This window comes from Procambarus clarkii, chromosome 48 (assembly GCF_040958095.1).
Source record: "Procambarus clarkii isolate CNS0578487 chromosome 48, FALCON_Pclarkii_2.0, whole genome shotgun sequence".
NCBI lineage: Eukaryota > Metazoa > Arthropoda > Malacostraca > Decapoda > Cambaridae > Procambarus > Procambarus clarkii.
The window spans coordinates 6,321,201-6,393,289 of record NC_091197.1 but is presented as its reverse complement, the minus strand read 5'-3'; the positions used below and the strand labels follow the sequence as shown (position 1 = coordinate 6,393,289).

At 40.8% G+C, this 72,089-nt stretch overlaps 2 protein-coding genes across 2 annotated transcripts in view; both read right to left on the bottom strand.

Annotated features, from left to right (window-relative positions):
• Positions 1-12,080: 12,080 nt before the first annotated feature.
• LOC123764706 (zinc finger FYVE domain-containing protein 1) lies at positions 12,081-56,234 on the bottom strand. The gene is given in 18 exon segments (XM_045752738.2): positions 12,081-20,424; positions 21,225-21,320; positions 26,402-26,585; positions 27,152-27,280; positions 27,442-27,595; positions 29,153-29,265; positions 29,966-30,163; positions 31,662-31,873; positions 36,694-36,806; positions 37,086-37,186; positions 40,647-40,785; positions 43,501-43,649; positions 45,445-45,548; positions 49,472-49,582; positions 51,473-51,551; positions 51,553-51,607; positions 52,494-52,584; positions 56,097-56,234. Coding segments are annotated over 16 exon segments (2,118 nt in total). The 5' UTR covers positions 51,571-51,607; positions 52,494-52,584; positions 56,097-56,234; the 3' UTR covers positions 12,081-20,206.
• An 11,274-nt stretch (positions 56,235-67,508) lies between these two features.
• The window catches only part of LOC123764707 (RNA-binding motif protein, X-linked 2), a 20,421-nt gene continuing 15,840 nt past the window's right edge, over positions 67,509-72,089 (bottom strand). The window contains exons 4-5 of the mRNA XM_045752743.2: positions 71,056-71,221; positions 67,509-68,367 (exon numbers count right to left, since the gene is read on the bottom strand). Coding sequence (XP_045608699.1) covers positions 67,586-68,367; positions 71,056-71,221 — 948 coding nt within the window. The 3' untranslated portion in view covers positions 67,509-67,585. The remainder of the gene's footprint in view (positions 68,368-71,055; positions 71,222-72,089) is intronic.

Here is a 72,089-nt window from a genome sequence, read left to right as displayed (position 1 = left end):
AAACGTCTAGGACGAACAGGCTGGGTTACACCAGCCAGACAAACTACAGGGACAAACAGGCTGTGCTACACCAGCCAGACTAACGTCTAGGAACGAACAGGCTGATCTACCCCAGCCAGGCAAAACGCCTAGATACGGACAAAACGAGCAACACCGGACGGACAAACAACTGGGACGAACAAGCAGGGCATCACCGTCCAGACAAACATCAGAAGAACATGCCGGACGACACCGGCTGACGCAAGTCAGCCAATAACAAGAAAGTGTTGGGCCTACCCACCGGGGCACCGCCGCCACAAGGGCGTCTCCTGCCCGAGGGCGAAAAGGGAGGACAGGAAGGAAGCGAACACAGCCCAAGGCAAGCGCTCCTGGAGCTCCATGCCACGTGGGTGATGCCGTCCTTGGCATGGGCCCCTAGGGTCGGGCCCTAGGGACAAAGACAACTAAAAACCCGGCCAGGAGGCGTCGCCACCAGGGTGACGCCAGGACGCTCGCAGGGAACCTGGCCGGTCACGCACGTCCAAGTGCATCACGAACCCTGGCCCCTAGGGCCAAGCCAAGAGGGCGCAACAAACCAGGTTCCGGGGAAAACGCCTGGGACGGGGAAGGAAACGAAGGGCATCCTTGGGGCGAGTGCTTCACCGAGCTCAAAGCCACGTGGGCGCCGCCTACCGGGCTTGGGCCCCAGGGCTCAGAACCCCGGAAACCGCCGCGTGGCGTCGCCACAGAGGGCGATGCCAGACCACAGAAGGAGCCTGGCCGCGCACGCACGGCCAGGCGCGGGCGAAACATGGCCCCTAGGGCAAGCCTAGGGGCACAGCAAACCGGGGAGGGCACACCTGGGACGAATGGTCCACCGAGCACGCAATAGGGCCGGGCCCCAGGGCACAGGACCACCGAAACCAGGCCACATGAAGTCGCCGCAGATAACCAGCGCACCAGTCCCGACCTGGAGGAACGCCAGCAACCCCAGGGAGGCAAGCAGGCGGAAGGCCCTAGGGAACTAGCTAAGCGGAACGAACGGGCCGCGAGGGACGGCGCAAACACACGCCAGCACTGGGGGTAGTCCTGACTAACTTGTACAGGAAACTCTCTTACCTTAGGGTTTGCTGGGTAGGGCAGGGGGCCCCTGCGGTACCGGCCTGGGATGTGGAAGGCCCCAAAGGATCGGAGAATATCAGTTGTGGGACCATAGTAGCGGAGAGGGAGTCCGATTGCTTGAGAAATCCCGTGTACACAGTAAACAAAACGTAGAAGTGGTAAGGGTACTGGCCCACGTGTCGATGAGGCGTGGTGCTGAGCGTGGAGCCGCTTCGTGAATCTTGGACCTGGTCGGGAGAGGGAGTGAGAGCGGGACCTGACTTCCCGCGCCTTTTATGCCACCCAGGCTGGCCGCACCGCGCCTGCGGGACGCGATGCGCAATTGTCTCTTCCTTCCCCCGTCAGAAACTCCACCGCCTTTCGTCAAAAGGCAGTGGGCCATATCTTTCCTATCTCACTAAGATCTAATCTCTGTGATTAAAATGCAAAATTGACTTTGTCACTGCCTTTTTGATAACGTATACAATCATAAGCTTATTTGTGAATCTCTATTAAACAGTAAATCAGAGAGCTTGTAAGGTTCCGTGTTCCATGTCCGAAGAAATTGTCACTGCTTGACGCAAGCGGGGATGTTTCTGGCGGGGGAGAAAGAAACAATTGCGCAGCGCGTCCCGCGGCGTTGCGCGGGCAGTTTGGGGCCGTATAAATACGGGCGCACAATGGGGCTCTGCCTCACTCCGCCTGCCCTCGCCGCTGCCCTCGCAAAACTATCGTTATATCGTTAATATCGTTAGATTTGATTAAAAATACGCATTCTACTTGTTAACATCATAAATTAAATTTGCGATAATTTGAGCAGAGAAGTTCGACGACTGGATCACTGTGTACAGAAGGGTGATATGCCAGCAAACACTTTCCAGAGAGCAATATATCTTGGATAAGTCGCTCCACGATATTGTTGCTTGGACCATCGACTTCTTTTGATATTACATATTTACATCTTATTTTGTTATGAAATGATATTTTTTCAGAGTAAAATTATGTTTTCTCATTTTCTGCATCCAGCATCCACATTATAGTGAGTAAATATATTATATTACTTCATTGCTTACGTAATGCTAGGAAGGTTTGAGTAGCTTTGGGTCTTTAGTGGACAGAATCTCCAATAGATGGGGCGAGAGTCGCCCCATCTCTCGACCGGGCGGGACTCGAAACTTAAATTAAAATTGCTATATCATTGGTCTCCAACATGATATATTTCCTTTGATGCACTCACAATAACGATTATAGCTCTGTCTTTCTGGAGGCATGTAATATTTTAGGCTTTATTAGCGTATCTTTGTTAATTACACAACATATTGGCAAGTGCGTAGGCGTCTGCACTCTATGACCGAAAAGCTACTGAACGCCACTATAAAAACATATATATCTTCACTTGAGCTTTAAATATGTCTAATGTAATGTATTTAAAATAAAGCTTATATTTCTATCTTTCTTAAGACGTGTAAAACATTTGTGTTTATTAACGAATTTACGTAAAATAAACATTCTTCTGAGAGAGTTGCTCTGTTGCTCAGTCTATGCGGGGGTCGGAGGTCGGCGATTATTAAAATACATGAATCTTCATTAGAACTTTAATTATGTCTATGATAAAGTGTTTAAAATGAGCCTTATATTCCTATCTTTCTTGAGGCATATAAAAAATTTACGATTATTTACAAATTTACGTGAAATAAGCATTGTTCTGAGAGAGTTGCTCCGTCGATCGATCTGTCCGGAGTCGGAGCTCGGCTATTATAAAAGTACACGTATCTTCGCTTTAAATTTAAATATGCCCATGGTAAGGTATTTAGAACGAAGCTTATATATCTGTCTTTCTTGTGACATATAAAACTCTTACGTTTATTAAGGAATCTGCGTGAAATAGGCATGGTTCTGAGATGAATGCTGCGGTTTTCGAGTTTGACGAGCGATGAAAACTGCCACTTTTATACAATTACAAATATCTTCGGTTTTACTTAAAATATTTGTCTGGTAGAGGTTTTACATATTGATCGCGTTTCTGTCTTTCTTCTGACTAATAAATAATTTTGGTTTAATCAGTTATCAAGATGTTTTCAACAATATTCTTTCAGTGTTCGTCTTTTCGTAAAGAGAAAGGAAGCGCAGGCCCCTCAGAGGGTAAAGGAAGTACCTAAGCAAACATTAGTTGTGGGAGATTCCCAGATAAGGTATTTGGATAGAACGTTTTGTGCTAGAGATAGGGGGAACAGGTTAAGGGTTTGCTATCCCGGAGCTGGCATTGGTGATATTATAAACAACATGAATGATATTATGGCTGGTAATGGGAACAATCCCATTATTTGCATTAGCGTGGGAGGAAATGATGTTGGTCGAGTTAGGAGTGAGGAACTGATTCAGAGGTATAAAACAGCCATAGAGTTAGTTAGGAGCAAGGGAGGAATCCCGATCATATGTGGCATTCTTCCAAGAAAGGGAGTGGGAAATGAATGGATATCGAGGGCACTTGGTGTCAATTGCCGGCTGGAAAGATATTGCAAATCAAATGCAATATCTTTCATAGACAACTGGGAACACTTCTATGGAAGAAATGAAATGTATGCTCGTGATGGGGTGCATCTATCGAGAGCTGGGGTTGTTGCTGTTGCGAACTCGTTAGAAGAAGTGGTTAGAGGTGTTTGTTTGGGTTTAAACTGTTAGTAGATAGAGGTATGGGAATTGATTTGGAGGAAGGAGGTAATAAAAGTATGTGTTTGTGGGAGAAAGGAATTGGCAAAACGACCAGGGAAAGAGAAGGTCCGCAAAATAACATAAGAACATAAGAACATAAGAACAAAGGTAACTGCAGAAGGCCTATTGGCCCATACGAGGCAGCTCCTATTCTATAACCACCCAATCCCACTCATATACTTGTCCAACCCGTGCTTGAAACAATCGAGGGACCCCACCTCCACAATGTTACGCGGCAATTGGTTCCACAAATCAACAACCCTGTTACTGAACCAGTATTTACCCAAGTCTTTCCTAAATCTAAATTTATCCAATTTATATCCATTGTTTCGTGTTCTGTCCTGTGTTGATACTTTTAATACCCTATTAATATCCCCCCGGTTATGTCCATTCATCCACTTGTAAACCTCTATCATGTCACCCCTAACTCTTCGCCTTTCCAGTGAATGCAACTTAAGCTTTGTTAATCTTTCTTCATATGAAAGATTTCTAATTTGGGGAATTAACTTAGTCATCCTACGCTGGACACGTTCAAGTGAATTTATATCCATTCTATAATATGGCGACCAAAACTGAACTGCATAATCTAAATGGGGCCTAACTAGAGCAAGATATAGCTTGAGAACCACACCAGGTGTCTTGTTACTAACGCTGCGATTAATAAATCCAAGTGTCCGATTTGCCTTATTACGAACATTTATGCATTGATCTTTTTGTTTTAAATTCTTACTAATCATAACTCCCAGATCCCTTTCGCAATCCGACTTCGCAATCACAACACCATCTAGCTCGTATCTTGTAACTCTATCATCATTACCTAACCTCAGAACTTTACATTTATCAGCATTAAACTGCATCTGCCAATCCTTTGACCATTTCAAAACCCTATCTAGATCAACTTGAAGTGATAGTGAGTCCTCCTCCGAATTAATTTCCCTACCGATTTTCGTATCATCGGCAAATTTGCAAATGTTGCTACTCAAACCTGAATCTAAATCATTTATATATATTATAAACAACAGAGGTCCCAGGACAGAGCCTTGAGGCACTCCACTTACAACATTTTCCCACTCTGACTTGATTCCATTTATACTAACTCTCTGTTTCCTTTGGTATAGCCATGCCCTAATCCAGCTTAATATAGCACCTTAATATAATAACAATTCACTTAGGGTATATTACACTAACAGTAGAAGTCTAAGAAATAAAATTAACGAATTAAATGCTCTTGTCTGCACAGAAAAAATAGATATTATTGCACTTACCGAAACGTGGATGAATGTAGAAAATAGAGAACTATTAGATGAATATCAAATATATGGATTTAAACTATTTCACACAGATAGATATATTAGACGAGGAGGTGGAGTAGCCATATATGTTAGGGACAATTTGAAATGTAGTCTCAAAGAGGGAATCAAAACAGAGCCACACACAGAAACTATTTGGATTGAATTAAACGAAAAAGCTAATAATATTATAATAGGAGTAATATATAGGCCACCAAATTTAGACAGAATGGAAGCAAAGCATCTATGGGATGAAATATCTAGAGCATCTAGATCTAACAGTATTTATGTCATGGGTGACTTTAATTTTAGCGGAATAAACTGGTTGAACAAAACAGGGAATAGTGAAGCAGAAGATTTTCTAGAATTAATTGACGATTGCTTTCTTACGCAACACATTAAGGAACCAACACGGGAAAATAATATTTTAGATTTAGTGTTAACTAACAGGGAAACGCAAATTAATGACATCGAAATAGGGAGTGAGCTAGGGAGCAGTGATCACAAAGAAATCAGATTTAGCATAGAATGGAATAGACCAGTAGGAGAAAATTCTGTTAAAGTGCCAGATTTTCGAAAAGCTGATTTTAATAGCCTAAGAAATTTTTTGGGTCAAATTGATTGGAAAGTCTTGGGTATGGGGTGTGGGCCGGTCTTGGAGCGAGACATGAACCCAGCGATCGGTGACTTAAATGGGGATTTCGATGTGGATTCAATATATAACTTATTTAAGAATATTCTAAACAAAGCACAGGAACGTAGTATACCATACAAATTGAATAGATCGAATACTAATGACCCAAAGTGGATAACAAAAAATTTGAAGAACCTTATAGGTAAAAAGAGAGCTTGGTACAAAAGGATTAAAAATGGGGAGGTCACTTTAGAACAGGAATTCGTACAACTGGTTAGAAATGTTAAAAAAGAGATAAGGAAAGCAAAAAGAAACTATGAAGTTCGCATAGCAGGGCAAGCAAAGACAAATCCTAAAGGGTTTTTTCAGTTATATCGTACTAAGACTAGGGAAAGGATAGGTCCATTAAAAACTGAGACAGGTCAAATAACAGATAGTGATGAAGAGATGAGTAGTATTTTTAATAAATATTTTGTATCTGTATTTACTAAAGAGGAACTTAACAATATGCCTTCAGCCGAACAAGTCTATGTGGGTGGGGACGAGGACAGGTTGACGAGTTTAACAGTTACCAGGGAGGATGTTCTTAAACAAATAGTAAAACTCAAACCAAACAAATCCCCAGGGCCGGATGAAGTGTTTGCCAGGGTGCTTAAAGAATGCAAAGAGGAGCTTTGTGACCCACTGTCAACCATATTTAATAAATCAATAGAGTCAGGCAGAGTGTCAGAGTTTTGGAAAGTTGCTAATGTGATACCAGTTTTTAAGAAAGGAGATAGATCACTTAAGTGCGTCTAACTATCGACCAATTAGCCTAACGTCTATTGTGGGAAAGTTACTCGAATCTATAATAGCAAATAAAATTCGTCTTCATCTTGAAAAACATAAATTAATAATTGAGTCGCAACATGGTTTTATAAATGGCCGTTCATGTTTAACAAATTTGTTATCTTTTTATTCTAGCATTGTTGAGGCAGTTGATAGTGGTAAGGATTGCGATGTTGTATACCTTGACTTTAGCAAAGCTTTTGATACAGTGCCACATGAAAGACTGATTAAAAAGATAGAGTCTCATGGTATTGGGGGTGCTATATTAAGCTGGATTAGGGCATGGCTATACCAAAGGAAACAGAGAGTTAGTATAAATGGAATCAAGTCAGAGTGGGAAAATGTTGTAAGTGGAGTGCCTCAAGGCTCTGTCCTGGGACCTCTGTTGTTTATAATATATATAAATGATTTAGATTCAGGTTTGAGTAGCAACATTTGCAAATTTGCCGATGATACGAAAATCGGTAGGGAAATTAATTCGGAGGAGGACTCACTATCACTTCAAGTTGATCTAGATAGGGTTTTGAAATGGTCAAAGGATTGGCAAATGCAGTTTAATGCTGATAAATGTAAAGTTCTGAGGTTAGGTAATGATGATAGAGTTACAAGATACGAGCTAGATGGTGTTGTGATTGCGAAGTCGGATTGCGAAAGGGATCTGGGAGTTATGATTAGTAAGAATTTAAAACAAAAGGATCAATGCATAAATGTTCGTAATAAGGCAAATCGGACACTTGGATTTATTAATCGCAGCGTTAGTAACAAGACACCTGGTGTGGTTCTCAAGCTATATCTTGCTCTAGTTAGGCCCCATTTAGATTATGCAGTTCAGTTTTGGTCGCCATATTATAGAATGGATATAAATTCACTTGAACGTGTCCAGCGTAGGATGACTAAGTTAATTCCCCAAATTAGAAATCTTTCATATGAAGAAAGATTAACAAAGCTTAAGTTGCATTCACTGGAAAGGCGAAGAGTTAGGGGTGACATGATAGAGGTTTACAAGTGGATGAATGGACATAACCGGGGGGATATTAATAGGGTATTAAAAGTATCAACACAGGACAGAACACGAAACAATGGGTATAAATTGGATAAGTTTAGATTTAGGAAAGACTTGGGTAAATACTGGTTCAGTAACAGGGTTGTTGATTTGTGGAACCAATTGCCGCCTAACATTGTGGAGGTGGGGTCCCTCGATTGTTTCAAGCACGGGTTGGACAAGTATATGAGTGGGATTGGGTGGTTATAGAATAGGAGCTGCCTCGTATGGGCCAATAGGCCTTCTGCAGTTACCTTTGTTCTTATGTTCTTATGTTCTTATGTTTTCCAACTTGGGCGACCCTTTTGGAAACGCGATACTTGGGTTAACCCATCCTATAGTTGGGTCTATTTCCAACTGGGGTTCGAATATCTGCACACTCATGTAAAGAGACACCAATATGGCTGGGAACCCAGCAAAACTCTACCAATTTAAATTTACTGGAAATAAGAAACAGCCAATGCTGAACCTCGACGACCACTGGATGGGAAATAGGGTGTAAGGAATATGTCATATTACAAAACTCATGGACGTTTTGCAAGCAACAAAGTAATAAAATGACTTCTCAGAGGTTATGTTTGTCCAAAGGAGAAAGGGTGTCAGTAAGCAATAATGAGGCATGATGTGACAGTAATTTAAGGGGAGAGGAGCTTCAAATAAAATAAAGAGCCGCCACTAGCTGGAACCTGGATGGAAAGGAATATTAAATTAACTGATCTATGCTCAGGAGGGAGGGCCATGAGTAAAGGTGCTGAATAGGTCAAGGGGTACCTGTCAGGCTCAAATGATCTCTAATTACTCAACATAAATCAATAATTTGAATACAGTAATAGCAAACTCCATCCCTAGAAGTACTCGAGTCCTTTATTGAAATCCTTGAGTATGTTAAATATTATTGTTGCACATACTCTCAAATGTGCTCTACATGTATAAAACTTTGCACTGCAGTGCTAATCAAAGACCAGAGTTTACTCAAGTTTACCTGAGAACCACTAACACTAGTGGCCTCGATGAGGACAGAAAGCTGCTAGTGTTAGTGCCTCTCATGAAAACTCCGGTCTGGATTAGCACTGCACTGCAGTTTTATACATGTAGACCACACCTAAAACATTCCTGGAGGCCTGCAAATGAATTCATGGATATCACACAAACAAATGTCTTTTTGATATTCCAAGAGTGCGACTTAACCAAAGCAGAAATGTTCTGCAAATCAAAGGTCCTAAACTGCAGAACAATCTCCTTAATGAGATTAAAAATTGACAGAGAAGTGCAGTTTAAGAGTAACTAAGAACTACCCAATTAACTTTGGGTAACAAATTGTCCTCATCCTTTCTTATCCTACATGTCAACATGTATTTTGCTGTTATTGTGAACATCAGTAACTACTATATATATATATTGTTACTAAATACTGCTATTTCTAAATACTGTACCTGTATCATAAAATATTTAAGATTTTTCTAAAATCTTATCTATAATTATATAATTAATCACAGTGTAATGTTGACAAAAAAATTGATTCTAAATATCTCTTGTATAATTATCAATTTCAATAAATAAAAAATAAATTCACTATCTGATATAGTTACAAGAATAACCCCTTTACATGTACATTTTTCCCTAATTATTTTTTCTTTATGCTCAAAACACACACACACACACACACCAAAGAGCCGAAGCTCAACCCCCAAAAGCACAACTAGGAGAGTACACCGTGTATTAGTGACTTAACATTGTACTTCCATTACCTTCAAATTCTCTAATGTTCTAATATCATTTGTAGATTTCTTGCATAAATAAAACATTAGTATATTATTATTATGACCTTAGTAAGCTTAATTGTAAATGGAGGGAATGTTCCAGTCATTTGTTACAAAGACAGACTTTACAAAGAAGTTTACATGAACTCCACAAATGGTTAGAAGCCTGGCAAATGCATTTTAATATAAAAAAAAAGACCTTGCATGTGGGGCATAACAACCCACATCGCAACTACCAAATTAACAACATTACCTTCCAGGAAATTGATGATGGAAAGAACCTTGGAGTCAAAATCCATCATTCACTGAAAGTTGCACAAGTTGCAGTGGCAGTAAACAAAAAAAACTAACCAAACCATAGAAATAATCAAGCGTACTGGGAGCCGGTCGGCCGAGCGGACAGCACACTGGATTTGTGATCCTGTGGTCCTGGGTTTGATCCCGGGCGCCGGCGAGAAACAATGGGCAGAGTTTCTTTCACCCTAATGCCCCTGTTACCTAGCAGTAAAATAAGTACCTGGGTGTTAGTCAGCTGTCACGGGCTGCTTCCTGGGGGTGGAGGCCTGGTCGAGGACCGGGCCGCGGGGACACTAAAGCCCCGAAATCATCTCAAGATAACCTCAAGATACCTTTGACTTTAGGAAATATAGGTAGTTATTCACTTGTATAAATCTCTGGTGTGCCCCCTTCTTGTATTATTGTATCTAAGTATGGAGAATTTATCTTCAGTAAGATATAGCTGCATTGGAGAAAGTTCAACAATGGGCAATAAAAATTATTCCAGAACTAAGTCAAGTCTCATACTAGAAACAGTTGAGAGCCACAGGGCTAACAATGCTGCAAACCAGGCATGACAAGCAGATCTCATCTAAACTTAAAATACTGAAGAATTTGGAGGCTGTTGATCCAGACAATTTGTTTAAAGTCCAGATGTAACACAAACAAGGAGCAACGGTTTCAACAAACCACAATGTGGAACTGAAAACAGGAGATGCTTTTTCACCCATACGGTTATAAACCCTCAGAATCACCTACCTGCTGAAGCCATAAATGCAAAATTGTAGAATTTAAAAAATTCAGTTAGAAAAAATCGTCGGGACAAGTATGGACCTTTGACAAGCCGGTGTCCTCATCAAGGCCACTGGTGTGTTAGTGGCCCTCAAGTAAATTCATTGTAATTAATGTATTACACAATGTACACTGTACATAGTATACTGTACATAATGTATACTGTACATAATGTACACTGTTTATATACACTTTTCCAACATATATAAAGTTATTGATTGACTGAAGAATAACAGTAAAATATGGTCCAGTCTAGAAGAGAGCCTGGCTGGCAAAAGGGCAAAGCATAACTAAGAAGACTCTAGCCTGGCTGGAAATTGTCAAATGGGCCAGCAGGGAGGCAAAGACACAAGCTAAACCTGGTCAATGAATGGGCTAAATAGACCCTGGAACCATTCCATGAAACTGGCAGGAAGGGGCTAAAGCAAGAGTAAGTCTCGCTGAAAAATTGGACTAAGCTGGCACAAAGACCAAACAAGGAAGAGCATTGGGAGCAGACATGGCAGGATAAACCTGGTTAAGAAGAGAGCCCTAACCGGTAGGACTGTCGAAAAAGGCTGGGGAAGGCAAAGCAAGATATAGGAAATGTGAAATGTGAAGCCAAATCTAGCTGAGGTGAGGGACCCAACTGACAGGAAAAATAAACTAACCAAAGCAACTGTGCTCTATGCAACACCATATATACTACCTTCCTTTGTTTACTTCTGCTTGGCAATTTACCCAGAGATTTTACAGCTGTACTTTTGTTGACAGGTACCTGCCGAATCTGCCATATCCCAAACAGAAAGATTGTCGGGCTGCCTATCCACCCAATTCCTATTTTCAATCTGCAGCTTTAGTAGCAGTTTGTTTGTTTGCCCTTTGAACATTCTTTTCTTCTTTCTGCCAATGTTGGTTTCTTGTCTTTCTAGCTTTTTTATGTGGTAAAAGTTTACCCTTGTTGGAATTAGCTCCAGGGAGCACCCAAGTGACTTTAGGTCAAGAAAAATTAAATACTGTACAGTACATCATTCTGAATCTGTCCCTCGGTTGCTCCAATTTCTTTCCTTTTTGTGCAGTCTTTTTGATGCATTCTTGGGTGTCTTGGCAACAAGTGAAGCTGCTGACTTCAAAGGCTTCGTCATAGCGATGGTACTGCAATCTGGCAATTGGAATAGTGCCCAGCTGGTACTTCACAGCAAGAATGGACACCATATAATTTAAATTTTGCTTGGAGGATTACCTAATTGTATTATAGCAAGTTGGTATCTAAATGGTTGGTTGAATTTAAGATCTGATCCTCTCTCTTCCCCAGACCTGTACTTGCAGTTACTGGTCATGGTGAGTAAACAAGTTATTAGAATTGGGCAGGCATATAGTATGTCTGTGGAACTACAGTATACTGACTGCCAGTTCAAGGAAGCAGCCCAGGTACCGTCTCTGAAATGCATGACCATTTGATTTAATTCAATGCCATATATTTGTGTTGGATTTGATTGTCAAAGTTTTCCCTTATTGTTAACACTACAGTTAAGTATACACCAGCATCTTTAAAACTAAACAACTATAATTAAACATTTGTTTTAAAACCGTTTCACTGTGATCCCAAGATATTTATAAATTTGCTTCCTTACTTCTTACTACAATCTTAATAGGAATACAAGTGACATGAATAATCAGCTACACACTACAGTTCCATTATAGCTTTATTAGTGTATATACTTGTACATGTATGTTACTGCTTCCACAGTGCATAAATATTTATAGCATTTATTGCATTAATATTATTTGTCCTTATTTTTAATTAAAAAGCCAAGGAAACACGAGTCGTGGTTTTGTACCGCTGTACAATGATGACAATGTATACAATTTGAAAATAAAGAAATCACCAAGGTATGTTTTCCAGTATGTACATGAAAATGTAATTCCAAATGAAATATCAATCAAACACTGAACATCTTAATACACTACTAATGTCTTTCCAACACAAAAGTGAAATTAAACAAACTTAGATTTACTGCAAATTGCATAAATGTTTCAACTATTAAACATCGAAATACTGTACTGTATACAGATAACCGAGTTTACAACAATAATAAGTAAAAGATAATTCAAGGTTGTCATTAAACAATGCCAAGTGAAGCTTAAAGTTATCACAAAATTCATCTGAGAATAACATGTAAAACTGCAGTTTTGCCTTTTCATAAATTATGTGCATGAAAAGTTTTGTGTACTTTATTAAATAGTTCCACACTGAAGTTCTACAATAAAACACCAGTGAAATTCCAATTGCAAAATTACATTCACTTTACAAATCTTTGTTTCGTGAAAAATGGTTCTTAAATGACAGTGTATGAAGGGCAAAATAAATTAATATTTGTACTATATAATCTAGGTCCACTATCCAAAAAGGTGTACATATATTCATACTTAATGTTTTGCAGTCCATTTCATTCTACTATCTGAAAATTGGCCCCAAGTATATTTATGAGATAATAAACATTGTGCCCTAATAACACACACCATTAACTCTGCCCGAAATGCTATACGAGTTAGTAGCTTTGCAAGAATGTACAAATACCAATCTTACGTAATCTCACCAACCCATTGTACCTTCCTGTAAATAATCATTATTATTATTATTATTATTATTATTATTATTATTATTATTAATATGCTGAAATGCCATCATCTGAAAATATAATTTACACAATTTAAACTATAAGAGTACATATCTAATAATTCACCAAAGAACAAATACTTTATAAAATCTGGATGGGAATTTTTCCTCCAAATGACAATATCTTCATCACATAAGGCAAATTTCCTTGACCATGAGAGCATAATCATGAAAAGCAACAGTCTACAGCACAAGCTGGAATTTTCACAGAAAACAACAATAAGGGATGTGAAGAATTGGAGAAAAAGATTTCAGGTCTTAACAAAAGAACCAGCGTGGAGACCAGAGTTAAGAGATGGCAGGCCACAGGTAACACTGGGGATGACATAATAGTCACAGTGAAAGAGGGTAAAACACACCTGGAGGAATAATATGCAACAAAATCAATAGCACCAGACTTCTTAATGGTCCAGGACAAACCTAAACATCGTCGCTTCTCCATCATCTGAGTTGTGGTTTGGTCAACATTAATATCACGATTATTACAGGAGACTGCAGAGGCACTTCGTCTCCTGCTAACCAAAGTCTTCATTAAAACATTTGACTGGAAACCTCCTGGTATTTGGGGAAAAGGCAAAAAAAAAATATGTATATAAATAAAAAAAAAAAAAAAGACAGACGCACTAAATAAAGGCCAGTGTCACTGACAAGTATTCATTGTAAAATGTTGGAAAAATGAATCAGGTTGAGCAATTGAAAATAAACGTTTGAAACAAACAGGCAGCATGGATTTAGAAGGGAAAAGTCATGCCTGACAAACTTGATCAAGTTCTATGACAAGATTGCTAAAATATGAATAGGAAAAAGAAGGCTAGGTAAATTGTATTTTACTAGATTGTCAAAAAGTATACGATGTGTGTCATGAAAGACGAGTTCAAAATGGAGAAGCAAACAGGGATAACTAGGGAGACACTGAACTGAGTAGGTGACTACCTTACCCAAATGAGGCTTCTAGTTGGAGGAACGTAACATGTAGAGTTTCATAAGGATCGGTCCTGGGACCCCTGCTGTTCTTAATTTATGTGAATGACCTACCAAAATAAGCGAGCTTGTACACGTCAGTGTTTACAGACGATGCAAAGCTAATAAGGAATGTAAAAACAAAAAACAGCAGAAGGTTACAGGATGACCTTGACAAACTACAGGAGTGGGCAAACAAATGGTTGTTAGAATTGAATCCCAAAAAGCCTAAGATAACAAAGATGGGAAAGGTATCTACACCATAAGGCGCAGGCAACTACAGGAGTTGGAGAGAGAGAGAAAAGGATTTGGGAGTGGATATACAGTAGTACTCTCCAGACACAAACAGCATAACATCAGCAGCATATAGTATGCTGGCAAAGATTAGAATGTTGATTAGAAACCTAAACCAAGGCTCTTTCAGTGCAATCTACATAGCTTTTGTTAGACCAATATTGAAATATGCAGCACCATCCTGCAATCTGCACCTTGTGAAGCATAAAACAAACTGAAAAAGTACAAAAATTTGCAACAAGCTTAGTGCCAGAACTAAGAGAACTGATGAATCAGTTCTGACGAATCGGTAGGTTAAAGGAACTAGACCTTGCAATGCTGGAGGAGAAAAAAAAACAGAGGAAGGCAGGGGGGTGAGCATGATTGCAACATAAAGATACTGAGGGGAATTAACAAATTAGACAATGACAGCCTCTTTTAAATTGAGAGAAAGAAGGATGACACGACATAAGTGGAAGCTGGAAACACAAATGAGATGAAGAAATCAGCTTAAAGAAAATAAGGAAGTTCTCAAACCCTGTAAATGGGAAACAAATGCAATACATTGAAAGAAGAATTTGAGTAAGCCATCTCCATCCACAACTTTAAGGCCAGATTCGACAAAGAATTTGAATATCAGAATAATTAAATTATAATGCAACAGGTACAACAAGGTTAGACCTCAATTCTCCATAATCACCGACAGGTAAGTGCATATAATTAAGAACAGTAGTGTAAAATGCTTCACATACAAGGACCTTATTATGTTCATATAAGAGAGAGAGAGAGAGAGAGAGAGAGAGACAGAGTTAGCTGCTTATAAAGGGAAAAGGACAAAGCGAAGTGAAGGTGGGGGTGAGGCCATGTGTGATGAATTAAGTATTTTAGAAAACATATTTTTCGAGTAGTAATTTATTAAGTGGCAATGAAATGCTGAAATTTCTTTGATTCTGTTCAATGGTTATTGTAGCATTTGATAACTGCAGATTCTTCGCACTTTCTTCTGTCATTTTCTTCCATGATCATGAGTTTAGCATTCCCTAAATGTACGAGTTCTTAATCTGTGTGTGCCTGTGTGATACAAGTGTCATTGACAGAACACATACAGGTTTCGCTCGCTATATACTGTAAAAGTTATCAATCCCAGTGCAGAAAAATGCTTTTCTATCCCGAGTGTTTTGAACACACCATACCATTTCAACCCAAGTAAATTAAGGAACAGGTTCGATGAAGAAATCTTCAAAATAATGCACCAAGCCCGAAAGACTTTAAAGAAGTATCTGTAATATAATTTATATTGAACAAAAAGAGAGAACTCCCTTCTTTTCCTAGACACATCAATAATTAAAGATGGTGACATACTCAACAAAAAAATGTACATACAATTAACTTACAAAACTAATTCATTTACTTTAACTTGTATCATGATCACAGGGAGTTCTAGTGATGACCAAACCACACATTAGAAGATAAAGAAGCAACGACATTTCGGTCCGTCCTGGACCATCATCAAGTCATCACATGACTTGATAATGGTACAGGACGGACAGAAACATCGTCGCTTCTCCATCTGCTGTGTGGTTTGGTCATCATGTCTTCAGTCACATTATTGTGGCTCATCTTCTGCACAGGGACTTGTTCTTTCAGCCTGCGACTGAAAGAACAAGGCACAGCTACAAAAACACTGCCAACATGTGGTCCAAAGTTAAACAAAACAGGGTGGGAAATATGATGGTCCCTTATTAATGAAGAGATAGGCAAAGGGTAACTGTGAAGAGTTCTTGAAACCTGAAAGAGCAAGAAGCCACCATTATAAACTGCAGAAAAAATGATGGAGGAAGAATAAATTGCAAAATAGTAGATAGCATATGCCAGAACTACTACAAACTTTAAAAGAATTTAAGAAAATATTAGACACTTGTGTATATATATATATTTTCCATGTGAAAAGATATCAAGGATTTTTCTTCAATATTATGGCATGATTTAAACCCATGTGATGTTTTGGGCTAGATATGGTTTAATTAGTAATCCAAACCGAAGTAGGTAATAGTTGTCCCAAAAAACCTGCCTGTTGCACTGTCAATTTTGTTGCATGTCCCTTCAGGTAAGTCACACACGGTGAAAGTTACAGGAATCTGCACGTATATTCATCTCCTCGGGCACAGATAACATCAATAATTACGGCACACTTCTAGACCACCAAATGTGCTGAACATATTCTGTATTGACAATGGAAGAGAATGAAAGGACAAAAATTGGAATTATGCCAATGTTTCATCATAAGTGTTCTTACATAAAAAAAAAAAAAAGAAACGAAAGGCAAAAATTGGGGCAAAATTACAATGGGCTCATCTTCAAGCATTATAATTCTTCAGCAAATGTGTCACTACCATATACATGTACGGTACAGGTATTTATAATTCTTTCAGTTTGGTTTTGCTATATTAGATTTGATGTTGGTTAATTGCTAAAATATTTATTGAAGAGTGTATGCAGAACCTTACTCAAATTTAAGAGAATGTAGATTACATTAAAATAAAGACAACTGTGAATTTCACTATACTGTAGTTCAAACTCATATTAACTTTTAAAACTCTCTGCAAGCTGAAGCTCCACATAATGTATTGAATTTACACATAAATGTCATACTTGTACTTCATCCAATTCTCCAGGAAAGAGCTGTGTGAGGTTTCTTTCATTCTATCTTAAGATCACATCACATTCCTCCATGTCAACCTTTCTCTCATCAACTAAACCCTGCCCCATCTTTTGGAAATGCCTTATAGCAACAAGAAAATGTATTGACTGCAGGTCATCGCATGTCAATATTGTGATTTATACAATTATTAATGAGAAACTGAAACATTACTTACAAAGCAAACAATTATGACTGAGGACATTTATTGTAAGAGACAAGTGAATGGTATAAAAACAAACATTACAAAATTATTGAGGTAAATAAAAGTCTGTTAAAACATATAAAAGTAGATGTAATAGAATACTTAAAATTGCAAAGAAAAATGAATCAATGATGATGATGGAATTTGTAAAGAGACCAATACATTTGAGCATATTCAGTTAAATGATTCATGACTAACCTATGCCAGATTGTTACAACGAGTCTACAGCCTTCATATTACACACACACACTGTACCAAGAATGGCAGTGATGCACACTTTTGTAAACAGTGCAGCAAGACCATCAACTTCTCATATTCTTACCTTGTTTCTAAGGAAACATTCTGGCATAGCCAATGGTATACCTCCTTCACAATCACAGAATTCAATTGGCTTACATGTTTATATGTAATGCCTAAATGGTTTTCCCTTATTGGGAACAGGAAGACTGTTAAGTTTATTGAGGTTTTCCCTAAACCAACAACTCTCCTTTCCCCCAAAATATAATCTACATCAGTGGCCTAATTCCTGTGTACCTATTTGGTGCAAGGTGGACAGAAGCATTAAGTTTAAGGGAACATACCCAAACATTTCATCCTGTGCAGAAATTTAACCCGGGACCATTTGGCTGTGAAAAGGTTGTACTACTTCAAAATAATATAATATCACTACACTTAAATAGTAACTTGTTACATGGTGCTCTAATGGCAATGTTACACACAGATAAAACATCCAATATTCTTTTAGATATAGTCATTCCTTTATAAGGACCACTTTACATAATTTTCCCCAAACATGCCAATAAAGATTTATGACTTTGATTAAAACCACAGCTCAAGGTTTGTTTTAACAGTAGATGATTGTGTTTTATTTTTTCAAGCAAATTCTTTGAACTATCATTATGTTGTGTCATTAAACAAGATTAATAATAAAATACTGTATAGTAATTGTATTTATGTAAATAAGAAGCCACGACAATCATAATACTGCATTTAGTAAAATTATAAAAGTGAATAAAATATATAATATATGCATATTCAGTAATCAACAGGCATTTTTTTTTTTACCAAAACAATGGATATGAAACATCACAACAAAGTACAAGAATTTGGGGAATTTAGCTAATGTCCCCTAATGCAATTCCTAAAAGGCATAGTAATACATAAAAACTTAATGGAATAAATCACAAAATATACAGGAATTCTACATTACATACATTTATGAAAAATTATAAAAATCACCACCTTCCCAATTGTTTTAATCAGATAAAAGACAAAACCCAAAATAGATACAGTATAGCAATAAGTAAGAAAAAGGTACACAGTGCTTTTGTAAAATTTCAGTAGGAAAGATACTTTATTTTTTTGGGGGGTGGGGGGAATTTTATTTATATTATTTCTGTATGTATAGTCCACCATTTTTCTGTTTCTCCAGAAATTTTTCTTAATAAAAAGTTGTATATTTCTCTACCATCTGAGTTGAGATGCCGCTATTTTCTAAGCTCTAGCACTTTGGTTGCTCTCTTAACCGTATCCTGCATGTTTCACCCAACACCATTCACCACCAGACTTAACCCTGCATTTTTATATGCATTTTTAAACCCCCATTGTTCAAGACTTTCCAGGTGGCACTGCCATGCACAGAGCTGCATGGCAGTTTCCATACTAATGACCTTGATAAATTTCCCATTCTCAATGCCCTCTTTTCAGCAATGTCCTTTTCTGATATTCAGGCCTAAGGATGCTAAATCACACTTTCAATGCCTTATCTATTGGCAGTGCCTCTAATCACTTGGGCTGGACAGTAGAAATACAGTCTCGCTTCATGCAGGTCAGCATTCAACCCCCAATCATCCAAGTGGATGGGTACCATTCCTCTCCCCATCCCATCCCAAATCCTTATCCCTTTTAAGTCGTAATGACTTGGAACTTTCATCCAATAATTTCCCTTCCCCTCTCACCCTAGGCTAACATTCCTCTGGTTTCTGTGTGACAGCTGGTTCCTGTGTTTGTCAGTGCTGGTTCATTTCCTTCCTGTGGTTATTCTCTTTGTCACTGCTGTGTTGTGGTTAAGTTCCCCCATTTGATAGTGGATCAGTTGATCAGCAGGGGATCAAGGGTGCTTCATTATTTCCCTGTACAAATTACGTGGCACGCCATTTGAAGTCACTTGCCATGGTGGGGTGTATTGCCACAGAGATCCTAGCGATGAGTGGTGTTCTAAGTGGACCATATGGGCTATGGTTAAGGTAGCAATAGAGGTAATGGATCAGAAAAAAAAAATGACACTTAATGCTGGATTTTTAAGCTAATATTCCACAAATATCCCCTACACCCCTAGCTTTATCCTGTTGTGCTCTTGTTTTCACTCGGAACAATGCCACTAAATTAACATGTGAAGTTGACACCTCAGCACAGAAAGAAACTTGATCACTACACATTGTTGAAAAGTTTTTAAAGAGCCTCAACTCAAGTGCTGCCTTAGACTTGCCCAATATGGCAGGCATGTGTTACTTGGTACACTAGGCCTTAATTACATCACAGTTTATTATTGATCAAAAATACACTCACACTATTGCTCTCACAGAAGTTATGTTTGTAAATACAGTAGCAGTACAATGACTGAAGAGTGAGGCTGTATAATAAACCAGCTCAACATTCTATTTCCTGTAAGTGTGAACAATGATACTGTCACCTACCAAACTAACGTCCATTACCGCTAGACCCATGCAATGTAATCTGACAATTTTCTTTGACTAAATTTAATTAAACCCTTGTATTACACTATTTTATAAAAAGTTATCAAAATTTAAATTCAAAATTATGTTCACAGGCATCTTCCTGTCCCCATAAGCTATTAACATTTACATGGCCAAAAGTTAACAAGGTTTCAAAAAGTTGATGTACATTCCTGAGGGCAGTTTTCTGTAGCAGCAGTATTCCTACAATATTTGGAGAGGAAGTTTTTACTTACATATGGTTAAGAGCGTCGAACCTTTGACTACTTAAGGCAGTTATTACACACCCGCACTGGATGGTCCCAACCACGTTCTTTAACTGGCCTAAGATTTGGAGAGCATTTGTTGCACACACCTTGACCACAAGCCCGACAATGATGTAAGGTTAATCTTGGTCCAAATTCCTTCTCACACACTATACACTTTGTTATAACTTCATCTGGAATCCAATACGAAGGTCGTGCACTGTCCTTTAGAAATTCTGTAGAAAACAAGCAAGTGATTAATACAAATGCACATCACTATGGTTACTAAAGGAAGTGCAGGGATCATGTTACTCATTTACTATAATGTTCAATATTACAATTAAGGCAGAAAAGCTACTGAAAATCTGGAAAATAATAAATGTAGTTCCAATATTCTTTCATGAATTCCACCCATGATGTTTAAAATGCTTTATCTGGTTATTTTAACTTTCTACTTGACCAGTTAACAGTCTACTATTGTTAGCTCTAATACACCATTCACTTTAACACCAGTCTTCCTTTCACTCACGCAAAGATAACTCCAGTTCTTAAATTTTGAACAACTTTATCTTCCCAAGAGGGGAAACAGAGTATACTTGTGTGTAATGTTAATGTACTAGTACAAAGAGCAGGAAGATGGGAGCACATGCCTTTTTGCAGAGTACCAATACCAGGAGCAGGAAGGGAAGGAGAGAGCTCGAGCGTTTTGGTAGAGTACCGATGCACAAGATAGGGAAGGTGGCTGCTTGTGTGTTCTAGCCAAGTATCAGTACTAATAAGATTAGGAAGGGTAGAGTTCATGCATTCTGATAGTATACTGGTACCAAATGTAGTACAAGAGTAGCTTCTGTATTCTTTTTATGTATGGGTACCAAGAGTAGTACAAGGATTACTCGTACATTCTAGCAATGTATTGATAACAAATGGTCGTATGAAAGATACAACACTACAGTTAGAATTTAACTATCAGACAGTGTTGAATTTGTTAATAAACAAAATACAATATTCAGTGTTTTTATTTAAATATATTCCTTACCTATTGGATACTTTGCCACAGAAGCTAATGTTCCAGAGATCACTTCACTAACTTGCCGAGCACGGACTGTTCTCTCATCAGTAGCACAATCATTATCTGAAAAAAATAAAGATTATAAAACATGAATCACATAATTGCACAAAAATTAACTATTCTTTGAATCAGCTGTAGCCACAGTACACACATAAGTAATTAGTCCTCCATTTGTTGAATTTCTGGAAAATCTCATGCAAATTTAATTTGTATGAAATAAAGATTTAACGATTTAATGGCCTATATGGGCTGTACCCTGGTCATTATTTCCGGAGCACTGGTATTTCCGAAGTTAAGTGTCGGTAATTTGCAATCAAGGAACATCCGTGCACCATGTCAGCTCCAAATGTACTCATTGTGTCAGTGATGGCTGGCTGGTGGGTGGATGGGCAGCCAGGCAGGGATGGAGAGGCTGAAATGTAGGCAGGGAGGGAGCGGCAGGGAGGGAGCGAGGCAGGCAGAGGCTGCGAGGTAGGTAGGGAGGGTTATCTTGGTTATCTTGAGACGATTTCGGGACTTACCGTCCCCGCGGCTCGGTCGTCGACCAGGCCTCCTTTTTGTTACACACTCCCAGGAAGCAGTTGTCTAACTCCCAGGTACCTATTTCCTGCTAGGTAACAGAAGCATTAGGGTGAAAGAAACTTTTTGCCCATTTTTCTCCGCCACCACCTGGAATCGAACCCGGAACTTCAGGACTACGAATCCAAAGCGCTGTCCACTCAGCTGTCAGGCGCCCCATCCAGGGAGAGGATGGAGATGGATGGAAGAATGGATGGATGGATTGGTGGAGGGAGGGAGGGAGGGAGGGAGGGAGGGAGGGAGGGAGGGATGGATGGATGGATGGATGGATGGATGGATGGATGGATGGATGGATGGATGGAGGGATGGAGGGATGGAGGGATGGAGGGATGGAGGGATGGATGGAGGGATGGATGGAGGGATGGAGGGATGGAGGGATGGAGGGATGGAGGGATGGATGGAGGGATGGATGGAGGGATGGATGGATGGATGGAGGGATGGAGGGATGGATGGATGGATGGATGGATGGATGGATGGATGGAGGGATGGATGGATGGATGGATGGATGGATGGATGGATGGATGGATGGATGGATGGATGGAGGGAGGGAGGGAGGGGAAGGGGGGAGGGAAGGACAGAAGGATGGATGGAGGGAGGGAGGGAGGGAGGGAGGGAGGGAGGGAGAGGGAGGGAGGGAGGGAGGGAGGGAGAGGGAGGGAGGGAGGGAGGGAGAGGGAGGGAGGGAGGGAGGGAGAGGGAGGGAGAGGGAGGGGGGGAGGGAAGGACAGAAGGATGGATGGAGGGAGGGAGGGAGGGAGGGAGGGAGGGAGGGAGGGAGAGGGAGGGAGGGGAAGGGGGGAGGGAAGGACAGAAGGATGGATGGAGGGAGGGAGGGAGAGGGAGGGAGGGAGGGAGGGAGAGGGAGGGAGAGGGAGGGGGGGAGGGAAGGACAGAAGGATGGATGGAGGGATGGGTGTTGAGTTGAGGTGAAGCAGAGTGTATGTGTATGGAATGTATGGGGGGGAAGGTGTGTCGGTGGTGGGAAGGACCGGCTCACTCTGATAAGCCTAACACACTTGACCCACTTAACCAGATTTGTTTCTTAAATTTTGGATGTACATCATCATATTTATTTTTGGTTACAGATTTTGTTCAGTAATATTATTAGGATAATAAAAAATTATAAAACCAGCGTTAGATGTAATGAAACGCCATTTTCTGGGTGAGACTCGGAGGCTCCCCGGAGCTTACTAGGCTAATATGCTAATGTCAGACTTTGGCATCAGTCATGTGTATGGAGTTCTGTGGGCCTACCGGGGACCACGAGCCAGAACCTGGTCCCCTCAGAGAGGCACGGGGAGCATTGGTCCTATAGAAAACCCAGTGTGGTTGGAACCCAGCGGAACAAGGAAGGCCTCAGGAAGAAGCACGGAAGGGCCAAACAAAAATCCACAACCAATCCCCAACACACATCCATAGCATGAAAACTGCTGCAAAATGTCACCCCAGAACAACCAGACAGGAACACTTACCCCATAACATATACCCCCACCATCGTACCTCGTAACCTGGTGGAGGTAGGGCTTCTATCTGGACTCAAGCAAGGGCTAGACATGCACAAGAGTGGGACAGGATGGGTACAAATATGAGCTGCCTCGTATGGCCCATTAGGCCTGCTGCAGTCACCTATGTTCCGATGTTCGTATATGCGTATCCAAAAACCACTAACCAGCGCCTGGCCGAAGAGAAGCCAGACCGCATAAACTCACCTGCAAAACGTAGGCACGAACGTGTCATGACACAACATAGCCGAGAAGATTCCGGGAGCACTGCTAGTGGAAGAAGGCAGAACCGTACATGCAGGAGAAGAGGGTAGAAGCAACGGAGGAGCCCCACACCCATACGCAGGAAAAACCCCGCATTCGCCCCATAGCAGCAAACCAGAACACTTCCAGGAGCTACCGGGCATGGAATGGAGAAGAGCAAGAGGTGAAGCACCCGAGAGAAATGGGACACAAAACACCAGCATACATGCACACCGCCCGTATCAAAACATACAACCCCGGCGCATGCGGAGCAGGGATGCCAGACGTGGGTCGCCAGAAGTCGCGAGCTGAAGAAAGAAACCACGAATGTGACTAGAAAAGAGACAAAACAGCGTTGTTAACGACCGAATCCCGTATGAGAGTACACAGGGCAGCCGCCATCCACAGTCGAAAAGAGCAGGAAGGAGCGAAAAGAAACATAGCATAGCCTCCCAGTTTGGGGTACAAAGGTGCCCCTCCTTGTAGTCCAACCGGGCTACAAGGAGCCCAATCTGGCAACCCTGTGCAGCGCAGGACAGTGCACGCACTGCACGGAGAGAACGAGACAAACACGAAAGAACGAAACAGGACTGAAAAACTAAAAGCTTGGAGAAGGACCAGCAAGCCCCAGAAAGTACCGGAAGATGACAGATGTTCCAAGAATACAGAAGAAACAAAACCTTCCCAATCCTTCCAGAACAAAGAAGCAAACGTGAAGCACGAAGGCACGGAAGGCAAAGTCGCACCCGAGACCAAAAGTCATGCAGAACCTCGAGAAGAGGGGAAACATGACTGTGAAGGCCCGTCCCAAGATGAAGGGTGGAGAAACAGACCCACAAACAAGACGGAACCAAGGGACGAAGAACCGATCCTGGGGAGGGGCCAACTCCCAAAAACATGTACAGAGAGGGGGAGGGGGTGGAAGAAAAAACCCTGTTCCCTGTAACTGCAAGCACTGCCCAAAGGGCAGAAAAACTCAGGAGGGGTCCAAACATCAGCCCCTCACCAGCCCCGGGAACCCACAAGGCAGATCCCGGGGCCGAGCCGTTCCCCCCAAAGCCCCAGCCTCACAAGAAAAAGCAAAGGCAACCGGAAAAATACTAAGGAAGGGAGCCCACTGGCAGACTTATACAATATGGCTGAAGGAACAAGCTCGAATGCCCCCATCGCTACCCCGGAAGGGGAAAATCCCAGAGTCTCAAGACCAGCGAAGCCCCGACCCCGACCCCACAAAAGGTAAGGATCCGGATGCAGGGAGGGAGGGAGCCAGCCAGCCAGGGAGCCAGCCAGCCAGCCAGGCAGGCAGGCAGGCAGGCAGGCAGGCAGGCAGGCAGGCAGGCAGGCAGCCAGGCAGCCAGCCAGGCAGCCAGCCAGCCAGGCAGCCAGCCAGGCAGCCAGCCAGGCAGGCAGCCAGCCAGCCAGGCAGGCAGCCAGCCAGCCAGCCAGCCAGGCAGGCAGCCAGCCAGGCAGGCAGCCAGCCAGCCAGCCAGCCAGGCAGCCAGGCAGCCAGGCAGCCAGCCAGCCAGCCAGCCAGCCAGCCAGCCAGCCAGCCAGCCAGCCAGCCAGCCAGCCAGCCAGCCTCTCTGCCTCCCTGCCTGTGCCAATCCCTGCCAGCCTCTATGCCTCCCTGCCTGTGCCAATCCCTGCCAGCCTGCCTGCCAGCCAGCCAGCCAGCCAGCCAGGTAGCCAGCCTGCCTGCCTGACAGCCAGCCAGCCTCTCTGCCTCCCTGCCTGTGCCAATCCCTGCCAGCCTGCCAGCCTGCCAGCCTGCCAGCCAGCCAGCCAGCCAGCCAGCCAGCCAGCCAGCCAGCCAGCCAGCCAGCCAGCCAGCCAGCCAGCCAGCCAGCCAGCCAGCCAGCCAGCCAGCCAGCCAGCCAGCCAGCCTGCCTGCCTGACAGCCAGCCAGCCTCTCTGCCTCCCTGCCTGTACCAATCCCTGCCAGCCTGCCAGCCTGCCAGCCAGCCAGCCAGCCAGCCAGCCAGCCAGCCTGCCTGCCTGCCTGCCTGCCTGCCAGCCAGCCAGCCAGCCTGCCTGCCAGCCAGCCAGCCAGCCTGCCAGCCTGCCTGCCTGCCTGCCTGCCTGCCTGCCTGCCTGCCTGCCTGCCTGCCTGCCTGCCTGCCAGCCAGTCTGCCTACCTGCCAGCCAGCCTGCCAGCCTGCCAGCCTCTCTGCCTCCCTGCCTGTGCCAATCCCTGCCAGCCTCTATGCCTCCCTGCCTGTGCCAATCCCTGCCAGCCTGCTTGCTTGCCTTTCCCTCCCTCCCTAATTCTCCCATCCCCCCCTCACTACTTCCTTCCTGCCTACCTCCCCCTCCCTTTCTCACTAATTCTCCCTCTCTAATTCTCTCCCTCTCTCTCATACTGCTCCCACCTAAGCCACCCACCAGTCAGCAATCACTGACGCAATGCGTGCATTTGGAGCCGACATGGTGCACAGATGTTTCTTGATTGTGCAGATATGTAAAACAAAATTACAGAATGAACTCTCCAGCCTCGTGATAAACCAAAATAATAGGAATAATAGGCCGTGAATCTGCGAAATCACAGGGTAGAAGGCGGCAAACTGGACCATCTCCCACCCATCACCACGGGTGGGTGCGACGCTTGGCAGACCGCTTCCTACCCGAACTTTGTTCGTGTAGCATGACTCCCCAACCCCAATCGGGAAACTGGAAGTTTCGGATAACTAAAGTTCGGAAACCAAGTGGTGCTCTGTATAATAATATATATATATATATATATATATATATATATATATATATATATTTATATATTTATTTATTTATTAATTCGCACACACAAATTTGCCTTCCATTACTAACCTTCATTTCCAATAATTTGGCCATTTCCATTTTTGAAGCAATTTTTGCACACTCTCACTGGGTCCTCGCCCCATCCCATTTCAGGCACAGGCATCTTGACATCTGAACAGCTATCACAAAACCCTTCACCACACTTGCGACAATGGTGAATGGTGTCAAGAAGCTCTCTGCACATCTTACAATGCTAGAATAAGAAATGGAATTAATTCTATTGTTAAATAAAGATATAGTTTAGATTCAGAATATTATGTAATGGTATGCCATGGCAGTCAGGTTATGGACTAAATACAGAGAACAATTATTAAATGAAGAAATCCACAAGGGCCGTGATGAGGATTCGAACTTACGTCCAGGGATGATTCTAGACGCGCCTATTGTCGATTGTGCCACGACATGGTAAAAGAAATGCAACTGGGAGTGCTACTGTTCTCACACATATTCCACAGCCTCTCCGAGACACAAACCTGTGTAAAACCCTGGTTTGTCTCTCAGAGAGGCTGCGGGATCCGTGTGAAAGCAGTAGCACTCCTGGTTGCAATTCTTTTCCATGTCGTGGCGCAGTTGACTCAGGCGCGTTTGGGATCATCCCGAACGTAGGTTCGAACCCTCATCATGGCCCTTGTGAATTTGTTCATTTGATGTATCACGCTATTGTGATTTTTGTGTGTAACAATTATTATTTTAATTAATGAATATAAAGAAGAATGACAATATCATACATTATCTTCCAAAATCAAGTAATAAACTAACTGTGCACAAATGATTTGGTGTCCAATAAGCTGGATTAACTTGGTTTGTGAGCCAGGACGAAACGACTTTTGCTGGAGGAGCCGATATTGTTGATAGAGCCGATCCCAGAGCCGCCACACCTTCCAGAACCTTGGAGTGTTAGGTTTGTTTATTAAGCAATTAAGATAACAAAAATTAATTACAATTTATGAAATTGCTACAGAAACATTGCTATGAGAGACAAGTAATGAAGAGGGTTTAACACCAAACTACAACACTTCTTAAAATGCCAGTACCATTACAGTATATACCTGTCTTCCAGCATGTGCTGCCCCTCCAATGATAGTGCCAGACCACACATGCTGATACTCTTCTTTCACCACACATCTGTCAGGAGACTCGTTTCCATACCAGTACTGACGGCTTCGGTAGATTATCCCACACTTCTCACACTCCAACACATATCTAAGAGTTTAAGAGACCTAGCATGAAGCATTGATTACTTAGTAATTAGTTACTATGTTTAGGGATTATAAGCACGAACAGAAGAAAAATGTATTACATGCTTAGTCTGTATTGATAATTAAATAATCATTTAGAGTTCATTCAACTGCATAGTGATTTTTTTTTATAAAAATGAACAGTTAACTCCAACAGACGCTTCCTTTTATAAAAATACTGTACTAAATTAAGATATTTTGTTTGAAATCAATGCTAAAAGTGTGATCTGAAATATGCATCTTGAGAGAGATGCAAGTCACAAACTACTCTTGTATGTACAGTTCCAACATTCGACATAAACCTGCAGACATGTTTGTGAATGATCTGCAGAACTCTCCAATACCTTTTTTTTAGGGCAATTAACATTGTTCAATAAAGAAAACCAATATAAAATTTGACAAGTGTTGAAAAGTGAGTCAAATATAAGTATGCTGTACTATACTGCCAAGAACAGCAAAGATATTTCTTTGATTTTATCTAATGTAAATATTTAAAATTTAATTAACAGATTAGCCAAATTACACAGTTAATGGCAGAGAGCCATTAACTGTGTAATTTGGCTTGGTGTTCTTTCTTCCTTGTTTAATTTAGTAAACTATGCACTCTCTTCCATGAGATTATTCCAGCCATCACCAACTTACAAAAAGCACTTCCTGCTAGATTATCTATACCTATCCTTCTGTTGTTAAAACAATGACCTCCAGTTCTGCTGATTTACAATAACAAAATCTTCATCTTAAATCCATTACAATATTGCATATGGTTATCAAAGCCTCTCTTTTGCTTCTATCTTCCAATTTCAGCATTCCAGAGACCTAATTCTTTCCTTATAAAACTATTTCTTAAACATGGAATCTATGGATCATTATGAAGGCGTGTTATGTTATTATCATAGTATTAATTTGATATTGCCTCCAATTTTAAATCAAATTAAGTGTAGAGAAGCATTTTAACAAAATTTACGCTCAGCACTGTAAAAGTTCTTTAGGCAGTTACAAGCATATCACATCTGCAGTTTTTCAATGATTTCCTTGCACAGATACATTTGAAAAGTTCCCTGAAGCACCGGTGCCTAAAATTTCATCCTGCCAAACTGTACATTCATCCTTTCAACAACACTAGGAGTTATACCTTTGAGAGCCACTGCATGCAATTGCTCAGAAAATAAAGCTGTGACAACACTGTTCAACAAGAATTAATGGAGAAATTAGAATACGAGAATAAGTAATAAGCATTATGTCAGTATTATAGCAATTCCAATCCTGACACTGGCAATTGCAGCCAAGCAGTGCTGTTGATGTGCAAACTTTCACAGTAATGAAAAAGATGATGAGACTAATATTTTTTTAGTGATATACTCACGAAATGTGTTGTATTTTTTTTTTGTGATGACTTACTACGTATCATGCTCACTGTCCTCTGACCTCCACGTGTATAAAGAGTTTTATTGACATCATCATATGACTATTTAGCTATAAAATATTTAATAAATCTGTTAATTAACAGAATTTCCATATTTACCCTGCCCATGCATATTTAGCAAGGCCAAGCCATGTATTGTCTTTAGCCGATGAAGTCTTGGGGACTACAATTCGTCTCTCTCCTTCACTGTCACATTTCCGGCACAGGAACACCTGAAAAAATTTGAAGAAAAGTATAGTTTGAAGTGAATTTTCCTTTTTTTGTCAGAAATTTTACAACAGATAATTACTGTATCTGGCTAATGCAATGTATTGCCCTTACTCTATTCACACACAAAAAAAACTTACAGTAACAGAGACGTAATACATACAACAGATTCAACTGTACCCATGTGGTTAGGATGGTTAGGAAGTCATCACAAGTCAATTCAAGCTTAAGAAATGGGGCCAAAAAAGCTGGAGCTCAATTCACACATACACAACTAGGAAAGGCTGATGTAGTAATTCCAGAAAAATGATTCCCATGTTAGACTGACTTTCTCCACCAAGTCAAATACACACAGTATTATATTTATTTAAATAAATACATATTTGAATTTATGTATGATATTTACACAATGTTATGAAGTACAAAACATCACAGCATACTTTAAATATACTAAAAATATTGTAGGAATTTATTTGCTCACATAAAATACAACTTTGGTTTTTCTGTCCACTTTCTTATTTTGTCTTTTTTATTCAGGTACATCACATTTTAACCTAATAAGATCCTCCTCAAGCTCCAGAAGTCTTGCTCATTTGAGAGATCACCCTTGGTCTATAACTTACGACATTTTTCACCAATTCCCAATACATACTGTACGTGTGAAATACAACTTACGTACTACTAACAAAGTCTTGCAGTAATTACCTTGTTCTCAAACTGATGGTGATATTTACACTGGCGTTCAGCTTCATGGTCCTTAGAGCCGTCGTCATGTGTTGCATGATTCATGAAGAGACAGCAGCGGGCCTGACAAGCTGCACAAACACTTGTGCAGGTAAAGTATTCATCTGGAAATGCAGGTTCGCTACTCTGGATCTGCCCACTAAATTTTCTATTTATAGTCTGAAAGTGGAAATAATTTCAATACTATTTCAAACATTACGATGTACAAAATATGAAAGTATTATGTACGGCATATTGAATGAAGTCTAAATAGAAGGCAGAAACTGTCATAAAGACAAGATTGCGTCTCAAGACCTTGCACCCAATGAAATTAACAGGTAAATTAAAAAAAATGACTAGAAAAATTGCAATGTTTCCTTAAGTCGAGATGATCTTTCCCTATCCTGTCAAACCCTTCCTCCGAATAGACAGTACATTTTAATACTAAATGTAATAAGTACATTCCTGACTGTCTGCATAGTACATAAATACACTTAATTTTGCTGTTACATTTACCTCCCCATATATTCTTCTCATTTTCTGTTAATACACTCAAAATTTTTAGGTTGATGTTTTCGTGTTTAATATACACAAGTTTTAAAATACAAAGAATTTCTTTTTCAGCTTTATTAAACAATAGAGATTTTATACAAAATTTGAAAATATCCTGAGTTACTTTATAATTTAATGAAAGACTTCAGTTTTGTTTTATTAGTTTTATAAAATTGTAATATCAATATAGCTATAGGTTAAGTACTAATTGTAATTAAGAAGCAATAAATGCTATTTACATGCTTGTCCTCCTACACTCCCAAGGTTAGGTTAGGTCGTGGTTTTCTATACAGCTTTTCAGGTAAACTCTAATATTCACAATATTTGGGTGCGATATTGGTGATTAAGTGTATTTATGTACCATGCTTATTGTACTCAGGATTGTACTTATTACATTTAGTATAAAAACGTACTGTCTATTCAGAGGATGGGCTGATCCTGTCACAGCTGGATAGTCTTGTTGGCTGTGTCCTCATGCCAAGTAGAGATTAGAAAGGTTTTGAGAATTCATGAGTGAGCTCTTAATAACTCTAGGATGGGGCCCAGTTTCTCTTCCATATCTTTTTTTTTTTTTTTTTTTTTTTTTTTTTTTTTTTGAGATATATACAAGAGTTGTTACATTCTTCTACAGTCACTAGTACGCGTCGCGTTTTGGGCAGGTCCCTGGAATACGATCCCCGCCGCGAAGAATCGTTTTTACAACCAAGTGCCCATTTTACTGTTGAGTTAAACAGAGGCTATAGTTAAGGATTTGCGCCCAGTAAATCCTCCCCGGCCAGGATACAAACCGATGACAAAGCGCTCGTGGAACTGCCAGGAGAGTGTCTTACCACTACACCACAAAGACTGAGGTCACAGTATGACTTTGGAAGATCGTTTGAAATGATCCTTGTAATTTCGGTACAGAGTGCCACCTAGTTGTTGCTATCATGATGATATCCATTATGGACTTATGAGTTTGTCTTGGAAGGCATCAGAATGATTTACACAGGAGCTTTTTAGTCACTCAAATTCTGATTTTCTCTCTCTCTATTCCTGTGTGAACCGTACAACAACATTTTACTACACCCCTCAATCTGCATAACAGTGGAAATGCTTGTTAGTTCTGTCATATGTTAATACTTACTTCTAGCATATCAAGGACAATTTTAGGTCGGCGTGGTGATCGGATACCATTGTTCTGTAGTTCTTCAATCACAGCGTTTCTAATTCGCGTGAAGTCAGTTTCACTTCCATTGTTGCATTCACCAATATAATGTAAGCTGTTAAACCCATCAATTTTGAGGTTTTGTCTGGTGAAATTTTCTTTCAACTGCTCTTCTGGTTTTTGGCCCGCCTCTGAAACAAGTAAATACCATTCAATAAACTTTTGAATTTTATAAATTATATCAACCCCTTACTCAAAATTATATATTTCCCATAAATGAAGAACAGCAAAATATTTACAGCCACCCCTCTAAGCATTTGAAGTGCTAGCTTTATTAAAGCAAGCCTTAAAAATATGGCAGACAAAATATAAAAACCACCTTTCTCATCAAAGTCTTCTAGTAGCTTCTTAAGGAAAGAATCCACTAATCACAAAGACAAGATTCATGAACATAAAACCATCAGAAACCAACATATTGTATTCTATTTATTTTTGTTTATATAGTTGAATTACAGGTTTCTGGGAGGGGCTCTCCTCAAGCTCCTCAAAACTATAGCACTGGGACTGCCAACCCTCAGGGACTCACACCAGGCCTCCAAGACGAACTCGAGCCTACCAACAGCCAGCATCAGAATCTGGTTTTCTAAGAAGCATAGTAGCTTCTGCAGATCAGAAATCAAGCCAAAACCAAGAAAAAAGCCCACCAGAAAGTATTACAAGCACATTAACATATGCAACTCCTTGAAGGAAATCAATAGCCCAGAGTAAAATCTGGCAATCATTGTTGGCATGGCAAACACCTCAGCCATGACCACCACAAGATGGCAGCTCAGGTCAACTACAGTCCCTACCAGCTGACAACTTCACTCACTCGTGTGGTCAGCTAAAGTTGCATATCTCTGCTGGGCTCACATTCAATGTCAAGCTTCCAGACAAGTAGTGTTGGCTATCCTTAGAATGCTTGGTAGGGAACTTTTGCGGGTTGCATCCTGGAAAAAATCAGTAATTGATTTAGCAGGACCTTAATAAGCCTAACCCGCTTCCTGTCACCAATATTGAAAACCAAAACATTAAAACAATGCTGGTTTAAAGACATGTCTGACAGACACGTTCAATTTTAGAGATATAAGGTTACTCTGAAACTAGTTTAATTTAATTAAAAACTAACACTGTCCCGCTAGAAAGATTTCAATCTAAAGGCCAGATGACTGCCAGTCCATCTTACCACTTGGTAATTTTATGGCTGAAAAACAAATACTGTATGTATATAAAAATACGGATATACAACAAATAGCACATATTTACCATGTGTTATGCTTTCTCAATAAAAAATGCTCCAGGAAATAATGAAGAAATGATATGGTGATGTGATTGATTTGGCAGACTATGTCTTAGCGTGTAGGCCATTAAAGCACAGGTCTGGTGTGATAAATGTATCATGATCTTGACAGTTAATCATGAAGTTAATTTGTAACTGTCCCTTTTATACCATCAACAATATACTGAATATAAAAGAAAAAACTAGTGTTGAATGTAATGAAAAATGAAATGCCATTTTCTGGGTGAGCCCCAGAGCCTCCCTGGAGCTACTGGGCTAATGTGTGATATATTAGACCAGAACATTGGTCTTTGGAGTTCGACCTACTGGGGACCACGAGCCAGAACCTGCCCCCTCAGAGATGTTGCAGGGAGCAATGGCCCTGGAAAACTCCCCTATGATTGGGACTTGCATTATCTGCCATCGACTGGGGTTAGGCACCCAGAAAGGAAGGCATAACAAAACAAACCCCACATGGTAAGAAAAATACAAAGAAAAACTGAACAGAGAGGCAGAACTCCCTCCAATCCCATGAAAACAAGCATATAACCAAATGTCACACTCCACTGCCACATCACTCGCCCGCACAGCCCTCTCTTCCCCGAGAGGGGGATGAGGGAGCCCCGGAACTTCCTGCACCGGCTACCTAGTACTCCAGTTCGGAAGCTAAGCATCAAACAACACGAAAGACTGTCGACCAGAGGGAGGGAGGGTTGCTTGGTATTCTCCAGGTCTCACCCAGAAAATGGAGTTTCATTACATTCAACCCTGGTTTTCTTTGGGGATCCCCTAAGGCTCCCTGGAGCTACATCACCAAAGAGAAGGAAAAGAGGGACTTACCCAGGAAGCTGCTGTCACATACTCCTTAACGCGAAGTCAAGACAACTGGCTGCAACCTGCGACCCGAAGCAACACAGGAACTCCAAGGAGCAGGAACATTAACCAAATAATGGGCAGCCAGGACCTTGTTCAACCTCCAAAATCCCTGCGCCCATATATCAACCCAGGACATGTTGCCAAACATGACAGCCAATACAATAAAATTCCTAACATCATGGGGCACGAGGATAGACCGCAGGATGGCTACTTAATAACCCTGCGGACAACCCGGGAGACCCGAGCCCTGGAACATGGAATGAGGGAAACCGGATCAACCTAAAGCACATCCCCATCCACCAAAGCCGAAGTGCGCAGATAATGGAGAAAAGCCACAATCGAACTCAGTACTGTACATGATGCACCCCCAACCTGACCAACCAAGCATCGATGACCCCGAGGACCCCTCCGCCGAAAAGCAGCCGTCTTGTTCTTCACCAGAAAAGGAGAAGGCTACAACCTAACAAACAAACCACCAAGACGAAAAGACCTGAAACCCCTGCGCCGGAGGAGAGAATGAAGCTCACCGACCCAACCCCCAGAGGCCAATGCCAACAGAAACAGAGCCTTGGAAAAACATTTTGAAACGAAGAGGCCACCTTAATCCGATGACAGGAAACATAGCATAACACCTTGTCCAAGGACCAGGATGGCTCAGGTGGCACATGAGCAGGCTGGAGGTAAAACAAATCATGAGAAATCTTACAGAACGGGGCCGAAGAGACATCCACCCTGAATGCAAGCTGGAGTGGCTCCGCCAGTGCTGCACGATACGAGGCGACAGCATTATGCATCAAATGACAGTCCTGAAAAAGCCAAATTGAAGATAAACCCGTGTCAAAAAGACCAGACACGAAGAGCGGAGAAGAAGACAGAAGTAGCTGTGTACCAGACCGGTCCAACCCGCTGGAAGAGGCAGAGCCATGGAAAATGTTCTAGGTTCACACACCGAGCAAGCAGAGCCTGAAACCAAGGCTGGGCCAGCCACTGAGGGGCCACAAGGACTGCTTTCTTTTGGTAGGACTCCAACTGAGCCAGAACCCAAAGCAACAGTTGAACCAGGGGAAAGAGGTACAGGTAACCCCTGTACTGTTGGGGAAGAAAGCAAAGTTGAGGAAGTTGGGGAAGGGCGCCACATAGATTGGGAGACGCCGAGACCACACCGGTGCGAACAGATCCATATGTCTGGCAGAGCCAAAGGAAAGAGTCAGCATCAACAGTCCATTCTGTGGACAGGGGAATGAACCGAGACAGGCTGTCCACCAAGACACTGGACATTCCCTGAACATGAACCGCACGAAGAGCCAAACCCCGCGAAGCCAGTAGATAAGCCACTCGAAGCGACCAGCCCCAAAGAGAACCCCCCCATGGTTCAGGCAACAAACCACCAGAGAACAGTCCGAATGGAGCCGGACAGTCGAACCTTGAATGACCCGAACCATCCAAAGCAACAGCCAAACCGCTGTGAACTTCTGCACCGTGCTGTGAGTCTGACGGCAGGACGGACCCCATTGCCCCTGGTCGGCCTGGTAAGCACTGGTCACAAAGCCCCAGCCGAAAGACGACGTGTCTGTCAACACATCGAATGAGGGCTCAGGGAGGTGCCAAGGCACTGAACCCTGAAAACCACAGAGGAAAGCCAGTGACGCAGCAACCAATGCCAGGGCCCCCAGAGTACAAACCCAGCGATCGCAAGAGAAGCAGAAGGGGCATACCCGAAGGAACCAGAACAGACTGTCCAGCCAAACCCAACCCAGAGCGAAGACCTCTGGGTTGAGTTTGGCACAAAATTATTAGAAGTGGAACCATAGCCACACCAGGCAGACCCCCCACCAGACAAGAAAAACAAAAACATAAGAAAAACCCTGCAAAAGTACAATGTCCCTAGAGGAAACAGAAACAGGCCACCACATAGGAAGGCAGGCTGCATAACGCCTTGATGCCCCAACCGGCACGATACCACTCCCTACCCAAGGCCAAACAAGAGCCACGAAACCCCAGCTGGCTCTAAGGGCAGGGAAAATGTCAAGCAGCAAAAAGCCCTACGGAAATGGTTTTTCCAAATGCACCAGGGAAGGGAACCCTAACACGCAAGGGCAGTAATCACAGGGCGCCTAGGGAAGGATGTTCCAAAGCGCATGCAGCCCCAGCACTGATGAGGACACCTGGCCACCACACAACAACAACACTGCAGAGGTCGCCACGAAAGCAAACACCCCCTTGGAAATCGAGGATAGAGAAGACATCCACCCCGGACAGCATTACTGAAGAAACTGGAGTACTGGGTAGCCGGCACAGGAAGGTCCAGGGCTTGCACCTCTCAGGAAGGGAAGGGCTGCACGGACAAGCGGCGCAGCAGTAGTGTGACATTTGCTTGTCTCCTTGGAATTGGAGGGCATTCTGCCTCTCTGTTCTGTTTTTCTTTGTACTTTTCTTACCATGTGGGATTTGTTTTGTTATGCCTACCTTTCTGGGTGCCTAACCCTGGTCGATGGCAGATTAGGAAAACCCTCAACCACAGCATGGGGCCATGTTCTGGCTCGTGGTCCCAATAGGTCAAACTCTATAGACTAATGCCCCAGTCTAACATATCACACATAAGCCTGATAGCTCCAGGGAGCCAAAGGGACTCCCCACAGAAAATAAAGGTAAGCAACATTATATTCACTTAAAGTCACCTAATATGTTGCTAATTCTCCACTTTCTAAAATGAGCAATCAAATCAAACTTAAATTAAAATCTGTAACTGCATATACAAGTTTCTTCTACCACATTCAAATACACTAATACTGTTACTAAATGCAGGAATGAAAATACCTTCTATGAGAACACTGGTGTGTCTTGTGTCATGAAATATAAACACAGGAGGACCAAAGACACAGTCACACTCGGCTTTACGGGCTACTGCTTCCAAATCAGCACGAAAGTACCTGCAATATAAGGTTATATTAGACAAAAATGAAAATTAAATATATATGGAAAGTGACAACAGAACTTCACTCTCTTGGGAACAAGAAAATAAAGTCCAGCTTTATTATTTACCAGTTAAATGGGAGAACATCTTTCCATATGCACTTCTTTTCATATTATAACTGCAGAAACTTATTCTTCTGGATTCCAATAAGCAGAACTCAATTTTATTTGGTGTACGGAAGGGGCCCTTTGTAACTAGTTTATGAAGGACTATCATAACTTGTTTATCAACTTACTTTGTGTACGCTCTTGAGGCTTCTGCCAAAAACTTGTACATATCAGTGTTGAGCCTTTCCGAGCGTGTCCGGTAAATGATGACATCAGACACAGCAAGAACCTGTGAATATTAAAATGCAGTATTCATGTATGCCCTTTTTAACATCTCTAGTACAATTAATAGAGCAGCTGATAATAGAAGCCAAATAACATGGCTATGGTAGTGAAACAATATTGTCATTGTCTCTTCCATAAGAAATACAGTATGAAAGCAGTGATATCAAATCAACCAATACAATTTATTTTAAGTAAATACAAAATCAAGAAACCAGCAACAGCTTTCAAAAAAACCAGCAGTGAATGTAATTTAAAGTCATTTTCTGGGTGAGCCCCAGAGGCTCCCTGGAGCTTATCGGGCTAATGTATGTTATGTTAGACTGGGACATTAGTTATGGAGTTCAGACCTACCAGGGACCTGCGCCAGAACCTGGCCCCTTCAGAGAGGTTTCAGGGAGTAATGGCCCTGGAAAACCCCATATGGTTGCAGGTTTTCCTTATCTGCCATTGACTGGGGTCAGGCACCCAGAAAGGTAGGTATAACAAAACAAACCCCACATGGTAAAAAACTAAAACAAAAAACCGAACAGAGAGGTAGAAACTCCCTACAATCCCAAGGAAACAAGCAAACAAACATCACCCTTTCCTGCCGCGCCAATTGCCCGCGCAGCCCTCCCCGCCCTGAGAGGGAGAGGGGGAAACCCCAGACCTCACTGCGAAAATGGCCACCAAAACAAAGGAGCCGCGACTGATGCAAGAGATTCAAAAAAACGCCAGCAAATGTGGGAAATAAGCAGACGAGAGGGACGACGAACCCCACCCAGAAGCAGAAAGCCCAGGCAGGGGCAAACAGCCCCAGAACCGCTAGCAGGCATTCCCCACAGCCCTGGGAACCCACAACAGAGGCCCCAGGGCAAAGCCGTCCTCCACGCCCTCTGCCCTTAAAGAAAAGGAAGAGTTCAGGGGAAAGGCAGCAAAGAAAGGGTTGCTGGTAAGACCCAGAAGCCTCAGCAGGAGGAACGGGCTCGAAAACCTCCATCCCCAACCCGAATGGGGCAGCCCCCGAAGCCACCCCCCCCCACCCCCTCGAGTCTTGGCACCAACTAAACCCCGCCCCGCCCCCTGAAACCCGCAGACGGTCAGGAGCCGGAAACAGGGAGGGAAAAGGGGCCTAACAACTAACCAAAACGGGGCAGCCGCGGGGCTTCCGGGTGGGAAACCAACCTAGCACATTGCAGTAATCTAAACCGCGGATGCCGCCTGTACTCTTAACAGTAAGGACATCAGAAGAGTACTGGAGAACAGAGAAAACATCTCGCAACTCCAGGTCAAGGTGTCAGTGACCCAACAGGCAGCATGACTGGAGGTAAAATAGGCGACAGTCACCCTGAGACAAAGGCACAGCAACCAACGAACCCGCACAAGACAGGGTTGGAACCCAGAAGACACATCCACTGGTCCACCGAGCCCCGACAGGGATTTCCAGGGCCTGTAGGATGACGACTACGGGAAGCCTGGGCAAGGTGTCGCTAACCGGTTAACACACAAAGGCTAACAAGGGGTAGATGCTAACACTGAAAACCCCTGCGACATGTACAATCACAAGGGACCTAGCAGAGGGCCACCAAACAATACCAGTGGAATGATAGCCACACTAGGCAGACCCCCACCAAGCAAATGAAAATAAAAAGAAAAGGAAAACCCTGCAAAAGTACACCGTCCCCAGAGGCAACAGGAACCGGTCGCCGCGTAGGTAGCAGGTCGTGCAACACCTTGACGCCCCAACCAGCACGATACCAGTCCCTACCAAAGGCCAAACAAGGGCCCCAAGCCCCAGCTGGCCCCAAAGGTGAGGCAAATGCCAAGCAGCAAGAACCCTATGGGAATGGGTCCTGGATGCCCCAGGGAAGATAACCCTGACACCCAAGGGCAGTACTCACAGGGCACTTAGGGAAGGAAGCCCCTAAGTGCATGCAGCCCCGGTACTGATGAGGAACACCTGGCCACCACACAGCACAAAAACACAGCATTGAGCGCCACGGAGGCAAACACCGCCTAGGAAACTGAGGCCAGAGAAGCGTCTCTCCTGGTTGAAATTAGCTTGTGAACTGGAGTGCTATGCAGCCGGCGCAGTGAGGTCCAGGGCCCCCCTCCCCCTCTCGGGGAGGGGAAGGCTGCAGAGATGAGCGGCGCGGCAGTAGTGTGTTACGTTTGCTTGTTTCCTTGGAATTGAAGGGAGTTCTACCTCTCTGTTTGGTTTTGATGTTAGTTTCTTACCATGTGGGGTTTGTTTTGTTATGCCTACCTTTCTGGGTGCCTAACCCCAGTCGATGGCAGATAAGGAAAAACCCCAACCACAGGGGAGGGGGGGATTTCCAGGACCATTGCTCCCTGAAACCTCTCTGAAGGGGCCAGATTCCAGCTCATGGTCCCTGGTAGGTCTGAACTCCATAGCTAATGTCCCGGTCTAATATAAAATACATCAGACTGATAAGCTCTAGGGAGCCTTAGGGGCTCTCCTCGGAAAATTATGAATTTGTTAAATTTTTTAACCTTGCTGGTAAGAAATTTGACTAACTTGAATGAGGGTGGGTCCTAGCCGAGTCAAATTACCGAGCGTAGTTATTTTCACAGAGAATTTCATACCTAAAATTTTCCTGTCCTTTTTTCATAGTCATCCTTATTCTCCACAGCAACCACTGTTTTCATGTGAGAAAGAGCTGAATGCAACAGGTTACAGACAGTGGAAGAGGACGGGAAGATAGCTAAATAAGTACTGTAACATACAAAAAGAGAGGAGGAAAGTAGGTACAGACTGGACAAAAGGGCAAACAAGACCAGAAAAAAGTTTTGCAGAAGCAGGTAATGGCTTGGAGGCAAGTCATATAACCAAGCAGGTCTTGGAGAGAACTGTACTGTGTTTTACAATCTACTCAAGCCAGTGAAAGATGTGAGACAAGCAAAAATAAACTGATAAAACCAATAGAAATCTTAATTGTTTGGTACATTAAGCAACCAGAAAAATATATTTTATGATACAGAGGCTTAAGGATGAATAGTATTGACCAATGTAAGTGATCTTTTATGCACAGTAACCCCCGTAAAATATATAGTGCAAAACAAAGGATGATCAGGGTCATGACATGTGTAGGAATGATAATGAAGATAAAGTTCATGGAAGAAAAGAGAATAAATACTGCAAGGGCACCAGAAAATAAACTGGGTCATCAACCTAGGAAATTGAATTCAATATTTCATCAAAACATGCACTCTGAGGAAAATTAATATAAAAAATAGTTATTCATATCACTCAAAAGAGGATATAATCCATTTTGAAGGGCTCCTGATAAAAATTAAACTAAATACTGTATTCACATTGTGCTTTGAGGAAATATGTAAACTTAATGAAGTGAGAACTAAATCATTATATTGTACAGTACTGTCCTGTACACAGAAACCCAAGCCAATAACACTTAAGGTTACAATTGATTAATTTACAAATATTATTAAAAAAAATACTAGACCTTGAGTAAGAGGCGTTTCCGTTGTTTAGAACTGTTGCTAATGCCAAGCATGCCTTCTGTGTCCAAGACTAGCGCTTTGTTAGTAGCATTGTAAGCTCCCCACACCCCCAGAGTGCACGAGGTTTGATTTGAACTGGTCCTGCAAAAATATATTCAAATTTGATCATTTTGAATCTTACACATGAAAATTCCTTCAATAAGAAATTGTTCACATAATTTAAGGTATATTTAGAGATAAGAGGCTGAAGCCATGTTCCTGTATGTGCACATGGCAGAGTTAGCAGGGAGGGAGGAAGGGAGAGAGAGAAAGCATGCCAGAGTATAGTGCAGCCTTCAAAATCCATACCTCTCCATAATGAATGCATCCTAATAAGGAACTCATTTTCCTATCAGATCGTCCAACTGGAATTCAAATTATGATACATACTACATGAGCTCGCTTATCTGGATTCCGTTAAACCGGATATTTGGCTAATAATAATATAACCTGATAATAGCATAACAATTCACAATATCTGGATAGTAATCCGGATAACCGGAGGTTTGACACCGGATACCACAGACAGGCATAAAGTTTAAATCAAGTCCAGATAATTTTATGGCAAACCTTCGCCATATCCAGACAGAAATCCAGATAACCAGATATTAGGTTACATAAATGTTCAAGGATTATGCATTTCAAGATCTACAGTATCAAACAAGAAGACAAACAACAACAAGGTAAGCTTTGATTTCACTTTTAAATTATATGTTTGATTTATAGTGTTTGTCGAAGTTCAAATTAAGTTGCTTGGGCACAAAAAATTGTGAATATGGTAATTTTTTAACTTTCCCCAAAAGAATTCTGCTTATCCAGAAGTCTGGCTTATCCGGTGAGGGAGTTATATTCATTATAGTCCAGATAAGCGAGCTTAGAATGGAATAAATATACTTTAAATACAATGCAAATTTGTTTGTTTATAAATGTTTTACTGAATTTATACCTTAGTATAAATGAAACAATACCATTAGTTTAGGCAACTTATTTGCTGTGGGCGAGCCCAGTGCTGCTGACACTGGACATGTCCAGACCATGAAATGTTTTCCAGGGTGGCAAAGTTTATTTAAAACACTATGTATTTTTTCCTTTTAATATTTAATTATTTGCAAATAGGAAAATGTCTAATAGCAAGAATAGTCTGACTGAACTAATAACAAGACATATCAAAGCACAGAAAAAAAAGCTACATCATTATAGAAAATTTATCATGGCTGGGAATTGATGTTGGCAGATAGTTTGGTGATGGCACTTGTATACTTTCTGACACCTCCTTCTCCAACAAATAAAATGTGGAAGACTGTTCTATAACAAAGATTAAGTGAAATTCTCATTGGATCAATTTTTAGTGAGTTTGCCGAAGCAGTTCACCAAAACTGTACCACCACTGGCCACGTGATTATTAATCTTCATCAAGATATGTAAAAATTAAGAGGAGAGAATCTAAGCTCAGGGCCATAGGATGGTACCATAGCCAGCTCCTATTTAGTCTACCCACAACTAATACCACCTACCAAGTGCTCATGACTTATCCCATAATGACATGATCTTTGCAAGTGGTCCTGTTACACATCATGTGAAGCGGGTCAGTAGGAAGTCTAACTAAAGCTGACACAGTAAGTACCAATGCTATAATACAAAGAAAAAAATAGCGATTCACATTTGTTATACAGACAAATTACCTAGAACTAATACAGTACAGTCAATTATCACTCTGCTAACAACTGTTAATAGATCAAAGGTTACATACCTTGTGTCACCACAAGGTCAGAGGAGCCAACTATCTTCACTTTTAGTACTGAGAGCTACCCATCTACTTAACAAAATCTGCCACTACAGAGTTCATTAAGTTTCTCTGGTTTCCTTGAGACTGTTGCCCAAGTTGTTTAACTGCAACTATGTTTCAGGATTTCCTACCCCTGGGGCAACTGCATAAAACCAGAGAACCCAAGATAACTTCTCTGAAGATACCTGGAATTGGTTTGTGTGGGGTTTGGGCCCTTTAGAGCTGTACCACTGCCTTAGTTGCACCTAAGGAATTTGTTCAAGCTCTGTGGCCTTGGTGCCTTGCTTCCATTCTCACACACTAAGGGTCAGTTTTTTGTTTCTCATTTGCACGTGTACAAGGTATTTTTGATTTCACTTTCAGCTGTTAAGTGCCTTGTTTTACCTTTTGTTTAGCCACATGCTGCATAAGCCATTCATCATCCATGGTGAATGGGGAGGGGGTTGACTTGGTATGTCAGGATCTATCATGCAAGATTCTTAGTAGTGCTGGAATTCACCCCTCCCAGTTCCAAGCTATATTTTGATATTTGTAGTTTTCTAGATTTTTTTTTTTTAATCCCAGCACTCATCATTCATACTGCCTGAATTCTTTCTATTGGATGCTGCATTTTCATCCACATGCATATAACCAGTGTCAGGTGAGGATTTCAATAATGCTATAGTCCTCTTCTCACCTCACTGCTTATGATGTTGCTTGATTGGGGCTCAAGTACAGAGTTTCTTGTACTAGGCAAATTGCCCAGGTTAACTGCACAGTTTCATTATTTGGTTAGACTTTCAAGGCAGCCAATTCAACCCAAAGATAACATGGACTTGTATACGACACAAAGTGCAACACCGACATGCTTCATTGTCATCCACACTTCCGTGGAAATAAACATTCCATTCACCTGGGCTCTAGGAGACTCAAACCGTGGACTCCACATGTGAGAGGCCGAAGCTCTATTGACCGAGCTATTGAGTAGTCTTAAATGTTAAATGTAACAAGTTAAATGTAATCAATTTGACAAAAATAGACTGTGTACTTACTTGAAAACTTCAGCACCTTTGAAGAATATCTGATTGAGGGTATATGACTTGCCTTCACCAGTGTTACCAAATATGGAAACCACTTTCACCTGAAGGTCCTTCTCCCGGGCACAACCCATTTTTTTCAGTAACTCGCTAGCATTTTTCACCTACAAAATGAAAGTACCAAATTAGATAAATTAATGTGTGAAGAACATCAATAAATGAGATGACTGAGAGTTCAAAAGTTGGACAAGCCTTATATTCCAGAGCAAGCCATTACAAACCCGATCTCGGGTATGTAGTAATTTGTGTAGAGTCGATGGCCGAAACGAAATGCGTGTTAGTGGCTTTGCATGAATGTAAAAATACCAATCTTGCATAATTTTACCAACCTATTGTACCTTCTTGCAAATATATTATTATTATTATTATTATTATTATTATTATTATTATTATTATTATATTATTATTATGATAGTTTCTAGAGAGACACATTATATAAAAAAAAAAAAGAGATGTAGGCATCTGTTCATGAAGGCAGTAGTTTGCTGACTATTGGCAGACCAGAGGTCAGTGATATGTCTCTGCCCATCAAAACAGTGCCTACAGATATGCATTATGGATAACCAGTAGAATAGATATAAATTTTTGTAAATTTAAATTACTTTTTTTATGGCTTACCATTAGAGTATGGTTAAATGGGAATATTTAAGAATTATTCAATGATATCGGAAATCTAGTATTAACCCTTAAGCTGCTAAGGGATCCTGAGGAGATTTACACCCCTGTGCGCAAGAACAAAAATTCTAAAAAATTATTTCGTCTTTTAAAAATGTTAATTTGTGTTCCCTGAGCACAGAAAAAATAATAAAAAAATTGTAGGCGACATATTTTGGGAGCAATAGACCGAGGAAGTCTGGCAAACAGTGGGCATTGACAGAGCGGTCGTCAGAGCCAGTCAGCATCACCCGCACTGACAGGTGGGAGTTGCCACAAAGATATTATCACTTAATTATTTCAATGTCTCTGATTGATTTTTTCTTAGTTTTTTGCAGTAATATTATTCAATAGTGTGTATTGCGATATATTTCTATAATAAAAGTGGTGAATAATCACTATACTCAAAAGTATGATGTGCATATTAGTTGTTACATTCTTGTACAAGAGTAATTAGTGATTCAATTATGTTCATAAAACAATAAACAAATAGTTTTGCTGTTATTACACTCTATACACATGTTATATATAAGTATCTGCATGTTTTGTTCACCATAACGAACCACTAAGTTGGTAATGAGAGTCAAAAAGCAACGAGGAGTGACCGCCACACAACCGACCAGCCACTCGTTACCACTCCCTCAACGCCTCACTCGCCCACTTTCTTCTCCCACCATCCTGTTTTATATTTTATTCACAATATACAGACGTTATATACGTATAAGTATCTACATGTTTTGTTTACCACAACTGTACAACTAAGCTGATATAGTTAGTTCAGGCACTAAGAGTCGTCGCTACACACACAGTCAGCTGGCAGCTCCCTCACTCATTCAAGGTCACACGCACTAAACTTTCTCCCCCAACAATACCGTTTGTAATGTTATTACACTATATACAGACGTTATATATAAGTACTGTACGTATATGTTTTGTTCACCCACAACTGTACAACTAAGCTGATATAGTTAGTTCAGGCACTAAGAGTCGTCGCTACACACACAGTCAGCTGGCAGCTCCCTCACTCATTCAAGGTCACATGCACTAAACTTTTTCCAATTGATGATTTCAAGCATATGTTAGGCATACTTTATATATGTGAGTTTGGGTGCATATAAATAGGAGCTATTTTGTATGGGGTCAATAGACCTTCTGCAGTTTCCTCTATTCTTATTAAAAATTCTCATACTTCTTAATACAGATGCCAAAGAAAACCAACCTGAAAAAATTATTGAACAAACTTACCTGAAGCTCTTCTTTTTCATTTATAAGTTTAAAGCATTCCTTTTCAAGAGGTCCCAAATCCACACTTCGTAGTTCATTGTTCAGAAGGTCAGGAGTGATGCTCTCTGAGGGCAAGATGCATATACCGGTAATTAAATCTATCATTATATACTATATACATTAATAATTGAAACTTGGCCATTGCCCATCATCCTGAGGCACAATGGCTTTCAATTAATATTTTCAGATTTAACAACATGATGAAATACATACAGTAGAGAGAGCATGTGTGGCTTGCTCCCCTCCTGTATATCTGACTATTCCTAGTGCAACAGCACCAACCAGATATGGACAACAAGGCAGTGTGTGGGGCAGGATTTTAGGGGGATTGAAGCAATCATAATCGAAAAGGAGGCAAAAAACCAGCGTTCAATGTAATGAAACGCCATTTTTCGGCGAGACCCCGGAGGCTCCCTGGAGCTATCGGGCTTAATGTGTGATATATTAGACTGGGGCATTAGTTCAGCCTACCGGGGACCATGAGCCAGAACTTGGCCCCCCCCCTCCCCCCCGAGAGAGGTTCCAGGGAGCAATGGCCCTGGAAAATCCCCCATGGTTGGGGGTTTTCCTTATCAACCATGGTTAGGCACCCAGAAAGGTAGGCATAACAAAACAAACCCCACATGGTAAGAAAATTACAACTAAATACCAAAAAGAGAGAATTTCCTCCAATCCCAAGGAAACAAACAAACATCACACTCCACCGCCGCGCCGTTTGTCTGCGCAGTCCTCTCCTCCCCGAGTGGGGAAGGGGGGAGCCCCAGATCTCCCAGAGCCGGCTACCCACCACTCCAGTTCGGAAGCTAAGCATCAAACAACGTGAAAAACTGCCGACTGGAGAGAGGGGGGTTGCCAGGAAGCCTCCGAGACTCACCCAGAAAATAGCGTTTCATTACATTCAATGCTGGTTTTCTGTGGGGAGCCCCAACGGCTCCCTGGAGCTACATACCCAAAGATAACAAAAATAAGAAAAGGGGGACTTACCCGGGAGGTAGCCACCACATACTCCTCAACGTGAAGTCGAGACAACTGGCTGCAACCTGCGATCCAAAACAACACAGACACACCCAGGAGTAGGAAAGTTAACCAAATAACGGGTGGCTAGGACCCTGTTCGACTTCCAAAATCCCCGCGCCCGAATATCAACCCAGGTCATATTGCCAAATATGGCAGCCAACACAGCAAACTTCCTAACATCTTAGACACAAGGATAGACCACAGGCTGGCTAGACTTAATAACCTTGCGGACAACCTGGGAGACCCAAGCAATGGAACAGGGAACAAGGGAAACCAGATTAATCCAAAGCGCATTCCCAGCCACCAAAGCCGAAGCGCACAGATAATGCTGAAAAGCCGTAACAGGACACAACATATGATGCACCCCCAGCCTGACTAACCAAGCATCAATGACCCAAGGGACCCCTCCGAAAAGCAGCCGTCTCATTATTTGCCAGAAAAGAAGAAGGCTGCTACCGAACAAACCTACCACCAGGGACCAAAAGAGCAGAAACCCCCTGTGTCGGAGGAGAGCATGAAGCTAACTGACCCGACTCGCCAAAGGCCAATGCCAACAGAAACAGAGCCTTAGAAAAACAATTTTGAACTGAAGGGGCCACCACAAACCGAGGAGAGGAAAGATAGAGTACCCTGTCCAAGAACCAGGATGGCTCAGGTGGACCTTGCGCATTGCAGCAACCTAAACCTAGCATGTAATGTTTATGCTGCCCGTACCCTAATAGCAATGTCATCAGAATAGTACTGGAGAACCAGCAGAGAACACGGTTTGCAAACTCCAGGTGAAAGGCATCATTGACCCAACAGGCAGCATGACAGAGGCAAAAATAGGTGACTGTCACCCTGACACAAGGACATACAGCAACCTTCGAACCCGCATGAAGTGAGCTGGAACTTGGAAGACGCATCCATAGGTCCACTAAGACCCGACAGGGTTTTCCAAGGCCCGAGGCCGACTGCTATTGGAAGCCCGGGTAAGGTATTGCTAACAAAGGCAAGACCCAAAGTTAACAAGGGGGATATCAAAACACTGAAATCCCTGCAACGTGTACAATCATGGGGGCCTAGCAGAGGCCCACTCAAAAATTATAAGTGGAACTATAGCCACAACAGGTAGATCCCCACCAGGCAATAAAACAAAATACAAAAGAAAAAACCCACAAAAGTACAACATCCCCAGAGGAAACAGGAACCGGCTGCCGCGTAGGTAGGGAGGCTGCACAACACCTTGATGCCCCAACCAGCACAATACCACTCCCCACCCAAGGCCAAACAAGGGTCACAAAATCCCAGCTGGCCCCAAGGGCGGGGTAAATGCCGAGCAACAAAAACCCCCACGGAAATGGTTTCCCGAACGCACCAGGGAAGGGAACCCTAACATGCGAGAGCAGTACAGTAATCACAGGGTGCCTAGGGAAGGATGTCCCCAAGCACATGCAGTCCCAGCACTGATGAGGACACCTGACCACCACACACAACAACACTGCAGAGGTTGCCACGAAAGCAAAACACCGCCTTGGAAATCAAGGCCAGAGAATGACGTCCACCCTGGACCACGTTAGTGAACAAACTGGAGTGCTAGGTAGTCAGCGCGGGGAGGTCGAGAGCGCCCCACTCCTCCTCTTTGGGAGGGGACGTGGCAGTGAAGTGTGATGTTTGCTTGTTTCCTTGGGATTGGAGGGAGTTCTGCCTCTCTTTTCAGTTTTTCTTTGTACTTTCCTTACCATGTGGGGTTTGTTTTGTTATGCCTACCTTTCTGGGTGCCCAAACCCAGTCAATGGCAGATAAGGTAAACACTCCAACCACATGGGGAAGGGGGGGGGGGGGGTTCCTGGGCCATTGCTCCCTGAAACCTCTCTGAGGGGGCCAGGTTCTGGCTCGTGATACCTGGTAGGCTGAACTCCATAGACTAATGCCCCAGTCTAATATATCAAACATTAGCCCGATAGCTCCAAGGAGCCGTAGGGGCTCCCCACAGAAAGGTACACATTGTGCAAGCAAAAAGGCTCATTTACAAGCAGTAATTTAGTTGTTTCCCAAAGTATGATTTGCTGTGTCCTTTAAACATGGATTATATAGGAGATATTCTAGGTACCAGCATCAGGATATTTTCAAACCATCCAAGAGTTACTTAAGGTGCTATGGGGTAACTGATGGTTTTTAAACAACAATTTTGTGAATTTGTAAAGCTATATACAGTACATTGTATTGTGATTTAATTGGGTTTCTTTAGAGCACTTTGTTACATTTAAGATAACTAATCCTCTCATGTCAAGTGCAGTTAACCAAGACTCTGTAGCACAATATGCTAGATTTATGGTGTCTAATCAAGTGCAATACAGTACTCTATTATAATTTATTTAAGCCTATTTTCATACCTCTAGTAATTTTCAGCTTCTTTGGATGTATAATATATAATTTTCCTCTTCACGGATCAATTTCATGATTGTGATAACATTTTTTATATAATAAATTTATGTCTACATGATCAATATTTATTAATTTCATACTTACATAACAAATTTTTCATAATGAATGTATTTTCATGTAATGCTATCCTAAAGGACTACTAAAACAATTCATTAACTTGTTCAGGGTAACAAAAGTAATACATAGGAGGGAAGGGGAGGGAGGTGCAAATTAAGGCACAGTTCAGCCCCTGGAGGCACAACATTTTGCTTGAATCCTCCAAGAATTTTATAACAAACAGCAACCTAATATAAAGGTCAGTTGTAATCTACATGAAGGATACAAAATTAAATATGGAACAATCTTGACAACCGAAGCTAAACGTGCACCGTGGGGAAAACCATCCTCTAAAGGAATACCTTATTATATGCCTATGCCTGGAATCCCTGCATGTTACACCATGTCTAAATAAATAATAAAATCGGATGAAGGTGATCCAACGTTGCATAATGAATACAACTGATCAAACCCATAGGTTTGGAACAAGAGTGTGTTAAGGTCTTACGGAGGGATGACAGTGAATTGAAGGAGTGGTCATAATGGCCATCTGCTGTGCATGAGGCCAAGGAGCTCATGATGGCAGAACTAGCGGAAGGAGCGACGGGTACTGACAAACCTGAAGAAGATTGACTTATTCAATACATAAATATAAACCTGAAGTGGACAAAACTTTCACATACACAAATTTATTAGCCGAACAAAATACGAATATAAAAATTACAAATGTTAGTTTATTTCAGCATTACTGTACTAGTATTGTATTAAAATGTTACACTTTTACAAACTCGTTAATTTCATCCTTTTTCGCAGATTGTTTTACAGCCCTTTCCAAATATTGTGTACAAATTTTGTGTACTGCAAATAGCTGTCATATTTCTTTGGTAGTAATGGAAATAGCAGTCATGTGTTTTGATAATCCATCACTTTTGTTTATAATCCATTATGTACATTTTAGTGAATTCAACATGAATTACATACAAAACAATTTGGAATCAAAACAATACATCCATCATGGGCAAGTGCATGGAAAAATATTTCATTAGCATGTGACACAGCCTTAATTAAATTATTAGCATTATAAGATTAATTGCTGTAGCTTATAAGCTCTAAGAACTGCATTCACATTATAAGGTGTTTATACAAGATTATAACATAAAGCTCAACTCCCTAAGTAAATTTTTCCTATGCACTTATAACTGTGATGTTTCAACTCTCAAAATGCAGTCATCACCACACATTCATCATATAAGGCAATGTGGTCGTCATAAAACTATTTACATTTTGTGTCTGTGTGAATGCTGCCAATGTGGTTCTAACCTGTAATAGTTAAATGGCATCTTCTAGCAGTCATAGAATGCCACAAAATAATCTGAAGTCAGCCCCTGGTCTCCTATCATACTATGATTGTATCATTTACCAGGGCCAGCAAAGATCTTCATTATATACAGTATATTTATTTGATATGCTTTTAACTTTTGCATGCAGATTCATTACAGTACTTTCAAATATATTTCCATGTGAAGAAAGTAAAATATTAATTTTGTTTGGTTTTGGCACTTATCAAAGTGTAATGCTAACTTATGCTAGAAGGAACGTTTACCACTGCTCAAGACTAAAATAAGGGTAGACAATTTTTTTCACACTTTTGAATACAGATCTACCATATGAAAAGAAAAAAGTAAAATAATGTAACATCTACAAAATACTTCCCGAGACACGCCACCAATACCAACTGCATCCTACCAGCCGTACAGTTTACCCCGCCTCTCATCATTCCAGCTTTTCATATACACCTCCAAATATCCCAAGAGTTAGATCTTTCCTTTGCTGACATTTTTCAGGACATAAAAATTGGCTGCAGGTCCAGTAGCATGTTCAACAATAGTATGAAAGGTAAATACATGTTATTGTCTTTAGTCATGCAGAAAATAAGATCAATTATCCATCTGGCAAAAAGAGTTGTTTCTGACATATACTGTAACAGACTTTCGGTTACGAGATAGAGTATCATTCCAATTTTGTCATCATCTGTGATGTATTTTCTTCATAATCTTATATAAAAATTCATACAATGTATTAAACATGTATGAAAAGTGCCTTTCTGAACAGGAATTTATTTGCTCCTTTAGACGAGGTTTTGCTGTTCCCATGGACGGACTATGCACAGTCAGGACACCTCAACATTTCATAACTGTGTAAAAACACAGTGGTCTTCAGTCTGAACTTGCAATCAAGGAACCTGGGTTGAATCCTCAAGTAGGAAAGAAATGCACATTTCCTTTCACCTGATTTACTGCTAGGTGAACAGAGGCATAGGTACCTGTGAGTTAGACAACTATCGGTGCTTGCAGCCACCAGCAGCAAGCACCTACATGAATACAAATTACTGACTGCCCACCTCACATATTACCTGACCTAACCACTTAAAAAGCCCAAGGAAGGCCAAAATGATACTAATAAAATGTCTCACTTAATAATAATTGTTAGAAATAATAGCTTAACTCACTTGCAGGGATCCTGGACAAACCACCAGAGCCTTCTATTCTGATACTGTGAGCAACTCCTGGAACATTGCTGCTTACAGGGACCCCTTCGGGGTTCCATCGTTACAAACACTGTAGCGTACTCCAAGCTTCCCGACCTTGAAAAAATTAAATTCCAATACAGTAATTGCAAAGCACATACTTCCTCATTCTATCCAGAAGCAGCATTATACTATTTGAAGCTTCGTCTCAATGTAAAAATAAATACATTCATAAATCTTTTATTTGAATGCCAATTTTATGGATGTACTGCACTGCATACCTGTTGGAAAAATTGGGTTGAGATTCATATACATCTGGCTCCTTAAGTTAACTTTGGTCTGCATAAATGATTGACTCGCTTACCCGGGGCGACTGCTGAGCAGAGTACATGACAGGAGTGATCTGTACTTGAACCCAACTTCGCATGTCACATGAGATAATTACCAAGTGTTGCTTATCCAGTTCATTCTCATTGTTACAAGTATCTAAAGTGTATGTTTTCACCCCCCCCCCCACCCCCACATCCTAACCCTCAGCCCATGCTGAGGGATAGGATGGTACTACTTTCTACTACTACTTTCATATAAATATACAGGTAACTTCAAGGAGGAGACTATTCACAGAGTTTCAGACCAGTGTAGTACAGTATTGTCAGTCCTGAGACACTAATTCAGCATATTCTTTTCTGTTTGTAAGTGGAATAAAATTGTATACAAAAATTTTGGAAAACCTTTTATGAATAAAAGGAATAAGTTTATCTAAAAATAATTATACCAAAATGCAGATGTAATACTGTACCAAATTAGACAGTACCACCCCCAGCAGGCCCCGTGCTGCTGTTTCAACCCAGCCCAAGAGATCATCCACCTTGGAACCAGTAGTTGCCCACATAGTTGTATCACTATTTTTTAAACAAGTTTCACCAGTATGAGCATGTTCAGTACTGTATATTTTTATTGAGCCAACTTTTCTTTACATCTTTAAACATGTTGCAATATTCACCTACATTAAACCGTAATCCAGTGTCAGGTCACCTGGTATGGAATCATCTGAAGTCCTTGGTATTATAATCCACTATCAGGTCACTGGATTGCTGTAAACGAATATTAAAACCCTTTAAGATATTGTTAATAAAGTTTAAGAACATAATACAGTACTCCATATAAATCACTTGGTGAAGAATGAGGTCTCTGAACATTCCTATGTTTAAGGTTGCCAAATCTACACACACTAAGTCCTGCTTTTTAAGAACAAAATGACCAATGATTTAAATACCAATCTTCAAGAGTTTTATCCCCAACCTACACCAGACAGCATAATCACAACACCTAATACAGAAGCATTTATTATATTTCTAAGCAGACACCCTCATACCTCTTTTACACTCTATATTCACCTAAATATCTGATGTAACATTTCATTTACCTGTAGTTTACCTCTTATCAGTTTTGAAAGGTTTCTTTCCCTTCCCAAGCCTAACCTCGAGCCAGGTTTGTCTGGTAATAACTTGATCAGCCAAGTTATTGCTTGCCACAGCCAAAAGACCAACATATGCATTGTAACTTGGCTGATCAGGCACTTCCTGCAGAAATTTGACCAATTGCCTCTTGAGTAGCTCTACTTGTGTTCTGGCAATAACCCATAGGTCTTGTTATACTGTACTCACATTTGACCAAACCTTGTTGTATTTCAATGTTTTGTCTTTTCTGAAGCTTCATTTCCCCTCCTAGTCTATTTCCCCAAAATCCACTATTGACTTTCTCCCCCATTCAATATCTAACACTGAACAACATTTCAAAATATTATTTCTATCTACCATTTGTCAAGTGTACCTCTATACAATGTCCTCCTATATTCCACTAGAGAACTGTATTGAAAAGAAATTTTTGTATTCCAGAGCTCGAGAATAAGTCTTAACTACTACTATAGAGTTCTAACTAAATGGGGAAAAAAATGAAAAGTTAGACTTACAAGGGCTTCGAGATTTAAGGTGATTAGTGTCTTGAGAGAAATGGGAAATGCACATGACACTTAACCACAACTTTCATCTATGTTAACCCTCAAAGTGTGGTCGTCATCATCTGTTGATCATCTACTACAATGTGGTCATTATCAAAGGACCATTTATGTTTTGTGTTAGTGTTTGAATACCGATGCTCTTTAGATGTTGTTATAGATTCAGCTACTAGGAACAAAAAGTTCCAAGTAGCACGGGCTATGGTGAGCCCGTAGTGGACTTACCTGGCACAGGAGCGGGGCTGTAACTTGTGTGCTCTTCAGATGGTTCCAATAGTTCAATGGGGTCTGCTAGGTATCATGAGAGGTAACAAATTAATATGGAGTTGGAAGTCTTTCAGCTCCTGGTCTCTAACTTCATATGACAATTGTACCCGTAACTAGGCCAACACAAAGATCTCAGTTTATATAATTAAGAATTCATTCAAATACAGTGGTACCTCCGTTTTCGAATTTAATCCGTTCCCAGTGACAGTTCGAAAACCTAAAATTTTAAAACCGAAACGAATTTTCCCATAAGAAATAATGTAAATTGAATTAATCTGTTCCACACCCACAAAAATATCAACTTAAAAATACATTTTATACATACTACTATGTATGTACTTATATTTCATACTACAGTATGTACAAGTATATCTTACCTTTACTGAGGACTCTTGTTGGCATATGGAAGACAGTGAGGAGAAGAGGTGTTAGTGTTTGGAAGGGGAGTCCCCTTCCATTATGATAGCAGTGATGACATTTCTGGGGAACACACACACTTACATTTTGCAGGCATACCACTAGGACCTGGTTGTGGCTCACTGCTTGATTGTCTTACTAAGAATCTGTCTAGACACTTCATTTTCCCTATGTTTAAACACTTGTTTGTAGTGAGACGTCACATTGTCTTACTTTGAATGATCTCTTGTTTTCTTCTATCTTCATCCTCACAACCATTTTCTTTGGTTGAACTTTACCACTGACTTTCTTGGAACCTATGGCATGATATATAATAAGAACTTTTATGTTCAGAAACCAAAAAAGCACCAAAACAATTAAATTCTTCACAAAGAATTCAAGCGCAGTCATCACTAGGCGGGTGACACTGGTAAACTGAAGCACGACACATGCTCGGTAGGCCCATACGTATATCAACAAACTCAAGCACAGAGGCAAACTTCGAGTACCGAGTCAAATTTTTGGAAGAAATTGAGCTCGAGTACTGAAAAATTAAAAAATAAGGGCATTCGAAAACCGAGGTTCCGCTGTACAATACTTTTGGATATATTTCACATGAAAAAATAAATTAGTTTGGTCCTAGCTCCCATTACAACATACAGTAATGCTGATGAATGTCGTAAGGAATGTTGATCACTGCCCAGACCAAAATAAGGTAGATTTTTTTTAATAATTTACTATACTTTTGAATGTAACTATCATTTCATATACAAAAATTAATGTATAATGATATTTTTGTTTTTATTTAGCCACATTTATTATTGAGGATTATTGAGCCACACTCGCTGCCATTTCCATCATTTGCAAGTCTCTTACTGACACTAACTGCTCACAGCAAAGACTTGATAATCTTTGCAACAAAGACTTGCAAGTCAAAAGGGGGGAAGGAAACTTTCGACAAGCCACCAGTTTCATGTCCTTGTCGAAGCCACCAGGGTTAATGTCTCTCAGGTAAATCAGGTAATCTCACTACTGACACTAAGCGCTCACAACAAAGACTCGCCTGTCTCACTACTGACACTAACCATTCACAGCAAAGACTTGCAAGTCTCACTACCGACACTAACCGCACACAACAAAGACTTGCAAGTCTCACTACCAACACTAACCATTCACAACAAAGACTTGCAAGTCTCGCTACCGACACTAACCACTCACAACAAAGACTTGCAAGTCTCACTACCGACACAATAACTACAATGAAGAAACAATCAAGCTGATAAAATGTTGTGTGACTCACAGATCCAAGAATGATCTAGAATTTAATATAAGAATGTTTTTCACAACGTTCCAAACTCACACAACCTGAATGCCAAAACTGACACTCTCATAATGATGGTGTGACTTTAGTATGGGATAATACTGCTTTATGATCATAAAAAAATAATTATAACCCAAGGCAGAGAGAGAGCAGAAAGGAGAGGGTAAAATCAATTCTGGAGCGATCATTTGATATTTTTTAGCTAGTCTTGTGTATTTTGTATTATTCAGTGGTAAAAATAAATACAATATATTTAACAGAATACTAAAAATAATATATACTTTACAGTATATATAATTTAAATTAAGGACCTTGCAAAATCACATCAATTTGGCATTCTACCAGGAACAGTTATGAGGGAGGTGAAAATGAGAGGGGGCAGTATGGAGGTCCTCCTCGAGCTAAGATGACACACTGGTGTTCCCACCGTGGCTGTGCTCGCCTTGGTCGCCAAGGCTCGTGTCTTGTGCGTAGTCAACACTATCGACCTTGAAACTTTGTCATTTCTTCTGGCATGTCACGACATGGTGTAATGTTCTAATGTAAAATATTGCCTTTATAAGGAGACAGCCGAAAATGAATATGAAGCCAGATAGCCGACTAACCTTTCACATACTGTAAATAAACGTGCAGATGTGTGTCACACTAGGAGAAAGGTAGCGAGAGCCTCGAGCTGTGGTGAAAGTCATAACACTCTGCTATCTGCCTTACTCAGCTCGTGTTTACATTTTCTGCGATCAGCTGGAGGGAGACCCGGATAATGACGTCACCTGCCCGCCAAGTTTGATATTTTATTTTTATTTTTTACTTTTTTGTTTTATGCAAGAAGGCTATGCGTCTCATCCTTTGGGCTCCAAAGTCCACGAAAATAGTTAATATGAGATCAGAGTTAAAATTACCTACCATAAGTGTGAGAATTTTGTCCATTAGCACAGTTTTCTAAATAATTATGAGTTATCTAAAATAATTAGAAGAGTCAAAACTAAATACTACGAAGATAAATTTACCCAAACAAAGGGCAACATTAAGAAAACATGGAGCAGAATTTCACAAATATTGGGATCAAAGAAGATTTTAAATAACAAACCAATACTCCTGTCTAATAACGATGGTCAGCTTACAGCCTCTGATACTGCTATTGAGTTCAATAGGTTCTTCTCTTCCATTGGGTCATCCCTTGCAAATGATATTCCATCTTCCAGTACTGATGTTCAGGACTATCTTACAGGTAACTATCCATAGTCTCTGTACCTAACGCCTGCAAATTCCACTGATGTTAATGAGATAATCCTTTCCCTTAAAACCAAGTCTAGTGCCCTTGAGGAGATACCAACTTTAATTTACAAAAAAACCCTCCAGATCTTTAGCTCCTGTTATTGCATTGCTCTTCAACAAGTCACTTGAACTCCAAACCTTTTCAGATATTCTAAAAAAAAAACGAGAGTTACCCCTGTCCACAAATGTGGTGATCTCACTGATGTTAACAACTACAGACCTACAGACATCACTCGGTACCCCTACTCAAATCTCTGAATATGTTAGATATTAAGTCACTGCACATCCTCTCATGTGTACTCTATATATTTAAAACTCTGAATTGTAATGTCAATCCTGACCTTAAAAGCTTCTTAGAAAGTTGTAACAGAACCCATGGGCACCACACCAGAAACAAATACCTATTTGATATTACAAGAGTACGACTTAATCAAACTAGAAATGGTCTACAAATCAAGGGACCTAGAATGTGGAATGACCTTCCCAATCATGTCAAAGGCTGTACCTCTCAACCAGTTTAAGATGAAAACTAAGTACTACCTAATTAACTCCATGTAACCTACCTTACTCCTAAATGTCAACCCATATCTTACTATTTTTAAACAATGCTGTTTGATGACCAACAGGGATGCCTGAAAGATCAGGTGAAGTAGAATGCTGAGCTCAGATGCACATTCTCTCAGAACCCATGGTGAAACTCCATCTGGACCAACTGCTTTGTTCTTACTGAGCTCCTTTAGCATATTTTCCACTTTATCTCTAGGCACCTCTATACGCTGTGTTGTTCTCTGGAATTCTTATTGTGTCTGGTTCTCTGAAGATCTCATTTTGTACAAACACACTTTGGAACTTTTCGTTTAATGTTTCAAACATTTCTTTTTCATTTTCCGTGTATCTGTCCCCCATTTTCAACCTCTGAATATTATCCTTTACCTGCAGCTTGCTTTTAATGAATTTATAGAAAAAGCCTGGATCTGATTTACATTTGTCTGCTATACTGTTCTCAAAGTTCCTCTCTGCCTCTCTCCTTACTGACGTAGTTGTTTCTTGCATCTTTGTATCGCTGGTATGTTTGGGGGTTTGGCCTCTTTCTATAATGATTCCATGCTTGTGTCTTTTGATCTCTGGCTCTCTCACAATTTCTGTTGAATCAACCCTGTTTCCTAGGTCTGCATGTCTGTTTTGGTATGAATGTTCGTGTGCCTTCATCATATATTGTTCAAAATTTGGAATACATTTCATTTACTTCCTTGCCTAGCAACAAGTCTGTCCAATTACACCCAAGATTTTTTTTTAAGTTCCCCATAACGTCCTCTCTTGAAATCTAGTTTAACAACTGTTTCACTGTCCCCATTCTCTACTAGATTATATCGCATAGCGTATTTAATGTCCAAGAGGACGTGATCACTCTTTTCCACGGAAGGCAGGTACTGGATGTCAAATACCTCTTCTTCTTTCCTGGTGAATACTAGATCCAGTACTGACAGAACATTCCCTTCCCTCATTCTTGTGGCCTGCTTGACGTGTTGATACATGAATGTCTCCAAGATGAGGTTTACAAATCTGCATGTCCAAATGTCCTCTGTTCTTGCCTCGTAGGCCTCCCAGTCTATTGCCTTAAAGTTGAAGTCCTACTGTACCAACAATCGGGATTTATCTTTGTCAGCTCTTACCATAATCTCTCTCATGACCATTATGAGGCCCTCTCGTTTGTCATCCAGTTCTTCCTTTGTCCATGTGTTGCTTGCTGGTGGGCTGTATGCATTTAAAATTGTCAGCTTATCATCTTGATTCCAGAGCTGCAATGCCATTATGTCAATATCTCCCGGGTTTTCAAACATTAATTCTCTTACCTTCAGGTGTTCTTTCACCAGCACTTGCCACTCCTCCCCCCCTTCCTAGTTTTCCTGTCACAAAACCAAACTGAGTAGCCCCTTGGGAATACGACCCGATTTAAAATATTTTTTTCAAGTTTCATCTCTGTTAAGGTGACAATATCTGTGACTTTGAGCTGAATTATATCCTTCAATTACAATATTTTCGATCTCACTCCATCTATGTTGGTATATACTATTTACAGGAGTATGTTCCCCTTCCCTTTGTTCCTTACACCCCCTTCATTTAATGATTTTGTTGATGTCTTTATGTACCATTTCACAAGCTTTCCAGTCCCTGACACTTTGTAGAAAAAAAAATCCTTTTTTCTTTATTTTTATCCCCATTCAGAAGTTTTGCTTCAATGAGGTTCACTTTCAGCTTTTCTCTATCCTCTTTTGAGGTCTTGTCTTATTGGCCAAAGTTCGCCATCCTCATCACGTTGCAGTTTTCTGGTATTCCGAAGCACTTGTCATATACTTCACTCCATTAAACGTCACCCTTATGGGGTGGTTCTTGTCTTCCTCATATTTTCCTATCCTCCTAAAATCACTGACATGCTCCTTTGAATTTAGGCCGTCTCCTATTCTTCATATGATTTTCCCGTGTGTGTGTGTGTGTGTGTGTGTGTGTGTGTGTGTGTGTGTGTGTGTGTGTGTGTGTGTGTGTGTGTGTGTGTGTGTGTGTGTGTGTGTGTGTGTGTGTGTGTGTGTGTGTGTGTGTGTGTGTGTGTGTGCGTACTCACCTAGTTGTGCTTGCGGGGGTTGAGCTCTGGCTCTTTGGTCCCGCCTCTCAACTGTCAATCAACAGTCAATCAACTGTCAATGTGTGTGTGTGTGTGTTTACTCACCTAGTTGTGTTTGCGGGGGTTGAGCTCTGGCTCTTTGGTCCCGCCTCTCAACCGTCAATCAACAGGTGTACAGATTCCTGAGCCTATTGGCCTCTATCATATCTACACCTGAAACTGTGTATGGAGTCAGCCTCCACCACATCACTTTCTAATGCATTCCATTTGTCAACCACTCTGACACTAAAAAAGTTCTTTCTAATATCTCTGGGGCTCATTTGGGCACTCAGTTTCCACCTGTGTCCCCTTGTGCGTGTTCCCCTTGTGCTAAATAGCCTGTCTTTATCTACCCTATCAATTCCCTTCAGAATCTTGAATGTGGTGATCATGTTCCCCCTAACTCTTCTGTCTTCCAGCAAAGTGAGGTTTAATTCCCGTAGTCTCTCCTCGTAGCTCATACCCCTCAGCTCGGGTACTAGTCTGGTGGCAAACCTTTGAACCTTTTCCAGTTTAGTCTTACTTACACACACACACACCTGTGTGTGTGTGTGTGTGCTCACCTAATTGTGCTTCCGGGGGTTGAACTCTGGCTCTTTGGTCCCGCCTCTCAACTGTCAATCAACAGGTGTACAGGTTCCTGAGCCATGGGCTCTATCATATATATCAATTCCCTTGAGAATCTTGAATGTGGTGATCATGTTCCCCCCAAACTCTTCTGTCTTCCAACGAAGTAAGGTTTAATTCCCGTAGCTCATACCTCTCAACTCGGTACGCTCTTGTTTCCCCAGTTCTTTTTTGGGGGAGATAATTCCTAGCGCAACCAGGTACTCAAAGCTCAATACACTAGACTGGCTAACATAAGAACTGCCTTTAGAAACTTGTGTAAGTTAGGAATCTTTCAGAACCCTGTATACCTCTTATGTAAGACCAATCCTGGAGTATGCAGCTCCAGCCTGGAGTCCATACCTAGTTAAACACAAGACAAAGTTAGAGAAGATTCAGCGGTATGCCACCAGACTCGTCCCGGAACTGAGAGGATTGAGCTACGACGAAAGGCTAAAGGAGCTGAACCTCACATCCCTGGAAAACAGAAGAGTACGGGGAGACATGATAACCACCTATAAAATTCTCAGGGAAATTGACAGGGTGGACAAAGACAAACTCTTCAGCACGGGTGGGACACGAACAAGGGGACACAGGTGGAAACTTAGTACCCAGATGAGCCACAGAGACGTTAGAAAGAATTTTTTCAGTGTCAGAGTAGTTAATAAATGGAATGCATTAGGAAGTGATATAGTGGAGGTTGACTCCATACACAGTTTCATATGTAGATATGATAGAGCCCAGTAGGCTCAGGAATCTGTACACCAGTTGATTGACAGTTGAGAGGCGGGACCAAAGAGCCAAAGCTCAACCCCCGCAAGCACAATTAGGTGAGTACACTATGATCACTCATTCCCAAGGAGGCTTCCAACTTAACTTCCCTTATATCCCACTCATTTAGGGTAAATATCAGATCGAGCATGGCTGGTTCATCATCTCTTATTCTTGTTGGTTCCTTGATGTGCTGGCTTAGAAAGTGTCTTGTTGCTATGTCCAGCAGCTTAGCTCTCCATGTTGATCTCTGTTCTCCCAGTCTATTTTCCCGTGGTTGAAGTCTCCCATGATTAGTAGTCCAGATGCATTCCTGCTGGCAACAGAAGCTGCTCTCTCTATTATTTTAATGGTGGCCATGTTGTTTCCATCATATTCCTGTCTGGGTCTTCTGTCATTTGGTGGTGGATTATATATGACTACGACTATAATTTTTTGTCCTCCAATTGTTATGGTTGTTACAGTGACTACCTATGTAGTCACTGAAACCCTCACAGCCCTGAATAACCATCTCCTCAAAGTCCCAGTCCTTTCTTACCAGCAGAGCTATACCACCTCTGCCTCTTCCTTCTCTCCTTCCTCATAACATAATATATTCCTGTGGGAACACCGCATTTGTTATGGTTTTCGTTAGCTTTGTTTCTGTGAGTGCTATTATGTCTGGGTTTTCCTCTACTACCCATTCTCCAAGCTCATTTGCTTTATTTGTAATTCCATCTATGTTAGTGCGCAGTTAAAGCTCTGTACCTCAAGGCACAGTCCTTGCACCACTGCTGTTCCTTATTCTCATATCAGACATAGACAAAAACACAAGTCACAGCTTCGTGTCATCCTTTGCAGATGATACAAAAATCAGCATGAAAATTACCTCTGCTGAAGACATTGATAAACTACAAACAGATATTAACAAAGTTTTTGATTGGGCAGCAGAAAATAACATGTTTAACGGTGATAAATTCCAGGTACTCGATACGGCAAAAATGAGGATCTTAAACATAATACAGGGTACAAAACACAATTGAATCTGCCCATAGTAGGAAAACAGCATGTCAAGGATTTGGGAATAATGATATGTCCGACGACCTAACGTTTAGGGAGCATAACCAAGCAAGTACTGCGTCAGCCAGAAAAATGATCACGAGAACCTTCAAGTTCAGAGATCCCATCACAATGGTTGTACTCTTCAAATCACTTGTGTTGTCCCGTCTTGAGTACTGCTCAGTACTCACTTCCCCCTTCAGAGCAGGAGATTGCTGAAATTGAGGGAATATAGAGAACATATACGGCACGCATAGACGAGATAAAGCACCTAAATTATTGGGATCGTCTCAAAGCTCTCCAAATATACTCACTAGAAAGGAGACGAGAGAGATACCAAATAATATACACGTGGAAAATACTGGAGGGACAGGTCCCAAATCTGCACAGTAAAATAACAACGTACTGGAGTGAACGACATGGAAGAAAATGCAGGATAGAACCAGTGAAGAGCAGAAGTGCCATGGGCACAATCAGAGAAGACTGCATGAACATCAGAGGTCCACGGTTGTACAACGTCCTACCAGCAAGCATCAGAAATATTACAGGAACAACCGTGGACATCTTCAAGAGGAAACTAGATCGTTTCCTTCAAGGAGTGCCGGACCAACCGGGCTGTGGTGGGTATGCGGGCCTGCGGGCCTGGTGGATCAAACTCTCACAAGCAAAGTCTAGCCTCGGGCCGGGCTTGGGGAGTAGAACTCCCAGAACCCCATCAACCAGGTAACTAACCAGGTAATCAACAAAGTGTACATTTCCCTGAGGCTCACATTCTTCTGTCCCTTCTCAAATTGCCTCCTTGGTTTGTGTTCTGCTGGTGGGGGAAGCTGTTCCATGGGTGTGAGGATTTGTGAGGTGGATAACAGGGTCTCAGAGAATACTGGGGTGAGGGTCGGGGGGGGGGTCAAGTGAAGGGGGGGACAGGGAGGGTATGGGATGAAAAGGGAGGGAGGACCGGAAGGAAATGGGGGGAGGGGTAGAAGGGTGGGAATGGGGTGTAGGGGGAGGGAGATTTTGACTTAGCATTTGAGTGGGGGCAGGGAGGGTTTGGGGTAAGGGGGTTTTCTATGCAGAGGAGGGTGGTGTGGTTGCCCTCCCCTCTGGTATTACTGGGTATCTGGTTGTCTGTTTCCTCCTCACCTCTCGGGATGTGTTGGGAGCTGCGAGTTCCTGGTTTTCTTCTCTCGTCCTGCGCTTCTGCCCCCATGGCTCTCTCGTTTACAAACACTATCTTCAACACATGGTCTCGGTCTTTGTTGTACCAGCCTAGCCTGAAAATCTTCTCAATTCTATGCTCGGGACCCTTCCATCCCTAGTGCCTTCAGTATTTCATTTACTGCTGCGTTGTCCTTATCATTCCATTCTGTCCTGTTGGAGCCTTCCTGCTCTTTAATACCCACAGCTACCAATGATCTTTTTCTTTCCAGCAGCTGGCTAGTGTGTGTGTGCGTGTGTTCACCTAGTTGTGCTTGCGGGGGTTAAGCTCTGCTCTTTCGGCCCGCCTCTCAACTGTCAATCAATTGTTTCTACTACTACTATTGATTGTGTGTGTGTGTGTGTGTGTGTGTGGGGGGGGGGGGTTTGTGATGGGAGAGAGGGGGAAGATATTTTTAATGAAAGACTGCATGAAAAAAAACTGAGATTTATAAATAAAAGTAATATTTTCAATATTTAATTTGTAAGAATTTGGGCACAATTTTCAGAGCAGCGAAACATTCTTGACATTGCCAATATCACTTATGATTACTACTGTCAATAAAGCATTTGACTTATGTACACGAGATACATTACAGTTAAACATGCTCTGTTTAATTATAAGGTGAAATAAGGTTTCTGAATTCAGTACTGGTGTAATTCTGTAATTGGTATACCATATTTATCTGTATGATTATTGCTATCAACTCATGTTTAAATATATGCATGGAGTATATTCATATTTAAACTATTTCTGTTATACATGACAAATATAAATGCCTAAATACAGTAATTGAAATTCTTCATTTAAGCATTATTACCATACAGGTCAATTTACAGTAAAACTGAGAAGATTGTATAGGTCGCAAACTTACACATAAAACTAAAAATAAAAATTAGTAAACTCTTAGCAGAGGTACCTTAATAATAATAAAACAAAAAAAAAAGATATGCACAGGCCTGCCCCAGGACACATAATAATGCAAGTGACACAATCTTACACAAAACAAAGCTTGCTTACAATAATATATGATATACAGGGATGCATTTGTTGAAAGTGATATCTGCTTTTATATTATGTAATTTGGGAAATTGAGGAAAAGTTTACTTTAGCTGGTAAGTGTAAGGAGTGAAGGATTGGAGTGCAATGTATATTCATACATTTAGGATTGAAGAGTGTATAAAGGGGTAAAGGGCTGTTTGGTATTTGGGGTAATTTACATAAAAGGACATGAATTTTACTAATCTATTAAGTATTAAAATAAAGTGCTACTTCCTAGAGTATAAGAGGAAATAAATACAGAGTTAGTACAAAAGACTGGCAGAGGTTGTTCATGAAAGTACTACCTACTGATGATGCTTCCTTTGGCAGCAATAGCACACTATAACCACTTAGTGTGCCCAATCTTATCCCACTCTATACAGCTTAACCCCTTTTTTTACATTTTCTGTCCATTCTTTTTCGTGTGCTTTTTGCCCATATTGAAAAAGTAAGGAAACCTATTCATGTTTCTTCACTTTTACTTCTCACTTGTATGCACTTGTTGAACAGTCCTAGTTCACTTTGAACATTCTTGTCATCTCTCACTGTAAAACAAGTGGCATTTGCTTTATACATCAACACCTGAAACACTTGGAATGTCTTGGGGAGATTTTACCTCAAGGCTATGGTGTTTCCAGAGATCTGTACACACACACACACACACACACACACATTTTTATATACTTATATAATATATATATATATATATATATATATATATATATATATATATATATATATATATATATATATATATATATATATATATATACATACAGTATATATATATACTGTATATATATATACAATTTTAATCATATATGCATACATGCACTTTCAATTCAAATGAAGTGAAAAATAAACTTTTGCAAGCAGAGTGGTAGACAGTTGGAACAAGTCAGGTGAGAAGGGGGTGGAGGCCAAAATTGTTAATAATTTCAAAGCGTTACATGACAGCGCTGGAAAGACGGGATCCCACGAGCGTAGCTCTCATCCTGTAACTACACTTAGGTAATTACACACTACAGATACCCAGCTGCACCCGGACCTCTTTCCTACCCATTCCCCTCACCCCCTCCACCTCTCACTCTCCAGCTTCTGAGAGTGAGAGCACACACCTTCACCACCTTCCATCATATCATTCAATATGCTAGATGAACCTTAGTGAGGATAGATTTTTTTATTTAGTGAGATTGGAAATTAGTGGAATTTGCCCTTTAATGCAATAAGGGGGGGGGGGACTTGGGGCTCGATCCTGACCACCCTATACATAACCGAAAGCAGACCATTCAACCTGCAAATTTTCACAAGCTTGCCCCAAGCAGGTGGCTGCTTACTTTGAACAAACAGACATTCTCTCTTATAGATATAGATATATACACATATACATACATACACATTATACAAAGATAAAAAAAAAAATACTGATGAAAAAATGGAGTAGGTAAGGTGTAAGTTATAAGTCAGATTGTTGTGATGTATTTGCAATTGATTTTGTCAGACAAAAATGCATATTAATATACAATACAAACTCCAATTAAGGTGGAAACAAAAATTAAGAAAAAGGCAGAAATGGCTGTGTACATCGCTTTACCTAAAGAAATACTGAATTATACTTAATAAGTTCCCATTAGTAATATGGTTTGAGCTAGAAAACAAAAACATACATTTCATTTGGCCTAAAAAGAAATCACAAATGACTGTCATTAAATTCCCCCCTTTAGGCTATGCAATTTATACAGTACAGTATGTGCATATGTAATAACATAAAAAAAGATAAAAAAATTGTGTGTATATATATATATATATATATATATATATATATATATATATATATATATATATATATATATATATATATATATATATATATATGCACCGCAGGTATAAAACAGATGGTTATCTCAAGCCTTCCTATCTTCTAAGACATCTATTACTCGGTGAACAGTGCATCAGAATATGCTGTGTGTACGTATGCACACACACACACCTCTATATGTAAACCAGAAATTCTAAAGACCAATTTTATTGCACAAAACATAGCCACATATGTGAAACGCACAATTTTATTGCATACCTAATTCTCCAAGTTCGGCCCTATGGAGACTCCAAGTGCCGTGACACTAGGCGTGCACACAGATAATAATACCATACACTTTTGCAACTCAAAGTGTTTGTACAATAAGAATACTGTACTGTATATTTAGTCTTGGAACAACTAGCTGCTGGTCAAAAAGACAGTGTGGTAATGAACTAAAAAGCTGTCTAGCAAAGTGGTCACCCAAACAATGACTAGCCAAATCCTATAGGGCTTAACCAGACTGACAGTCATGCACACATCATCCACCACACTAATTGCTTTATTTATTATATATATATATATATATATATATATATATATATATATATATATATATATATATATATATATATATATATATGTATATATATATATATATATATATATGTCGTACCTAGTAGCCAGAACGCACTTCTCAGCCTACTATTCAAGGCCCGATTTGCCTAATAAGCCAAGTTTTCCTGAATTAATATATTTTTTCTAATTTTTTTCTGATGAAATGATAAAACTACCCATTTCATTATGTATGAGGTCAATTTTTTTTTATTGGAGTTAAAATTAACGTAGATATATGACCGAACCTAACCAACCCTACCTAACCTAACCTAACCTATCTTTATAGGTTAGGTTAGGTTAGGTGGCCGAAAAAGTTTGGTTAGGTTAGGTTAGGTAGGTTAGGTAGTCGAAAAACAATTAATTCATGAAAACTTGGCTTATTAGGCAAATCGGGCCTTGAATAGTAGGCAGAGAAGTGCGTTCTGGCTACTAGGTACGACATATATATATATATATATATATATATATATATATATATATATAAAAATGACAGTGTCAGACCACGAAGGAAGAATCGAAACAGAAATTTCCTTAAGTACTTTCGTATTTAATAATACATCTTCAGAAGGATCTTATTAAATACGAAAGTACTTAAGGAAATTCCTGTTTCAATTCTTCCTTTGTGGTCTGACACTGTCACATTTGTTCATCACGTGTTAATTTTCGTGATTTACACACATTTTATTTATATATATATATATATACTGTGTATATATATATATATATATATATATATATATATATATATATATATATATATATATATATATATATATCTATATATATATATATATATATATATATATATATATATATATATATATATATATATATATATATATATATATATATATATCTATATATATCTATATATATATATATATATATATATATATATATATATATATATCTATATATATATATATATATATATATATATATATATATATATATATATATCTATATATATATATATATATATATATATATATATATATATATATATATATATATATATACACACACATATATACATACATACATATACATACTGTATTCATATTCATTACATGCACATACATGATTCATTCTCCTACCTTCTTCCCCTAAACCTGAACCCACCTCTGCCTCGGCCAAAGTTGCCTCGCCTATTATAGTTGGCATTGTAGAATCTCCCACGGCCTCTGTCTCCGTCAAAGTACCGACCTCTGCCTCGACCTCTATACCGTCCATCTGAGCCACCAGTCCAATGACTGTGCTCTCTGACCCTGTCACGGTCATCCCTGTAACTTGATCCATAACTCTCACTATCTCTCTTTGTGTTATCTTTGTATCGGTCATGCCGTCTCTCTCTCTCTCTGCTATCCCTGATGAATGTCTCACGGTACCTTTCATGTTCTCTGTACCTATCTGGGTCTCTGTGTCTCTCTTGTTCTCGGTATCTTTCCTGCCCTCTGTCTCTCTGAAACTCTCTGTATCTGTCTGTTCCTTTGTCTCCTTCCCTACTCTTAAATCTATACTCCTCATCCTGAATTCCACCATGTTCATATTTATCATATCCAGGATCGTGCTTTTCTTCCTTGATTCCCGACTCGTCATCGGCCTTTTCCTTGCTTCTCCCCGACCTCCGCTCTTCCTCCCGGTTAGAGTCTTCACTACTGCTCAAAGAATCAGTGTCTTCCTTTACCTTCTTCCTTTTCTTCTTCTTCTTCTTCTTCTTTTTCTTCTTCTTCTTCTTCTTTTCATTTTCATCGTCAGAGTCGTCAGACGATGATAAGCTCCCTGACGAGGATGATATCTTTCTTTTCTTCTTCTTTTTCTTCTTTTCTTTCTTCACTTTCACCTTTTCTACTTTTTCTTTTTTAATAGATTTTTCTGAAAAAAGGTAAAACACTGAGGGTCTAATTCTAATTTTACTTATACTAAACTAGGTCTATCTGAAAAATTTTGTTGCTGTAAAATTGTATTTTAACATTTTAGAATTAATGTTCATCTTGAAATATAAATTATTTAATCAAATACTCTTTTGTATTTTTATGCATTTTTCATTCACAAGAATAAAGACAACTACAAAAAACATATTGGCAACTTCCATTTATACCCACTCAACTTCATTCATATATATGCCTTGCCAACACTGGAAACAATTCAGCAATTCTACTTCTATTATGTTGCCTGGTAGTTTCTTCCATAAATCTACAACTTTATGATAAAGATTATGGTAAAATGATAAATTCCCTTCCCTGAACATGTCATGTAAAAATAAATACCAAATTACACTTAATTTGGCTATGGGGACATGGACAAGGTGCGCTGTGACGTCATCACAGGCTGGTCGCCTGTATGTGAAGCTCCCAGAAATGGTCGTGCGAGCCATTCAAGCACCGAGAGTTGCCACAAATATATTTTCAATTATTTGTTTTATGTATTTCCACTGTGGTTTTATTTTTTTTTATCATATATGATGCATATTTGTATCCTTTACAATATGTATACAGTAGAACGTTCATAATGTTCCATGGAATTGTGATACATGTGTCAGTAACCTGTCCACAATAAATGTTTATTGTTGTAATATTACTTGTTAAAAATTCACTAAAATTACAATATGTACAGTTTCACACATTATTTACACAGTAACCCACTGTATTACACACTCAGTACTTCGGAAGTGAGTAATAATCAACGAAGTAGTCCATGGTACAGTTCGCTCTCGTTGCACCAGGTACAGATATATTTTCGCTTCCTGTTTCTTCATTCTATGTGCTTGCAAATAACGCACTCACGTACACCCTTGGCTTTAGTAATTGTAGGTGGTATGTAGCCAAGCTTGTAAAGCGTAAGGTAGTCTTGAAAAGATTATAGGAAAAGATCAATTTGTAAGGTAGTCTTGAAAAGATCGCTTAGTATGGTCATTCACTGGAAGGGATTCAGTCATTCTGGAAGAGATTCAGCCATTCTGGAAGAGATTCAGCCATTCTGGAAGAGATTCAGTCATTCTGGAAGAGATTCAGCTATTCTAGAAAATATCCATGGAGAACACCACCATGAAAGTCACTAACACTGTTAATCTAGGCTACTTGTAACAGATGCATCATCACTGAACCAAGAAAACGATTCATCTATGTATCATCTATATAAATTAGAGATGGCATAGGTGGGCAAGGGTGGTGCTCAGAGCTACAACTGGATACGCTCGCTGTATCGTCTTCATAGGTGATGTATCACTTGCATCCGACCTTTGCATTAGGTCCTTGTTCACCAATATCATGACCCTTATATTCTTCAAATAATAAGGTCTGAATTTTACCGACAGAGCGCGATCTTTCAACACCGCGTTGGACAGGTGTTTAGGAGCCAGAGGCACGTGCGCCACCCATGGTTGCTCACTCAGTACTAACCCAGCCAGCAGCCCTAGGGCATTCTGGGAATTCTTTCCAAGACGACTGCCTCTCACTGGAGGTCCTAAGAGTTCATTTCGTACACAACCTACAGTACCGCGCACACATTTTGAATGGGTACGAAATATTCAAAAAGTGTTTTCTCGGTTGGCGTAGTTTCCAACTGACCAAGTTTTCTCGGTTGGCACAGCACAGTGGTTAATATCCCCTTTCATCCTTATACAGTATATACAGTACAGTACTGTACTTTTGTTATGTCAGTCCTTACTCTGTCTTCTTAAGAGTTTTTTTCCTCTCTCTCTCTCATCTTAATAAAAGTTTTTACTTGCTGAGATTAAATGTATCATTCTTCTCTGTACACGTTAGAGTGAGTTTATATGTACTCTATAATACAGATATCAAAGCTGAACTGCATAATCTTAACAGGGTTTAACAATGTTTTATTAAGAGGGGGAAGAAAGAGGAGGTATACAAAGTAGGGGAAGGATGATGGAAGAGAAGAAAAAAAAGAGGGGGGGGAGAAGGAAGGGGAGAAAAAAAGATTAAGATGAGGAGGAGGAAGAGGAAGAGAAGGACGAAGGTAGAAGAGTGAAAAGAGAAAAAAAGGGAGAGAAGGAGAATAATAATAAACTAATGAGTGGTAATGTAGTGGTAATGACAATAATGAAGATGGCAACAATAACAGCAATGAAGATGACGTTGGTAACAACTACGACAATAATGAGAATGATGACAAAGGATCAAGATAAAATTGACAATGGAGACCATGGCAATGATTAAGATGACAACACTGGTGATTATGATGATGATAAAGATGATAGTGATAAAAAATGACAATGAAGGTGGAGAGGGCTTATAGAGAACTCTCAAAACCAACAACAGGTAAACTACAGACAAACAACCACCACCAGAAAGGTGGAAATGCAAATAGAAGCACGAAGAAAAAGATAAAGACAAATGGATAAAATGAAACAAGGAAATGCTGGGAGAAATAAGAGTTAAGGCATTATGTGGTGCATCAAGCAGTGTTCTTGAATGGAATGACCACAAGGAGAAAACACCGTCAAACAGTTTACTGAGAAGATACCAGACAAACTAGTGTTTAATGCATTGTCTCTGAAGGAAGGTTAAGATTTCATTGCAATATTGGCACAGTTGTTACCTTCCTTGACTTGCAAGTCCCCGTCGTGGTCTTCGGGTGTCACTGCGACAGGTTGTGGAGCACATCCCTCCATGGCCAATTTCTGCTGCTCTGGCATCATGTCCTCAGTCATTTTGGGCACCTTGTATTCTTCAACGTGGTCAACTCGAATAGTGCGACTTGCCAGCTACAGCATTGCCATCATAACAAAAAAAAAAACTTATTCACCAAATATATAACCAAGAAACCAGCGTTGAATGTAATGAAACGCCATTTTCTGGGTGAGACCCAGAGGCTACCAGAGCTATCCAGGCTGATATGCTAATGTCAGACTTTGGCATCAGTCATGTGTATGGAGTTCTGTGTGCCTACCACAGACCACAAGCCAGAACCTGGCCCCCTCAGATGAGGCATGGGGAGTAATAGCCTATTGAAACCCCCATGTGGTTAGAAGCATTCTATGTCTGCCATCGACCGGATCAGGTACCCAGAAAGGTAAGCATTCCAAAACAAACCCCTATTCTGGTGAAATTGCTACCAAAAGCTGAACAAGTGGATAGAACTGCCCATAAAGAAACAAGCAAATGAGCATGATGTCATACGTCGCCGCTGTCTGCGCAGCTCCCCTCTCCCCGGGAGGGGGGAAGACACAAACCCCCACCCGGGTGATCCACTCTTCAGTTCTGAGGCTGGATGTCAAGACATGCGAAAAACCGCGAACCAGGGGAAGAGAGGGATACCGGGAAGCCTCCGGGTCTCACCCAGAAAATAGCGTTTCATTACATTCAATGCTGCTTTTCTGGGGAGCCCCTTCGGGTCCCTGGAGCTAATTACCCACAGAAGAACAGTAGAGGGACTTACCCGGGAGGTGGTCGCTGCTCACTCCTCAACCCGAGGTCGAGACAACTGGCTGCAACAGCCGACCCAAAGCGACACAGGCCCGACTAGGCTCAGGAACGTTCATGAGGGAATGCGCAGCCAAGATCCTGTTCGACTGCCAAAAACCCCGCACCCGAATGTCAGCCCAGGACATGTTGCCAAAATGGCAGCAAGAG